The 72,089-nt window shown below is 31.4% G+C and overlaps 5 protein-coding genes across 14 annotated transcripts in view; 3 read left to right on the plus strand and 2 right to left on the minus strand.

The window, feature by feature from the left end:
* LOC137822760 (amino acid permease 6-like) overlaps positions 1–1,240 on the minus strand; it is a 4,093-nt gene extending 2,853 nt beyond the window's left edge. The window contains exons 1-3 of the mRNA XM_068627751.1: positions 733–1,240; positions 340–573; positions 1–60 (exon numbers count right to left, since the gene is read on the minus strand). The exon at positions 1–60 is cut by the window's left edge and continues 34 nt beyond it. Coding sequence (XP_068483852.1) covers positions 1–60; positions 340–573; positions 733–838 — 400 coding nt within the window. The 5' untranslated portion in view covers positions 839–1,240. The remainder of the gene's footprint in view (positions 61–339; positions 574–732) is intronic.
* An 11,285-nt stretch (positions 1,241–12,525) lies between these two features.
* LOC137820855 (uncharacterized) lies at positions 12,526–27,589 on the plus strand. 6 transcript variants are annotated; one of them, XM_068625144.1, is made up of 16 exons: positions 12,526–13,157; positions 13,269–13,610; positions 13,724–13,809; positions 16,496–16,653; positions 17,428–17,492; positions 17,616–17,810; positions 17,973–18,027; positions 20,928–21,149; positions 21,232–21,386; positions 21,902–22,088; positions 22,216–22,275; positions 22,346–22,573; positions 25,417–25,675; positions 25,750–25,955; positions 26,656–26,703; positions 27,095–27,589. In XM_068625144.1, the coding sequence occupies exons 2-16, from the start codon at positions 13,507–13,509 to the stop codon at positions 27,383–27,385; spliced, it is 2,319 nt and encodes a 772-aa protein (XP_068481245.1). In that variant the 5' UTR covers positions 12,526–13,157; positions 13,269–13,506; the 3' UTR covers positions 27,386–27,589. The 6 variants fall into 6 exon arrangements, with proteins under 6 accessions (XP_068481245.1, XP_068481246.1, XP_068481244.1 ...); XM_068625145.1 differs by having other exon boundaries at positions 12,529–13,157; positions 21,253–21,386; positions 26,653–26,703; XM_068625143.1 differs by having other exon boundaries at positions 12,565–13,157; positions 26,653–26,703.
* A 2,973-nt stretch (positions 27,590–30,562) lies between these two features.
* Positions 30,563–34,789, plus strand: LOC137820857 (xylulose kinase 2). Its single transcript, XM_068625149.1, has 11 exons — positions 30,563–30,791; positions 30,871–31,525; positions 31,659–31,747; positions 32,440–32,504; positions 32,923–32,978; positions 33,142–33,262; positions 33,368–33,442; positions 33,508–33,561; positions 33,655–33,749; positions 33,830–34,004; positions 34,371–34,789. Exons 1-11 carry the CDS (start codon positions 30,733–30,735, stop codon positions 34,601–34,603), a joined length of 1,677 nt encoding a protein of 558 aa, XP_068481250.1. The 5' UTR covers positions 30,563–30,732; the 3' UTR covers positions 34,604–34,789.
* A 1,158-nt stretch (positions 34,790–35,947) lies between these two features.
* Positions 35,948–38,037, minus strand: LOC137820858 (tubulin alpha-4 chain-like). The gene is made up of 3 exons (XM_068625151.1): positions 37,581–38,037; positions 36,904–37,509; positions 35,948–36,747 (listed from the first exon to the last, which is right to left on the minus strand). Exons 1-3 carry the CDS (start codon positions 37,671–37,673, stop codon positions 36,091–36,093), a joined length of 1,356 nt encoding a protein of 451 aa, XP_068481252.1. The 5' UTR covers positions 37,674–38,037; the 3' UTR covers positions 35,948–36,090.
* A 29,460-nt stretch (positions 38,038–67,497) lies between these two features.
* LOC137820984 (guanine nucleotide exchange factor SPIKE 1-like) overlaps positions 67,498–72,089 on the plus strand; it is a 6,517-nt gene continuing 1,925 nt past the window's right edge. Inside the window, exons 1-5 of one of the 5 annotated variants that reach the window (XM_068625361.1) lie at positions 67,533–68,062; positions 68,214–68,506; positions 68,863–69,735; positions 69,834–70,166; positions 71,892–72,077. In XM_068625361.1, coding sequence (XP_068481462.1) covers positions 69,616–69,735; positions 69,834–70,166; positions 71,892–72,077 — 639 coding nt within the window. In that variant the 5' untranslated portion in view covers positions 67,533–68,062; positions 68,214–68,506; positions 68,863–69,615. Of the gene's footprint in view, positions 69,736–69,833; positions 70,167–71,891; positions 72,078–72,089 lie in introns of those variants that run through there. The other 4 variants (XM_068625359.1, XM_068625358.1, XR_011082727.1 and 1 more) reach the window with 4 other exon arrangements.

Consider the following 72,089-nt stretch of genomic DNA (forward strand, 5'->3'; position numbering starts at 1 on the left):
TAGTTACACCCACAAGATTTATGTACTGAGCTAATCCACACAGCTGGAATTTTCTCCCACCTACGCAAATAGAGTCTCAAGTCGGTGCTACTTGCATTTAATGACAAGTTTTCTTGTTCATTCAAATCATCTATGAGTTCATTCATATGTGGAAAAATCAAGTGAAAGTAGTAAAGTTATTTGAGATTGGATGATCTAATTTCAGAAGGGTGGTGATACTCTAACATAGTAAAACGCATTCTCTTTACGCAAGTGTCAAAGAAAGTGTTCTCATTTCAGAACTAAAAAACTACCCTATTAGTTGAATTGCATGGACATGGTGAAGTTTGATTCTTTTACCTAGAACGGATTTGACAACGGCGGAATATGTGTAGTTTCGCTTGCCATGAACAGGGTCAGGTGTACGATAACAGTCTGCAAGAAGAGTAGATGTGAAGTATGTGATGCAAGAGAAGGCAAGGAGAACCGCAGGGCCAGCCACCCAACCCATCTGTGCAATTGCCCATGCAAGTGACAACACTCCAGATCCTATCACTGCCGTTATGATATGAGCACTGGCAGTTATCCATGTTCCTTCAAACACAACCGTAATCAGAGTTTGCTTTTCACCAAATCCAATGTAAAACTTAATCACAAATCAATATAAAACATTTTATACACTAATATTATATGTATATGTGTGTGTCGGGTGTTGTGACAGTTAATGTGTTTTGTGTGTGTGTGTATGTATACCAGTTCTTTTGACACGTCCATCGTCGTCGAAGTTTTTGCCACCTTCACCAAAAGCTTCTGGGGTTTCTACGTACATGTTGTTTTTCTGAAACTGATCAGGATTCATGTTTGGGAGGTTTTGTGAGTGAAAACGAAAAAGGAAAAAGAGAAAGAAAGGTGTGTTTTGTTTCTGTGATGATAGTTGGTGTGGTTGGTTTGGTTTGGCACTACTTATAAGAGTTTGGATGAAGTAGAGAGAAAAGAAAAGGCAATAACTGTGGAATTCATGATAGTTTGGGAGAAAAGAAATAATGGGTTAAATAGAGAAGTCAAAGAAGTGGTGGTGGTGAGCGGAAGTGTGTGGAACATGTAGTTAAACCGTATGTGAGGAATTTATGAAAAAGAAAAGTGACATACACTTTAAAGTTGATAAAGGTAATAGAAAATCGAAAAGCAGCTTTTCAATGAATGGTGAGTTGGAGGCTTAGATGATAGTTGGTTTGCAAGAGTGGAATTTTGAATGCTCATTAGAACCATTGAAGGTGGCAAATCTCTGGCACATGTTCAAACCCTTTGTCCCCCACACGCTTGTTCATTTTTTGTTTCAGTCCATCCATTTGGAGAATTTTTTTTATCACAACCACTCATCATTGTTTTCTCCAAAGTGGAAGAAAATCCCTCTGACTAATGCACCATGCATGGCCGTTGCACTCGATTCCCTAACCTTTCTTTCCATTGGATTTTTTTTATTTTTCTTTTTGAGTTATCTTAATTCACTGTGCAAACTAAAATTCTGATTTGCCTATCTAATATATATGTGTTCTGACCTAACTTCTACATTTTCCCGGAATAAATAATTATGGGGGGCAATGATGAAATTGAAGAAACTATACATCAGGTACATTGTTTGAGATCGACTTTCTAATAAATAAATAGCGATAAGAATATTTTATAATATATAAAGAGTATAAATCTTATTTTATAAATCGGTTAAGTTAAATATAAAATTCACGATATTAAAGTTATTTATAGGTTATCTTGAATTTATCTTAACGAGAGTTTGTTGACTTTTTTAAAACCAACTAATTATGAGGCGAGACCGTTATCAAACTATTTATTATATAGTCTCAGACACAATTAACAACAACAATAGGTGTGTTGAAAATTCTAGAAATAATGACATTTGATATATATATTTATTGGAAATCTCTACTTAATTTAGTGGAAGATCATGACCAATGAATATTGATAATTGTTCATTGAATATATTTAATGATAGTCATTTCAAAGTCTTGAAATTATATCTCTTTGAAACTCAGCCTAGAAAGTTGGTGATAATATTTTCAAAGTATCTTGACCTTAAAAATACGACAAACATTAATTATCCTTTATCTCTTTATGAAGAAGTCTTTCTCTCATTCTTTATATAAAAGAAACTTGTAAGGAAGAAAAAAACAAACGAGGAAGAAATATAGAGAGAATAAATATTCATCATAGTGTAAGATTAAAATCTAGAGAGACTAGAGAGACAGTACATTCCATCCTTGTTGAGTGAGATTGAGTGTTATCCTCACACAGTGTAGGAAACAAATATTATAATCATATTTTTATAATTGAGACATTTTCTAAATTAATCTCATAAGTTTTTATTTCTCAAGTTGTTTTTCTATATTTAAAATTTTCGATATCATTATTTTATTTTAGTCTATTTTTTATTATCTGTTTATTGTTTTCACAAGTATTTAGTTTATATTTATACCAAAGAGAAGAATTATTTCTGATTTTTACCAATAAAACAATTGTAACCTCTTAATATACATGTAGCCATTCAATTCTATTATAATTGTCAAACCCTTCACTCTTGTTCTGATTAGGAATATTAAGCCTCAAGTGCATGACTTGAAACTGATGGTGACATTTGCAGGAAATTCCATGGAAGAGCTTATAAAGTGACATTAGAACTTGAAGCAGTTAATCTCTTTCAGTGTTTGTCATTATGTGCAGCAGTTGATTAAGAAAGATGCTGAAACTCTGCATTGTCGGCACTAACTTTCTTAAAATTCGTTCTTATCTTTGCACACTTGTACTCACTATGTCCTTTCTCTATGAACAAACCCAAGTGTGCCACTGCACTATGGATTGGAACAAAACCAATATCGGAAACAAAGTTTTTTTTTTCTTTTCTTTTCAATTGACGAGACAAGCAAGCACTGAACCAAAAATAAGCTTTGGTCAGGACAATTAAGTCGTAATAAAGGACATTAACAATCATAATCTTTTCAAACAGTTTTCTCTTTACACACAGTGATTATTCAAGGAATGGTGTAGTACTATTACTGTTTAAAACAACATTATCAAGAAAATTTAAAGTTTGTATTTTCATTACAGTTTGTACCTTAATTAGTTTATTTTTTTTATCCTATTTCTCCTTTCATTGTATAAAAATATACAAATTTATATAAAATGATTATAACTCTCTGTAACTAGTTATTCTATTTTTTTTTATCATTGAAATCAGTTCAGTTTGTTAATATATTATCTTTTATATATAAGTAGCATATTTGATTTTGTACTAGTACGACCAGACGACTCAATGAGTCGACTCTCAGACCAAGTAACCACTTAAATCAGTAAGAAGGTCGCGACACGTGATCGACCGACCATTAGTGTTGAGTCAATGGTTGACCAAGTCAGCAGGATTAATCCATAGTTAATGGTTGTTTAGTGTAACCTAAACACGAACCAATTCTCTAATTTGGCTCACCAATGAAAACACATTAAGGTAATATAAATAGCACGTATTTGAAAGAGAAAGGTACGTCATTATCTACAGTCTCTAACACCTGAGACTTAAGCGTTGAAGTGTCTTCTGCAGGTACTATCCCTGCCTGTGGAGTCAGACGACCGAGATGGAAAAGGTGTAAGTTCGAGAGCAAATTTAATAAAAAATTATATTCTTTCCTTTTCTCTTGCTTGGTAAATTTATTTCAATAATTTTATGTCATTTATTTTGCAAACCCTGTCGTTTACTACATAGTTCATAGGAGCAGTACTTAATCATGTAATGGTTTATTGCTTTTGAGTCTCTTCGTCATCATTCATCATCCTAGTCTCCTTAGGTGACGAAATGGTAGAGTCAGCAAAAGAAGTTGTAGATAGAGAGAAAATGAAATGGGACAATTTGCAGTACGACAGATTTTTGACTCAAATGGGGGCAATATATGGATTTTTGTGTTGGAACATGTTCATTGGAGAAAACAAATCTTCCTGGATTTCCACCACAAAGAATTTTGAATAGAGTAGTACAGTTACTCAAAAGGTTGATAGAATGATCTTGATGAAGGTTGGTGAAGAGTGGTTTTGTGACACTGATGATAATGTATCACCATCATTGAATTTCATAAGGGAGCAAGGATGTCAAAGTTGAATTCGAGGATAGGGTTTCACTTAGAACAAACTCTCGAGTTTGAATTCTTAGCTCAACAAATTTTGTATACTAATTTATTCATATGATACAAAAGTGAAAAGTAATGCATCCAAACTTAACCTTATATTACTATCTCTTCTTATATAAAATGAACTAATCTCTTCTTATACTTTATTTTTTCTTCTCTTTTACTTTATATTTTCGATTTTCGATTCTTGATTGGAAGACACTTACAAGAGGTAAGTAAATATTTTGTATTCAGTGTATTAAATTCAAAATAATAACATATATTTATGTTGATGATTGTTGTACCTATTTATACTACTATGATGAACTTATTCTACTGTTAAAACAGATTATCATGTAAATTATAATTAAAGATGTATTAACTAATTTTTCATATAATTTATTTTTATCAATTATCCTTTAATCTTAATACATTTAAACAACCGTAACATATATCCAAACATCTCATAACCATTCAACTCCAATTGATACACTATAAAAAAAAATTACTAAAAAAATACTAAAGTATGTTGACCTCAATAACTATCTAACATAAAGACATATTTTTTTAAGAATAATATTTACTCCACGAGGACTCACTCTGAAAACACTATAAAACAATTGGTTTTGTATCACAAAATAATTTGAAAAGTGTTTCAATTATAAACTTCTAGATTTAAGTTTGCCATAATTAGCACTACAAGAAAATCATGAAATAAAAACTAATTTTAGAGATAAAAAATAATTAGTTGTTATAATAACTAAATTAAAAATCATTTAAAAACTATTTTTTTATTTATTTCTAAATTAGTTTCTATTATGGTTAAATAATTTTTAAATTGATATCTAATTAACTACTAAAATTTAAGTACCAATTATTTAGATTCTAAATTTAATATTTTTTTAATAAAATTATGGTCAATTTAATTTTAAACAAACTTAGAGAATCACCTAGATGAGCCTATAGGAGACTGGGTCAATCTTAATTTATGTTTATCAATACACTATCTATCACTGGATATTTAATATGTACGTGATCACTTGAATTTCTAGACGAAAACTTCTATGATAATGGTACAGAAATGAATGTATTATTTTACTTTCACAATTACGTACAAGAGAGAATAATTTTTTTATACTTTAATATTATTTTTATTCTCCCCTTGATTCTTTAACGAGAGAAACACTTTTAAGATTAAAAAATATATATAAATACGATATGTGACAGAAGATGTACCATCTACAATATACTCTCAAGACATTCCTAGCTACCTGTAATTTTTTTAATTGAAAAAAGTTATTATAATATTTTTCTTCATTTATAACTCATTGTGATAATTTTATTATTAAAAAATTATTTCTCACTAATTGTTTAGTAATATGAAATTATTAATTAATATAAAGTTATAAAAATATAATTTTTCAACACATTAACATTACCTTTTTGACTAAGTCACCACTGGTAGTAGTCTAGGACTGCCACTGATCAGAAAGCTATGGCATCAGAATATGTCTCACTTTTCTTGTCTGTAGAGATACCTTAGTTCTCTGTAAACTAAAGATATTTACACACTTTTTTACCAATAAAATTTTCATAACACTAAAATAATTATGTATATGATAAAAACTTTATTGAAAATAATTTTCTATCATGAAATTAAGAGTAGTTTGAGAAAGTTTTCTCTCAAACATCTCTTTCAGCAAAGGAATAGTTTATTTATAAAATAAGTTTGCAGTTTAGGATATGAGTTTAATATATATTATAAAGTGTATTATAAGCAATCCCATAAAATCTGGGATTGATTTATGTTTAAAGTCCACTTCATAATATGGTATAAGAGACATTTAAAACATATTCTAATAAGTGTTTATTAAGTCTATCGTATCACTAGCTATCAGACAGTATCGGATTATTCATAATATGATGTTTCACTCACGAGTTGTTATTCTCAGTGGGAAGAAATGTGTTGGAGATCTCACATCAACTAAAAATGATAATATTTGATTATATAAAAAGTAAGTACGAACTTCATTCTATAACCAGTTTTATAGAATTAAGTTAGATTTAAAGTATATTTTGTAATAATAAATATTACTATTATTTTTCAATAAAAAGTACAATATACAAATAAAAAACACATAAATTGATCGATCAAGTTGTAACTTTTTCCTTAAGGAAGGAACATTTTGGATGGTCAAGAGAGTTGGTCCTGTAATTATCTCATAGGTTTTAAATATTCGGACTCATCCTCTTTTGTTTCTTAATCTTGTTTTGTCGAACATTTTTTTCAACTTTTATAAGAAAATTCTTTCTGGGCTAAGACCGACATATGAAAACGAATATCTCAAATCACTCACAGAGACATCTGATTCTGCAATATGTATTATAATGCAGAAACGTCTCCATTAGCCCTTTTTATTCTTTTTCTTCGGTTTAATATTAACAAACCTTTGTTTCTGTTCATTTTTTAGGACATCAACACATGCACAATCATATCATATACATAAATGAATACTAATTTAAGTGTATTTGAAAAGGTACATTCCAAACAAAAATGCACAAAATTCAACTAGTGACTTAGACAAACTCTAAAAGCCACTCCTTTTTTATTTTCTTTGGAACAACAAGGGGTCATCCCAATTTTCTCAACTAATCAAGCTTCCATATTACTCTATTATTAGTTTATGGCAATACATATGACATTGACATAGATGTACTTTATTTGAAAAAAAGAAAGTGACAAAATAAGCAACTTGTTAAAATACTATTATGTTGAGATGATATTATTATGATCGATCATCGCATATGAGATATTATCTGTTTTGGCGTTCAGAGTTTCATCACGATTTTGTTCTTAAAAAAATATTGAATGATTAAGGGAGGAAAATGTATTTAGATTGTCTTTAACTTCGACTCCTAAACAATGCAAGACTATTATTAGAAATTAATAATAATAATTTTTTTTATTAAAATTCATGCTAAGTGTGTCATAAAAAATAACACAAAATTAAAAAGAAACATAAAAGACTAGACTACAAATAAACTTTAAAAAATAAGTTAAGTAAAAAATAAGTTAAGCAAAGAGTTTAAGATATAAAAAAAAGGATTGATATATTAACAACCATACACCATATTAAAATTAAAAAGTGAAACAACTTTTTATTGAAATGGAACAACCAATTTTAAAAAATTGTATTGATCATCTCACAATCTCACAATTGTAAACTGATGACTTTCAATTTACAATTATGAAAGTAACATTTTTTTAAAAAAAATTAAATAAAAATAATAAGACAAATAAAAAAAATCTAGAATTAATGATAGTAACTTAGGTTGATTTTGTTTCTATAATTGGTATAAAGATAAATTAGAAGATTTTATATAAATTTTTTTAGAATATATATATGAAAATTTCAATTAAGGACATATATTTTTTTTATTGACCAATTTGGTATTTACTTAATTAGTATTCATCTTACTTCTCTTATCATCATTCCCATAAATTTACTCAGATTATTATGAAACGATATTAAGTCGTTGAAATCAAATTAGATTTATAGGACCAAAAAGGTATGCTACGTTTATTTATGAGAAAGATTGTCGAGTTCTAAGATTAAACAAATTAGGAAAGTAATAAGTGTATTTGGTTCGTAAAAAAGATTTTGAATTCAAATTTTAAATGTTAGAAACCAGGATTAGTTAATTATTAATCAATCTTTTAATGCAAATTAATTATTAATAAAGTTAGTAAAATTTCGTAATTAATATTTTGTTAAAACAAATAATATCACTAGTATAAGCGGTTCCCTGTAATTGTTTATAAGTCATTTAACATGGAAACCAACTAAAAAAAAGAAAAATAAGGCCCTTAGTTAATATAGTTAACTAAAGTCCTTGTATTAAATATGAGTCTTAATGTATGAAAGAAAATGAAAAATTCCATTAAATTACAATAGCTTACAAAAATATTTTTAGATAACTATATAAACATGTTTGTTGATATAGAAATTTGAAGTTTAAATTTAATGATTCTAAGCTTTAAAGATTTTATCTTTCAATTATAATATATGTTAGATTGAAGAATGATGTGTTTTTATCAACAATATATTAAATAGGAAGTACTAGAGGTATTTCAACTTATACGTATTGTACACCTACTATGTCAAGATAATCCTCTGTTATCCAACAAAAATTAAGGTTGGTGATATGATATCTCTTACATTCCATATTTCTCTCACCTCCAACACCTTGTCGACCAATGATCTACCGTCTTACCATTATAAAAAAAATCATTAAATATAAACTAATTTTAGAGACTAAAATAATTAGTTACTATTTAACTAAATTAGAAACCATTGTATAAACTAAATAAATTATTAGTATCTAGAGTAGTTTATATTATTAATAAAAATTTATAAAATAGTTTTTAAATTGGTATCTAACCATTAACTACCAAAACTTTAGCTACTTACTCTAAATTAGTCTTTGTTAATCTTTTCGAGACTAATTTAGAATCTAAAATACTAGTAATTAAAAACTAGGTAACTAATTTAGATACCGATTTAAAAACTATTTTATAATTTTTTATTAATAGAAACCATTTTAGATACAAATCAATTTTTAGTCTTTAAATTAGTATTTAATTTAGTTAATATAGTGACTATTTATTTTTTATCTATAAATTTAGTTGTTATTTAATAATTTTATTGTAATATATTAAATCATATGTTTCATTTTGATTTTGAGTTGTAATTTGTGGTTGAAATGTGTTATAAGTGGTTCCTTTATGTTTGCTCCTGCATTAGTTAATTAAGTAATTTATTTTAAAGCGTTTCATAGTTTGATGGTCTTATTGTTTTAATCAATTAAAATAACATTTTAATATATTAAAATATTAAAATATTAAAATAATATTTTAATATATTAAAATTGTGTTTTAATTATTAAAAATTTGCAACTTATGTTTTAATGGACTATAAAAAAATTTAATCCATTAAAACTAACAACTTTACTCAAGAGTTATTTCAATTAATCTTTCAGCAATCATTTTGTAAAAATATTTTAAATCATTTATAAACATTGAGATAATCTCTACAAGTTAATTTTTTTTCTTAGAGTTACTTTTCTCAATCAATGACTTAATATCATAGATTAAGCAAATCACTTTGTAATCACTTTAGTATATTTTCTTCTTATCTTGTACTGTAATTTGTTGGAACAATTTGGGTTTTTTTTATTGCTTTGATGTATTAATCTTGACTAAGGTTGTCAACAACATTGTTTGTGGGTTAAGAAGAGATGGTATAAGATCTTATAAGGTTCAAAATCTTGTTGTGCATTGTATTTTCTTAATTATTTGATTGAGGGGTTATTGTAAAACTTGCAAATATAGATGATTGATGTAATCATGGTGATTATAAACTCGATGTGGGTCTTGTAATAAAGCGAACTAGTATAAATTTGGGTTTATTTCTTTTTTCATACCTTTTCAATTGATATGTGTTTCGTTACATTTTGATTTTCTTATAATTTGAAAAACCCATAATATTGTATTTCAAATATTTGTGAAACTTGTTTTACAACCTTGATCAATTTGACTTATTAAAAATGAATCTTTTGTTTGCAAAAATATTTCATAGTTCAATACACCTTTCTCTTGAACTTCATTTATATTTCTAAAAATTGGTAAAAAGAATTAGTTTTGGAAAAATATTCAAGTTTATTTTTTTTGAAACAATAACTATGGAGAACAAGTTATCCTTTGTTGAGGATGCTTCTATTAATAAACCGTCTATACTTTGTGTGATCAATTATCAATTTTGGAAAGTAAGGATGAAGATCTTTATTGAGTTTATTAACAAGAGTATGTGAGATGCATCTATGAATAGACCAAATATTCCTATGTATAAAGTGGAAGATGATTTTGTTGAAAAACCATGGGTTGACTGGTATGTAATTGAAAAATAAGAAGGTATAATATGACAACATGGCAACAAAATTACCACATATGCACTTAATCTTGATGAGTTTTTTTTGTGTTTCACGATGCATGTTTTATTTTATGAATCTAACACCTAAAAAGAAGGGAAGTTTATTGTTAATGCAAGTAAAAAATGAAGAAAATATCTTAAATGATATCTACAAGATCAACATATATGGAGCCAAAGAAGAAATTGTGTTTACTAAAGTTTTTGTTGCATAAAGGTCTGCAAAAAATGAAAAGTTCCTATAGATTTGCCTTTGGATATATAATATCATAGGTGATATTGAAAAGGAGTATCCACTAAATACTTTTTAAATGATTTTATAATGTTATGGCCTTTGTTTCTCAAATTGAACCTAAAGAGTAGAAGATGCTTTGACTGGTGAACATTGGATTTTTTTTTTCTGTGCATGGACAACTAAACCAATTTGTTAGAAATGATATTTAAGAGATAATACCAAAAAGTAGATTAGATGAACATAATAGGCATTAAATGGGTGTATGGGAAAAAATGGATGAAGTAGGACTCATAATTAGAAACAAAGATAGTTGGTGGAAAATGATATAATAAAAAAAAAGGAATAACCTTTTGAGAAAAATATATACTCTTGTAGCTATTTTAGAGGTTGTTAGACTTCTTTTAGCATTTGCATATTAATGGATGTTAAAAGTGTTTTTATAAATAAATAAATATATATATATATATATATATATATATATACATACACGTGTGTGTCTATGTGTAAACAATCACTAGATTTTGTCAATCACAAGTTTTTCAACCATCTAAACAATAAACCCTAAGCTTAACAAACTCATAAAAAATGTTAGAAGAAATTTATTGTTGTCTCAAAATTATAAAAGGAAAAAAGTTGATAAAATTTTCTTTATAAGAAAATATGTGGGAAACATTATGTTGGTGCATGTGTATGTTGATGACATCATATTTGGAGCAAATAATTGTAACATGTATGAGTGATTTGTTTTAGCTATGGATGGAAAGTTTGAAATATCCATGATGAGTGAATTTTGATTATTCTTATGACTTCAAGTAAAACAATTGAAGTTTGGAACCTTTGTGAATAATCCAAATACTATCAAGAACTTCTCACAAAATTTAAATTTAATATGGAAATACGTAAAGAATCTACAATTCTTATGTCTATAAATTACTACATTGATAACATAAAAGTGGTATATTTATTGATTTCAACCTCCTCAATGAAGATTAACTTGGTTGAGACAAAATTCTTTTAAAATTGAAAGAGAAGTAACGAAGATCTTAGTCCTATAATATTTTGATTTTGTTAATGTAATGACTTTATATGTTTCTATCATATTTTAAATCTTAATTTAATTTGATCTTTGACTTGTTGAAAAAATTATAAATATGTTTTGAAGTCTTTTATTACTCTCAATTACATTTTACATTTTAATATATTAAAGTGTGTTTTAATATTTAAAATATTTTTAAATTTGATAGAAAAATAAGAAATAAATTGATTTAAAATGTCTTAAACCAAAGTTGCGTATTTGATTCTGTTTTAACATACTAAAACTTAAAACAAGTTTTAAATTGATTAAAATTAGTTAAATCTTGAGTTATTTTTGTTATTTTTTAATGGATTAAATTTTTTTAATTAATTAATATAACTTAAAATTTAAAATTTAATATTTTAACTTATTAAAATATCGTTTTTAATATAATAAAACCATAATAGCTTAATTATAAACTATGTTTTAATCAATTAAACTAGTTTTAACCTATTAAAACCACTAAACATAAAACTTTTGATGCATTTGATATGTATTTGAAGCATTTATTTGTACTCAAATTTTATTTGCACCATTTTCTTTTACTCATATGTGATTTTTTTTTCTTGAGTAATTTGAATATTTTATATTATGTTTTAAGTAAATTCAATTGTATAATTATTTGTCAAACATATATTTAAATTATTTCAATCGCCAAAATTTATTTCTTGACTAATATTTTACAATCTTCCACAAATTAAATCTGTCAATCGGAGTAATTTTATAAAAAAAATTGAAAATTATTTTTTGGAATGTTATGAATACTTAATTTTTTTTTTAGAAGAGTTATGATATTTTGATATCTTATTCATCTTACCCTCATAATAAAATATTAATATTTATAATAAAAAAATTAATAAAAGAAAAAATCTTTTTAATAAAAATATAAACAAAATGAAAAATGTTAAAATAATTTTTAAAATTAAAAAAATTATAAATTTCTATAAATAATTAAAATATTAATATTTATTATTCTAAGAATTTACATATCGTCTGAATTTTTAATTAAAAAATGTATGCAAAGAAAAAACGGACATGTCAGAAAATTCTTAAATAAATATAACTGTAATTTGACTCCGTTATACCGCTTATTAGAATTCTCTTCATCATGAGTTTGATTCCAGCAACGTCCAAAGTATTGCGAAAAATAGAAAGAGGTTATCTGTGTTTTGGGTGTTGACATTGCTCAAGGAAGGATTCGCATTTCGCATTTCGCATTTCACATTTCGCATTTCGCATTTCGCATTTCAAAAGCTTCATTTTGATTTTTCAAGATTAAGAACCGTCACAATCCCACACCACCAACATCGTTCCAATTTCATTCCAAACGTCATTGTTAATAATTTGAGCCCCCCATATTGTGCGGCAATTACGAACCCTAGAATACGATTCTCTTTCACTTTCAGATCTTGGTTCTCTGTCCTTTTCATTTCTGTTCATTGTTATGTCACTGTCGAGAGGATACATCGTTAATTTCGCTATTCTGCATAGCGTTGCTTTCTTAGTTGTAGACGCTATTTCTTTTCATTTTTCCAGCTTCATGTCATAATCTTGGATTTTCTTTTCCCTGTTATTCTATCAATTAATCAATCTTTACTGCATATTAACGATCAAATCCCAGGACAACAAGGAATTCCATTTTCTGTTTTTTCCTTAATCGTTAATTTGAGTCTGGAGGAAGAGTTAGATTAATCACGAGAGAGAATTTTTTAACTGTAAGTTAGAAAATCAAATGTTAATTTAGAATTATACTAATCTGATCATATTACATCATAAGTTGTTAAATTTTAATCTCACTTCTGGTTGTTCCATTATTTGCATTGCAGGTTTAGTCCATGATGAGTTTTGTGGGTTAAGAATTAGGGTGTGTTTGAGATGTGTCAAGGTCTGAAAGGGGCAAACGAATTTGCTAATGGCTGTTAATCATGATTAATAATATTGCCAAAAAGGGAAAGATGTCTGTGCTGTTCATTGTTGTGGTATGTGCATGATGCAGCAACTAGGGGAGGATGTTTTGTTGTTGTGTAACATTGAAGCTTGTTGGTAGAGAGTTTGCCTGATTTAATGCCACGTTCTGAGAAGGTCAAGTCGGAGGCGTCGTTGGACACTGTACAGGAGATTGCCGTCTATCTTCATAGGTTTCACAACCTTGACCTTTTTAAACAGGGGTATACTATGTATACATTCATTTTTACCGAAAGATTGCTGTTCTTTTCTGCTTTTTAATTTTCGTTTTTGAATTTCTAATCTCGTAAAACGATGCATGTGTTGTTTTGTATAGATGGTATCGGATTAAGATTACCGTGAGATGGGAGGATAGTGAAAATGTATCTTTCGGCATTCCAGCTAGTGTTGTTCAATATGAAGGTAACTTCACGAATATATTGCTTAGCCACGTGTGTGTATATATATATATATTATTATAATTTGCCATTTATTTAACCCACTGTTGATTGGTATTATAATTCGTTATAGTTGTTTTATCTGTATTTACGGAAAAAATGCATTAGGATTATTTAAACATTGACTTGTTTGCAAACAAACTATATTTATACAATCTTTAATCCAATTGCAAGATTATAATAGCTTGGTACAAATTTGAAATTGAGTAATTAAGACGGTCAATCTCAAGTGATGCTCTCCCAGCCAGTGTTAGTCCTTGATGAAGTAGAAAGGAGGGATGATGAGGCATGATCTTCACCATTCATAATTAAATAATCTCTCAGAAACTTTAAAAAATAAAAATAAAACTTTGTATGGTCATGTGTAAAATTCTTCCTTGTTTGCTCCTCTATGACTGCTAACTATTAAGTTAATAGAAACTCTTCATACAATCATGCATTAAGTGAATTAAATAATCATACATATATAACAGCAAGTCAGCAACTCCCTCAACTGAAAAAGAATCATACAAATATAGAATAAGCAAGTCAGCAATGCTTCTCTGTACTTTTTTACCTATGGTTTGAAATACTTTTCTCTGTTTTCTTCATTTCTTTTGAAAGAATTTTGAATTGCCTCTTTTGCTCTATCTATCACTTCATAAGTGGGTTTTTTCTCATGATCATCTCTTCACATTTTGAAATGGAAGAAGAGATTAAAGCTTTGCATTTCTCCTTTAAGGATTCTTTCTCAACACTTAGCACATGCACAGGAGGGACCATAACCTTAAGAGTGTAAGCAGTGTATTCCAAAATGGAGGTATAAGAATGGTGTCAGCTGCCCTCTTCACCTAGCGGTCTTTAGAAACATTAGTCTCTATCTGTTCATCCGATGTGAACATCCTAGTAAGATATTTTTTTTTCCCGATTATGCAGCCTTTGCAAAGTAAGAAATAAAGTAGCAAACCTTGCCACTCCATGTCCAACTAAATCATCTTCTTTGTGAACTTTCTCATCATGTTCAAGGCCAATATGTCAAAAAGAGTAATGCCTCTTGGAATTGCCTTTATAACTTTAATCATCTTCCCAATGTCATCTAGCATCAAATTTAGGCAATGGGCAGCACATGGAGTTAAAAAAAAGAGTTTACCCTTGGCTTTTAGAAATTACCCTACCACCAAAATCAGTAATCTTACTATGACTAACAAATTAAAACTGCCAGTTAAAATTTTGAAACTAATCAAGAATCAAACTTGAATAGTTCTTACCGACTAACACGTAATTACTATTGTCTGTTATCACTTTAACTGTATTTTGTTTTTAATCCTCTTAACAAAACTATTAAGTGCTCAAATAATTTATCCTTGTTTTCAATACCCGAAGCAACATTGATGCCCTTGGACAATTTACCAGAAAAACTTATTCTAGCAAAACACATTACATGTATAGAGATTGAAAATGATGGGAATCAAATCAAGTACAGTCAAAGCATGAAATAAATAAGGTGCTTTGCTGAGTTGAAATAATTAACATTATGGGGTTCAGTTTTTTATAAGTGCTTTATTGGGGGCAGCAAATCCATGTGACAGTAGGATTGTTTTTAATTGAAACTTTGAAATCAAGCTGTCTGCACTTATATAATATAATATATTATTATTATTATTATTATTATTATTATTATTATTATTATTATTATTATGTATCAAACAGATACCAGAGTGTACTACCTCTGGAATTATTTGATGTGGTCACTCTTCCTTGGATGAGTTCTTCAATTGTCAATTATATGAACAATATTCTTGGGAGAAAAACAATAATTTCCTCAACATTGTATTATTTTCAGTTTAACACTTTTTGTTCATTATGTCCAGGTAGTTATTTTTAACATTTTGGTTGATATATTTCATGAGTAACTTGAACTATAAAAGCAACAATGATGCTTGAAAATGAAACCTTGTTTGCTTTTATTACATGATTTCTCGTTGTGAACCCTAATATGACTTATTACATGATGAATGTTGAAACTTGAGACCCAAAATAGTTAAAAAAGAAATGGGAACAAGAAGCTATGAACAACAAACCCAATTTAAGACATACCGACACAATGGTGTCAATATGTCTTAAATTGGGTTTGCATTTGTAGTTTCCTGTTTCATAGCTATGCATGAGATTGTGAGTTTCTTGTTCCTTTATCCTTGACACCACTCTCTCTATAGATAGATAGATAGAAGTGGAGTCAAGTTACCCTATAGTAACTCTAAGAGAATTACTCCTTATCTTTACTTTTCATTTTCTCTTAGTGTAACAACAGTCATACAAGGTCTTTTTATTTAAAAAAATGAAGAGTGAGAATGTTAGATTTATTCATTCTTAGAGTAACTTGATCCCTCCTTACACACATTCAAGAAGGAATCATGTTATTTAAAGAGTAATTTTGAAAGAGTTACTCTTCATCCTCATTTCTTGTAATCTAATGACTCTAACAAATAACTTAGTTGTTAGATTTAAAGAAAAGGAAAGATGAAAAAGAAAAGTTTCTTTTGGAGTGATGTGATCCCTCCTCTCTCTCGTGTGTGTAGTGTATAATACAATTTTCTTAAAATGAAAACTGTATGAGAAGCTCTTCTTATATGCAAAAGTGATACTGAGGTAGAAAATCTTTGGTTATGCAGTTCCTCCTGATCTGGATCCTAGCAATATATATGGCGTATGGAGGATCGATGACACAGATAACAGTTTCTCAACACAGTCTTTTCGGATAAAATATGCTAGACAGGATGTTCATTTGTATCTGATGACCGTGTTCAACTTACCTCGTAATAAATTGGTGGTAATGATCATTGATATTTCTTTCTTTGCATGGGTAGTAAAGGGAAAGGACACCTTGTGGGAATGAGATTGTATCTTGTGTGCCAAGTATCTATTATTGAGGTTCCTAGGTCACTCAATGTTGGTTAGCATATAAATTAGTTTATGAACATGCTAGCGCATTGTGTAACCACATATACGTGTATGTATTGTTGTTGGCAACATTTGAGCCACAAAAAGACCCAGGACATATTTATTATGATTTTGTTCATTTAAGGATTAATAATAATAATAGTATTAGTTAAGATATTAGGGTTATTAGCCTTAAAATATTTGTTGTGGTGTAAGGATTATGCTAAGAAATTATTGGTTATTAGTCATATTGCTAGTGAGTGGCCCATATTAGTAATGCTACTATCCTATTAGTTGACCTAACTAACAGTACAAGCAGAGTGGTTAAGTCAGGGTATTGTAACACTTTTTGAAATGTAGCTTTGTATCGGAACTTATTCTTAGGGAAATGAATATGGGATTTATTGGCTAGGACTTGCATGTCAGACTGAGGTTTATGTTTATTTTTCAAATGTGTACTGAAGCTTACATAAGTATTGGAAAAAAATATAGAAAACTAGTTTGCATCTGTCAAGGGAGGGGACCTATAAAAGTCGACATAAAGGTTACTCAAACTTTTATGAGAAACAAAGTTGCATAATACTTATATTATACATATAGCTCCCTTTCCTATAGTTCAATATCCTTATCAAATTGACCCACTTTATGTTGCTCATATTTGCAGGATTTAGCTACAGCTGCTGTTATTTTAAAGTTTGAGCTTATATACGCTCCCATGACTGAGCATGGGTGAGTCATAAAAGTAGTGTCTTCATTGGCCTATTGTGCGATATAGACATGTGTGTTTTTTTTATTGATATCTACTAGGTGAAACTGACATGTTGATTGTTGATGGGAGTATGTCATCTATAGTGTCGACTTGGAACTTCCTCTGGATGCTTCCTGTGCTTCTATCCATGAATTCCGAATACCTCCTAAAGCTCTTGTAGGATTGCATTCGTATTGTCCTGTCCATTTTGACACTTTACATGCAGTGCTTGTTGACGTAAGCGTACATGCCAGTATACTAAAAGTTGCCTCTCACTCATCTGCTTCAAAGTTGCCCAGGTTTGTAAAGTGTTCTTATTTTCAGTCAGTTTGAATCTACTAGACTTTCATTTTGGCATTATCTGTCCCTTCAGAAGTTTATTTTAGAGCACCTGTGATTGCAAATTTATTTTTGTGCATCTTGGATTACATAGAGTAACCTGTTTGTTTGATCCATTACAGCAATTCTGCCAACACTGAAGTCGTTGTTGATACAAACAGTGACACAGTGAATAAAGTACGTTCTAAAACATTGGATGTCTCTTTTTGCTAATCACATTGAAGTGATGATGAAGTTGACTTCATGCAAAATATTTATTGCAAACATTTGCTTGCATTATTTCATGTTTGAGCTCTTTGCTTGCTTTATTGCCTATCTGGGAAGTATGGATATGAACATTGTAATGGTATGGAACTGGTACATAAACATGATAAAGTATAAATATTTCAGGACATATTTATGTTTGTGTGTGTTCTATATTGTTCTTGCGTTCACCAATAAAATGGTACCAAAGTTTCGATTCTTATCCTTGTACCCCATTTTTTGGAATCTAGTTTCTCATCAAGATTGACCTTCTGTCTTATGATACTTGGATATTTCTTTGAGGAGACAAGAAGATGACAAATACTATCAAGATCGAGAAGTTACTAGACAGTATAGTTAAAATCACGATTTAAAACATGGAATCGCACGATTTCACGATTCTACCAACATGTGTTTAGAGCCCATGCAAGGTTGTGCAAGACTATCGTCGTCAAAAATCGTGGAAACAATAGATGTGCTTTCGTGTGTTGGGGTTTTGTGTTTTGCATCACACAAAACTCTTCTTGGGTCAATGAGTTCTGCCAAGCCTAATAAAAATTCTTCTCTTTCACGCAGTTTGTTTCACATAACTACATACTTGATGTTACATTTCTTCTTCCTTATTGTTCGCTAAGCAACCACCTTCTTCAAAAGAAAACCTGACCAATTGTGTTGTTCCATTTGCTTAAGCATACCAAGGTGAAGTTGTGCAGACGCATATCACTCACGGTTTCACTTTTTCTCCTTCACTCGTAGTTGAATCTTACCACCATCTTAACTAAATGTGATTCTGAGTAGGGATGTGACATTTGACGAATTGTCCTTGTTGAACCTCAAAGAAGTTATAATAAGTCTAATGAGATTGTCTAGTAGGTGGAGATTCCAGGAGCTCTTATCCAACCTTTTGAAACGTCCAAGTAGACTGAAATAGACTTTCATGAGCAACATCAACATTTGCACCAGTCAAAGTCAGAAACCGAGATCGTCTAGAAATATCAACCGTCTTTTATAATTTGAAGGAATGCTAGAGTGAGCAAACTTTTTATGAGATACGAGTATAATGATGTGGTGTCTTTTGCCTTGAGTGCAGTTGAGGAGCTTGAATTGTTTCAGACAGAAACTTATAAAGGTAATCACTTATGTCGAATTTGACAAGTATATTGTGCCGATTCATGAGGAGTTTGAATCCCTTCTAAAGAATGATACTTGGGATTTGGTGAAGCTATCAAAAAGAAGTTCTTGGGAGCAAATGTGTTTTTAAGAAGAAAGTTGAACACTTGCGTATTGAGGTATAAGGTTCATTTGGTAGTCAAGGGCTACAGTCAAAAGGAAGGTGTAGACTATCATGAAATTTACTCTTTGGTGGTTAGTGACGTTTACATTAGTAGCAACACGCTGGACATGGAGTTGATGTATTTTTATGTGAAAATTGGTTTCCTCCATTTTTATGTAGAGGAGGATATTTTGATGTCTCAACAAGGTTTTGAGGAGTTTAGGAGAAGAGACAAGGTCTACAAACTGCAGAGGTTGTTATATGATTTGAAACAATTTTCAAGGCAACCGTATAGAGGTTTGTTATCGTCTCCCCCTTATGAAACATGTATTTATCATAAGAAGGTGGAGGACAATTCCCAGGTCTACCTACTCCTTTATGTGGATGACATTCTCATATTGCAAGAACAAGTTGGAGATTCATAAGTTTAGGTCGCTGTTAAGCAGAAAATTTGAAATGCCGAACATGAGAGCTGTTGGAAAGCTTTTAGGCATGGAAATTAGACAAGGTCATGTCCAAAAAAAGCTTTTTCTGAGTCAGAAGGTCCTAGACCGTTTTGGCATGTTGCGTGCCAAATCATTTTCAACTCCTCTGACATCTTCCATTCATCTACCTGCATCTAATACAACTTAATCTGAAGCAAAGATGGGATACATGTTTTGTGTTCCTAATGCGAGTACAATGGAAAGTTTGAAGTATGTAACGATGTGCACTAGACTAGATTGAACCTAGTACAAACAATAAGTTTGGTGAGTAGGTACATGGACAATTCTGGGAAGGAGTATTGGCAACCTGTAAAACGTGTCTTTAGGTACCCTAAGGGTACTTCTGATGTGGGACGTCATCCACTCTTAATATATACTCGAATTATGAATACAATGGCCATTTGGACTCAAATGATCTATGACTGGGTATGCTTTTACAATTGGTAACCCATTGGTCAGTTGGAAAACTACGTTGAAGCCTACAATTGCTTTGTCGACTACTAAAGCAGGATATGGCTCTGACTAAGGCTTTGATGAATGGAATTTATTTGAAGAGTCTTATTAATGATTTGGGTTTCCCTTAGAAGAATGTTGTTATATCCTGTGATAGCCTTAGTTCAATTTTCTTTAAATGAACACATGTCTAGGAAATTATCAAAGATTATCCTATGCTTCCACCACATCCATCTTTCTCAAGCAAGTCATTAGTCCACTGTATTTTCCTTCATTTTTTTTCCATAGACTTTATTCAAATAACTATCAAAATAACTTATAAGTTTTTCATAGAATGCCTGATGTACTAGATAGCAGAGACCATGATATGTGTTTGAACCATCAATGGACATAAAAATGAGGTTTACACCTTCGGAGACTTAGTAAAAGTACCGCACCAGGTCTGGAAATGAAGTGAAAATTATTTAGCTACAAAAGTATGGTAACTTCAATGTTTGCATTTGTACTTTAGTAATCAGGGATGATGCAGATTCTTATTCTTTTTTAAAACAATATCCTCTTGTGTTTTAATCCTTGACATTTTTATTCTGAGCATTAACTGAATGTTTTGTGTGTCTGACTAGGGCTCTGGCGAAGTTGCTTCTCTAGATGTGAGAAATGCCATGCTTGTTAAAGCATTATTAGCTTCTCGTGATATATTGTTTGAAGAACTACAAAAAATTGGCAAAGCAGTCAATGTAGCTCTAGATTTTTCAGATTTTGTGTCAATAGTGAGTAATATGAAGCAAGAGAATCCATTAGCAAATGAAGTTGTAGGACAAGGCACGCCACAAAATGGTCTTAAGGTTCTTGCTTTTATTTCACGCTACAGACTACAGAATAATACCTTTTATTTATTTATATCGTTTTAAGATTCTTCTTTTTTAGTTTCTTTGTCCTATTGTCCAGGGAGGAAATGAAGATCTAGATTTGCTGGATGTTGAAAAACTTTGTTCCTTGTCCCAGAATGAGCTGATGGACTGTTTTCATTCACTGGGAGATCAACTGTCCTATTTATGGAAAACATTTTTAAAGTTCCACAGGTTTGCTTCTAATCATGTATCATGAGATTCATTACAATTCAACAAGGATGTCTGATTTTTTAAATTCTGCATTTGAATATGATTGACGTATCTTTTTATTTTCCCTTTTTCCAACTTCATTATTTTAACAACTTTGATACTATTTAGTTTATACTTTGATTAATAAATTTATTCCTTTTGTCTGTTTTCTTTTTTCTTACTGCCTTTCAACTACCATGAGCCTATATAACTTGGTTTTAGGGGGTTTCTAGATGATACCGTATTATGAACCTTTGTTTCCTTCAATTGTGCATCACTTACAGTTGGTTTCAGAGATAACTTAACATGAATACTTGGAAAATTTAATCTGCATTCAGGTTGCATACGCTGAAAGGCATATAGCAGGATATTAATCCAATTTACTGCCTGAGAAATATAAGTTATGGTCTTTGCATTGGCTCTTACTCAAATGTGTTTTATGATTCATGAAACTTTATCTTACCTCGTGTAATAAGCTGATATTTACATTTTCCTAGGGATAACAAAACAAAGATTATAGGACTTTTACATGAGGCATGGGCAAAGGACCGGAAATCTGAATGGTCAATATGGATGCTGTATTCTAAGGTAGAAATGCCTCATCATTATATAAACAGTAAGGGTGATGAGACTTCCCAGCGTGTACCCAGACGAGTGTCCAGTTTGTGGAAGTTACCTGATGATGTAAGTGCTTGTATCTTCCTTCATTTTTTCAGTATCATGCAATTTTTAGAAAAGGAAAATGGGGAAAATAAGCAATTTTTAACGCAATAGACTTAAAAGCATAAACTTTGTCTCATAAATCATACAGCCTCTTCAGACTGCAGCTACACGTGCCGAACTTCATCGAAAGAGCATTGAACAAATGCGGGTAATCTGTCAACTTGAATGTTTGATATTTACATGTGGCATATAATGAAATATTGATCACTATTTTGCAGATTAACAACCGCTCAATTCAAGACATGCAGATATTTGGAGATCCTTTGCGTACCCCAATTGTGGTTGTTGAACATGTGTTGAACGTACCACGGCGTTTTCCAAGTGAAAATTCATTACTGAGTCATATTGGGTCTATAGATTCAGATGGCTTCCCATTTAGCCTCAACACTGCACCACCAAGTAATGCTCGTGTGTTGAAGATTGTTGTCTTTGTGCATGGGTTTCAGGCATGTCTTGTAGATTTTATTGCAAAACTATACCTTGTATTTTTAGGAAAAGATTTATTTGAGACCACACACAGAACATATACTTTTGACAACACATTATAATAATATAATAATATTTAAAATTAAAAAATAAATTAAATATGATTAAAATATTATTTTATTGGTTTGTGAAGTGAATGTTTTTTATTGTTTGTGGTGTTAACATATTTAATGTAGGATTTGAGTTTGTTAGGTGTTTTTTTTTTTTTGGAGGGGTGGCTTGAAAGTGATTAGGTTTATCCACCTATTTTAGAGTCAGTGGCAAGTCATACTATTGAGTTCATTGTAGCAGCATTGTAAAAGTGGATTATCCTGACCTCTATGGTCAAAGCAGGCTAAATAGAGGACTGGGTAGGGTTTATATAACTTTTGATCTAGTTGACAAACAAAATTCCCTAATAAACTAGTATGAGGTAACGAGTTAATAATAAAAAAATTTGAAAAAGATCCTTGAGCCAGTTCAGAACCTAGGTTAAACAAATTGAAATTTTAACTCGTTAAAAACATGAAGTTATATAGGCCTTTCCAATTTGGTTATCTGGTCCATTAAGGGGTAAAATTAATCATCATGGCCTGAATATGGATGTAATAAATAAGTAGTACTACTCAATTCTCAAAAATTTGACAACTGTCTTTACTGCCTTAAAAACTACCTGTCAAGTTTTGTATAATAAAAATATATGGTTGCATGCGTAGCATTAATCTTATCATAATATATTTTAGATATATTTTATTGTTAGATTATTGCTAGACATCATTTTAATAAATTATATTTTTTGTTGTTAGCCTATCTAGACACACTAAGAAAACTAATCTAATGAGTAATATACATGAAATATCAGATTTAAGTATTATACACTAATCTAATGGTACATTTACAATTTAATTTTTTTATACAAAAGTATTATTATTTTAATATTTTTTCATATTATTTAATTATAAATTTATCCTTCAATATATATATATATATATATATTTATTTCTAAATCAGTATACAATTTAAAAAATTCTCAGCATCATTTTCCGTTAAAAAAACTGAAAAGAAACTATACCGTATAGTCGCGTGTATATTGAGTTTTAATAAACCCGAAGAAGAATATTTTAATACCCTTGATTTGAGGTGTTTTATGTCGTCTGGTTTCTTGTTTTGAGGCTAACTTGTCTTGTCATCTGTGAGAATGCTGGATAATTCTTCTGGTATGGTATGAAGTTTCACGTGGGAAGATTCTATGTTGTTCTTTTTATCTTCTTTCGCGTGCTGTACCAACAGTAATGTAGTGGTTGATTTGTATTTTGACACTGGTTTCTGTTGAAAGGTTAAGTTTTTGTAAGTGTTACACACACATGTTCTTTAGATTTTGGTGGATCGGAATAGCTTTTTGACCATTGTTTGATTCTGGCTTGGCTAGCGGATTTTTCTTTCTTCTCTCCTTGGATGATGTTTCTGCCTTTCCTCTTCTCTTCTACTTAATTCATTACTTTGCTTTGTGTTCAATTAATAACATTTCTTCCGCTAGTTGTGTTTATTAGCAGGAGTAAATTATTTTGTGCATCTTATTATGCATGGGATGGGAGGAAAGGTATTAATCTAAGAGAGCGAGTAAGGAGCTGCATCCAGAAATACTGATATATTTTAGAGAAAAGTGTTCTCCCATTAGATACTAGATGAAATTGTTTCCAGGTAGTTTATAGTTGGTCTATAATAGGAGAAAGGGGCAATTAGCGGGGTAAAGTTGCCTTAGGTTCCGGTTTTTAGCCTATAAAATGGATTTGCGTGTTGAACAAGAATCACCCAACTTTTTTGTGCTTTTGGACAGCCAAAATGGGGGTGTCAAGTTTGGAAACAAGAGTTTCCGAGTTTCTCTTCTTCCTGGACATACCAGGTTGAATGTCAGATTTTGTTCCTTTTTCTTATGTTGTCTATAGATGGTTCAGAATTTGTCACTTAGTTGACTTTCTTGGCTCTACATGTTGAAAATATTCTGTTAAAAAAATATTTATATTCTCGTCTTTTCTATTTGGTTGTTTGGATGTCAAGTTTCAGATGAAGGATGATTAGTTCTATACTGAATTGAAGGCTTTGTAATTCACTCTGCCTATGCTCTTTGGCTAGATAAGCCAGTGCTATTTGTCTTATCTTTGTGTGTTTACTACTTGAAGGCAGTATTAGATAACATTTTAAGAAATATCTTTAGATTCTCTTAGAATATCTTGATCGGTTTTCTTATCCTAACAGGTTGTTTTATTGTTGTTATTGTGCCTGGGTTGGGTTTTCTTTTAGTATAGTTATTTCAATATAGGTAAGAGTATTTGTTGATAAAGTAAGCTCTGCTCAACGTGATCAAGTTTATCAGATATCTTGTATATAACATTGACTCTAAATGCCTAAAGTACAGAATTATTTAAGAGGATGTATGACTCATAACCATCTGATGGAATTAAAGTAAGACTTTTCAATAATAAAGTGTTAAATGAATGTGTTATGTTACCCTTACATTATCTCAAATTTCCAGAAAAAAAAAAGAATGCTAGTTTTTTTTTGCCCAGTTGAGCTCATAAACTGAGGTCAGATATAACAGAATGTTGTTTACAAATGCTTGATTTTTTTACTCTCCTTTGTTAAGAAATGGTATAATTGAAAACATAGGATGCAGTATATCATAAACAACATGTATATCACTTTCATTTGAGAGCTGCATCCATATATCACAGAGCAATATTGGTTGATTAAATCCAGTTTTTTGCAGTATCTGGTTAAAAAGTTGATTCAGCGCTCTTATTGTTTGTTATTTAAAATGTTTTAGGGGCATCATTTAGATCTACGACTTATCCGGAATCAGTGGCTTTTGATAGATCCCAAAGTAGAATTCCTGATGTCAGAGGCTAATGAAGATAAGACATTTGGAGACTTTAGAGAGATGGGACATAGGCTAGCTAAGGAAGTTATTTTGTTTCTTAAAATCAAAATGGACAAAGCATCAAGATTTGGGAGTTTGGCAGATATCAGGCTAAGTTTTGTTGGACATTCTATTGGTAATCTCATTATAAGAACAGCCCTAGCAGGTAGTTCATAATCGTAGAAGCAATGATATTCATCAGTTTGACATTTGGTACTAAGTTTTGTCCTGTGTTTGCAGATAGCATTATGGAGCCATTTCTAAGTCACCTACATACATATGTTTCAGTATCTGGTCCACACTTGGGGTATCTCTATAGTTCAAACTCATTGTTTAATTCTGGATTGTGGTTTTTGAAGAAGCTAAAAGGCACACAGTGCATTCATCAACTCACTTTCACGGATGATCCAGAAATCCAAAATACATTTCTCTATAAACTGTGTAAGGTAGGGACTGTGTCCTACAATGATTGGGATAAAGACATGAATTTAGTCGTGTTTGCTTGAATAAGTTGTTGTGGGATATATTTTACCAATCGTACTGTCATATTATAAGCATTTCTTATTTGATTCGGCATATGCCAATTTTCATATCACATTAGATTTACTGAATTTTAACTACATTTTCTTGTAAAATTTCTTTATTTTTTGAAAATAATAGTTCAAGTAATGTTGATGCTACTTTCAAACTCTGGCATGCATGATTTGCATTATGAATTCGTTGAAGCCAAGTGGAAATGCATTCTATAAATGTCATCAACGGTATAATATTAGGTGGTTCTATTCCATCTTTTCCTTTTCCATGTGAATGCCTTGTTATTTTAAGGGGGGAAACGAATTAGACCCCTCAAATCTCAATTGGCATCTAGGCCTGTATCTTTGACAGATGTTTCAATGGTTATTTTGTGTTTGTGCATACTGACTATTTTCGAATGAACTGTTAAACTAAAAGTAAATGCAAGGATGGCAGAGAAGATGAAATGGATAATAAAAATGAACTGAAGCGGTTAATAATTTTTCACAAAGTAACGGGAAATTCATTCCTGAAAATAAAAGCTGCATGAATCATTTATATATTTTGTGGAATTATTTATTTGATGAGGTTCTAATAGTGTTTTTTTCCCGTCCCCCCTCCTTTTTTCAGCAGAAAACCTTGGAACATTTTAAGAATATTATTCTGTTATCTTCCCCCCAGGTATTACCTTTTGTTCTTGTCTTGTCTCTTGCAATAAAGTTTAGGAATTTTATCTACTGCCACTCTAATCAGCAATTGGGTTGTTAATACATTAGCATTAGCCTTATCATGTTTAATAGAAGTCTGTAAATTGGTCCTTATTTGTGGATCTTAGAACATGTTAACTTGCATGTGAAAGTGCTCCAGTTACAAAATGAAGTAAATTTAACTTGATTCTCTTATTAAGTAGTAAGATTTTTACAGTATGGCAAGGCATTATTCTGAAGGAAGTGAATTCTTCTTCGAATTTAACCTTTTCCCCTGTTTTTCGTTGCCTCATTCTCTTTCCTTGTGGTACGTTTGCTTTAACTAAATTTTCTAGGTTTGGTGTTAACTGATACGGCATTTTCAGGATGGTTATGTGCCTTACCATTCTGCTAGAATTGAATCATGTCAGGCTGCTTCACGTGACACTTCAAAGAAGGGTAAACTGTTCCTAGAGATGTTGAATGATTGCATGGACCAAATCCGTGCCAACTCCGTGCAACACCGAATCTTCATGCGCTGTGATGTCAACTTTGATCCATCTACACAAGGCAAGAATCTGGACTCTATAATCGGTAGAGCTGCGCATATTGAGTTTCTGGATTCTGACATTTTTGTAAAGTTCATAATGTGGTCATTCCCATATCTTTTTCGATAGCAGTTTGCTCTCATTTGCCTTCTCTGCACTCAGTTCTAAAACCTTCAGCCATAACCTCTCACCCTTGTATTAGATTCAGTGACCAAGAGTGTAATTTGCTCTCAAAACGTTTATTTGAAAAATAGCTGTATGGCTTTAGGGAAGGGTTAATTAAGGATGATGTAATTATTTGGTTCAGTAGTTCATTAATGACTATATGTTTAATTATAGAATATTTAAAGAGAAATTAGAAGAAAAAACTTCAAAAAAAATTAAAAAAATTCCATGACATATTGTATCTATTTATAATTGACAACTTTATTTGTAAACAGATAATGGTTTTTTGCATAAGAAATAAATATTCTGGAATATATAAATTATATTTTGAATTTGCAATCAACAATTTAAATTTTGATATCCTTATTGATATATAATTTTATAAATATTAAAATTCAATTTGGTCATATAATTAAAAGATGGTAGATTAAGGGATGAATGGTTAAGAAGATTAAATATGTGGTGAGAACAAAAAAAGCAAATAGTAATTTTAGATGATTAAGAGAAAAAATTGTCAGTAGCACGGATGATGTTTGAAACATGTTTTATTTTTTGGTAGATTTAAAATGGGCTTTTAAAAAATTGTAAAGAGCTAATATTGATGATATCTAATTGGAAGACTAGTGAGAATTTCGTTCTAAGTTTTTTATTCTGGTTCAAAATGTAGTTAGTGGATTTATAGTATAAATTTGTATCAAACTGTAAGAAAAATTGTGATGTCAGGTCTAAAATTAAAAAAAAACTTTTATAAGTTTAAGTATGAAACTGAAAGGGAAGAAAAGCTGTTGAAATAATTATAAAGTACAAAACTTTCCAAATTTGTGAAAACAACTTAAATTTCAGAAGAAAAAAACTGTTTAATAAATTCTAATTTATGTTCCAAAAGACTAAACTTTTTTTAAAAAAAACTCTTATCAACACAAACTCTTCATTTGCATATAGTAGGTGTTTTCTTGCTGCAGCTCCATAATTTTTTTAATTTCAAAACTATCCTTAAGAAATAAAAGTGTTAGATTTAAGAAAAAAGTGTTGAATTTTTTTTTCATTTTTTAATTGTATAATCAGTAGATATTTTGAACTCTGTAATTTTAGAATGCAATTTTGTGTTTCAAACTGTTAAAAAAAAATCATTCCAAATTTTTTTGAAAGGATAGATGGAGGTAGGAAAAGAAGATATTCATAATATAGTAACTTCAAATTTTTAAATAGCTAGACATTGAAATGGATTAGTTTGTGTCACTACTCTTGTGAGCATATCCATAATTGGATTATTACATTTTGCAACTTCATATTTTCCTCCTACACCATACATTTTTTTTAAATACTATTTTGTCTCTTGTTACTTATGTTTCTGAAACTAAATAGTCACTTTTAGATTTGCAAAAATTTTTAATTGAAAAAATTCAAATAAAGAATGTAATTAATTATAGATTGTATAGTTTGAAAGGTCAATGATGCATTTCTCATTGCACAATGCATAACCTTATATTAGAAATAAATATTTTAATATAATATTACATTTTTATTTTAAAAATATTTTATTTTCTATTTTAATTTAGTTTTCTCAAATATAACTTTTTAAATGCATTTTAAAAAAATCCTGCACAAAATCCACTCACATATAACCATTTTCTAGCAGGGAAAATCACAAACCCTAGACCGATTTCAATGAAGCATAATAATAAATAGACCTATTTCAGTAAATATGTTTTCACTGAGTCTAGTTTTTTTTTTTAATTTTAGGTTTATTAAGGACAAATATTAGGAACCAACAAATATAATAATTAGTATTTTCTCATTTACACATGTACAAAAAATTTATTATCTATATTCATATTTCGGTAAATTTAGTTTATCACAATCTGATAACATATATGTATTTTTGTACTTTCATAAATCTTATGAAAAGATAAAGTGGAATAAAAATAGTAGAAATATTTTAGTTTTTATAAAAACTTAACTGTAAAGGGCTAGACTCTCAAAATTATACTGGTAAAGATCTAATAACATGTTTTTCCCCCAAATCCAACAACTCCTATAACATGATATTTTTGTTTTGTTTTTATTATTATAAAAAAATTATTAAATAAAATCAATTTTAATAACAAAATTAATTAACTATTATATCAATTAAATTAGATATATTTTAAAGATTACAGAAATTATTGGTATTTAGAAATTATTGGTATTTAAAGTAATTTTTATTATTAATAAAATTTAGAATTTAGTTTTTAATCAGTAGTTAAATTAATCTTTAAAATTTATTGATTACAATTTTAACTATCAAGAAACTAATTTATAATATTTATTAATAATAAAAATTACTTTATTTATCAATAAAATTTTTTAAGTATATAAATTAATATATAATTTAATTAATATAATAATTAATTAATTTTTATTATTAAAAATAATTTTCTTTATCTATTCAATAAAAATTATAATGAAGGTCCTTATCTGCAGACAGAATCACTATGTATCAGGGATATCAATTATTATGTTTGCTGTTTGTTTATAGTGTTGAGAAATCTATCCATTTATATTTAATTTCTTAAAAAGTGGAAGATTAAAAACAATGGTAAATAAGTAAAATATCGTCTTTTGAAATTATGAAAAGATTAAAAATACTTTTTTATTCTGACAAAAATGGCTTAACCCAATTTATTCATTGAAGGAAGAAAAGTTACCAAATAATCCTTCATATAAACATGTTGTTCTTTTCCATATTTAATCTATGAAAAGGTAAAACCATACCAATTTAATTCTTAATGAAAATCATTAATGTTTAAAAATGTCAATTTAGTATATATTAATTTTTTAAAATAAAAATTTTCAAATTAGACATTATTGTGCAACTAAATATCTCACCTCTCAAATAACAATAATTATTTATCATCAATAAAAAATACAGAAAACTAGACCAAAATTCATATATTAATAAATAATTAATAGATTATACCTATTTATAAAGAATGATGAGAAGAAACAATAGTTTATTATGCATTAATTATTAAATACCAAAAGTGTTAACAATATATTTCTTTTTATTATTAAACTTATTAAAAATTTAATTACGAATACAACATTTATTAAAAGAATATTACGAACAACAACAATTCAAGTGAATCCCGTAAAACAGATAAAACGGTTAGAAAGATTTTACAGTTTCAATTTATGGGATGTTACCTGTTTCATGTTCATCCAAATTTTTGTTCTCATCCAATTCCAATCCAAAACTCTCTATAAATAATAATCACAATGCATATTTATTTACAAATTCATCACTATACTGAGATTTGTGAATAGCTCCAATGGCAGAATTAACTCTTCCTCAGGACTCGTACTTTCTGGGATTCGATAGTTCCACCCAGTAAGTTCAATTCCATCATTATTTTCACTTTCAATTTCATGAGAAAGAAATTAAATTTTCAATTTTGATTGTTTTGAAGGTCGTTAAAGGCCACAGTGTTGGACTCCAACCTCCACATCGTAGCCTCAGAGCTTGTTCATTTTGATTCCGACTTGCCCCATTACAAAACCAAAGATGGGGTTTACAGAGACCCCTCTGGCAGTGGCCGAATTGTTTCACCCACCTTGATGTGGGTGGAAGCTCTTGACCTAATGCTTCAGAAGCTTTCAAAATCAGGTTTTGATTTGGCCAAGGTTGCTGCTGTTTCTGGCAGTGGCCAACAGCATGGTAGCGTGTATTGGAAGAATGGTAGTTCTCAGATTCTGTCATCCTTGGATCCTAAGAGGACATTGTTGGATCAGCTTGAACATGCTTTTTCCATCAATGAATCCCCAGTTTGGATGGATTGTAGCACCACTGCTGAGTGTAGGGCTATAGAGAAGGCTTGTGGAGGGGCCTTGGAGTTTGCCCGCATAACGGGATCGCGTGCATATGAGAGGTTTACTGGGCCCCAGATCAAGAAAATGTTTGATACTCAGCCAGAAGTTTATGACAGCACTGAAAGGATCTCGATTGTTAGCTCATTTATGGCGTCTCTTTTTGTTGGTGTTTATGCTGCCATTGATCATTCTGATGGTGCAGGCATGAATTTGATGGACTTAAAAGAAAGAACATGGTCTAAAGTAGCACTCGAGGTTTGTATTGCCATTATTAACTTTAACCTTAAGTATTGATTGTTGAATTGGATTTTGATGTGCCTCCAAGTATGGTGGTTTAGTGACTGATTGATATTCTGAAATTTCTGTGTGGATTCTATGATGGTTGCAGGCCACTGCCCCTGGTTTGGAGTCAAAACTTGGAGCGTTAGCCCCTGCTTATGCTGTGGCTGGAAATATTGCTTCATATTTTGTGCAGAGGTTTGTTGAATATTTCTTTTTAACATATTCACATTTGAAAAACAAGAAAAATTAAGGTAGTTGTTTCATCTGTATTTTACTGTTCACCAACTAGATTCATACAAATCAACACTCAGGTGATACTCCAACATAGAACCCACAGAGCCAAATATTACATGCTGGAATGTATGTTTATTTGTATAAGGAAAATTTGCCTATGTTAAAATTTGAAATAATTATGGAAACTTTGTTAATTTGAAATTCACTGCTCACATAATCCTGACCAATTCTTGACTACTACTCTAATTAACTCCTACATGGTGTAGCTTAGTTATAAAATATATTTCTGTATAATCTGCATTTGAACAATTTATATGATGCTATTTGAATGTTATCTACATGAAATAAGTATCAACAAATGTTATTTCTGTATAATCTGCATTTCAACAATTTATATGCTGCTATTTGAATGCTATCTATATGAAATAAGTATCAACAAATGTTATTTCTGTATAATCTGCATTTCAACAATTTATATGATGCTATTTGAATGCTATCTATATGAAATAAGTATCAACAAATGTTATCCTCAACCCTTTGCTGGCCAAAATATTCTGTGATGGAATTGTGGTTTTCTTTACCCACTTATTTGTTGCACGAGATATGTCAAAATACTTAGATTGATAACTAATGTTTATTATTTTTTGTATTAGATATCACTTTAACAAAGATTGCTTGGTTGTTCAATGGTCAGGAGACAATCCCAATAGTTTGGCAGGTCCCTAATTTCTTCATTAACATATTCTGTCATCTATTTATGCTTCTGTATATTTCTTATAGTGGGATTCCATGTTTAAATGATGAACCCTTCCCTGATGGTCTAGCAAGGGATTCACTGCAAAGATTCGACACCAATAAGTCATGAGTCAATCCATATAAAAATTACAACACTACCTTCAACCCAAAATCTTAAAACAGTGGATCTTTGGTCATCTTCCTTATATGTTACTCAACTCTTTCATTTCTATTCAATATTGGACTCAAACTTACTCTTGGATTCCTAATATCCCATTCTTTTCCTAGGGAAACAAAAAGACAAAAAGCGACCTTACTAAGTGTCATCTTTGTTCAAAAAGTTTTCATATTGTCTATATTTTCCCTGGTTATCTAAAAAATTAACCATATTTTATCTGCAGGTTTGACACTAAATACTCCTGGAGATCTCGCCATCAGCCTCGGCACTAGTGATACTGTAGGTTATAGGGTTACCTTTAGCTTTGCCAGTAGAAGAATAGAAACTGTTTTATAACTAAATCTCATTTTATGCTCTCCATTCTAGTATTGAAGCTATATCTTTAAAGAATGTCCATTAACACCTTTGCTTTTAGTGACAATTTCATTCTGGCTTACCTCAGGTATTTATGATCACAGAAAATCCTAATCCAGGATTGGAGGGACATGTCTTCCCTAATCCAGTTGATGCAAAAGGCTACATGGTAATGTTGGTATACAAAAATGGGTCACTTACCCGAGAAGGTACTGTTGTTGTGATTATATGTTTGAAACATATATTGTTTGCTTATAAGCCCATACAAATGTTTCTTATAGTTTCTAATTCTTGATTCTATTTCAAAATGTCAGATGTTCGCAACCGTTGTGCAGATAAATCTTGGGATGTTTTCAATAAATTTCTGGAGCAAACACAACCCCTAAATGGTAGATATCACGAACTCTTCCTATGTTATCCACTCTCCTTTCTCACAATGTTTTTTCATTGATAGGTGGAAAGTTAGGTTTCTACTACAAGGAGCATGAAATTATACCTCCTCTTCCAGGTGGCTGTTTAATTGTTGCACTAATAAAGTACTTGTACTGATAATAAGTTGACTTTGCCTCAAGAAATTACTGACTAACTTTTATTGTCTTAGTTGGTTTCCACCGCTATGTTATAGAAAATTTCTCAGATTCACTGCATGAACTCAAGGAACGAGAAGTGGAGGAGGAGTTTGATCCTCCATCTGAGGTTAGGAAAACTATAACAGTTTCTTTGGGTAGTTAAAATCCTAAAAGAATATTTCCATTGAGCAAGAAGTTAAATTACAGGTACGAGCAATAGTTGAGGGTCAATTTCTCTCAATGAGGGCTCATGCTGAAAGATTTGGAATGCCTTCTCCTCCAAAGAGAATTATAGCCACTGGTGGAGCATCAGCAAATAAGTGCATCCTTAGCTCAATAGCTTCAATTTTTGGCTGTGATGTCTATACAGTTGAAAGACCTGGTAAGCAAAAATTGCCAACTTTATACACTCTTAATGATGTGAAGGTTTGGTGACTGGCCCACTTATATACATGTTATTGTGTAACGTTTAGATATCTCTGAATTCTCTGCTAAGTCCCTTTTATAGGTTCCTTTCAACAAGTTTGTGCATTTCTTTTAACAAGATTTGATCAAGTTTTTTATTTTTAAGTTTGCACATTTCATTGAAAGAGGATAGTTGGTGTTCTCCTTTTTCTAAACATATGTATACTGTTATTTCTGTTGCAAATACTTCATAATATTCATAAAATGGGGATTTGTTGTTATCCTTGTTTCAAAGTGACAAACTAAACTAATTACATAAAAAAAATCTTCAACTTGGTCACAGATTCAGCTTCACTTGGAGCTGCACTGAGAGCTGCTCATGGCTTGCTCTGCAAAAAGAAGGGCAGTTTTATACCCATATCAGAAATGTACATGGACAAAGCGGAGAAAACTTCTCTGAGCTGCAAGCTTGCAGTGAATGCTGGAGATGAGGAGCTGGTTTCCAAGTATGCATCCATCATGAAAAAGAGAATTGAGATAGAGAATCGTCTTGTCCAAAAGCTTGGACGCTGTTAATTTATACATAAGTTGGTTACTGAAGTTTAAGCAAAACTTTCAAGTCTGAAAGTTGAAAAGAACAAAAGGTTATACCACCGACTCCAAGTAATGTTTATACTCTTTCTCTTGCGATAGTAATGTTTAGTCATGGTGTTTGAACTTTCCTCCTCCATTTTATCAATGATTGAGTAAATTTCAAGGTTATACCACCGACTCCAAGCCAAAATATGACTAAAACTTCAAAAATGTATTATTGCTTATCCAGTATAACTTTCGGCCCTAACAATAAGTGCTTCATCCAACGTCATATTTTTTTCACTCAGAACTTTCATTGGAAGTTATTATAACTGATATTATTATTTTTCTGCCCCCATGAACAAAGAAAAAACAAAAAGAAAGATGAATGTACTCTGTATAACTTTCTGCTATTTTATATATCTCATTTTATTTAATTTTTCACCAACTTTCTCTCTTGCCCCCTCACAAGGTGTCCGAGGAAACGAGTTTTCATAGGCTTGCAAATTACGACCTTGACACATTACACAGTAAAAACACATTCTTAAAGTACAAATAAAATAGTATTTTAAATTAAAATTATTTTATTTGCATGTTAAGAGTGTGTTTTTAATGTGTACAGTGTCCTTATTCTATTTATGGTGTTACTCATCATCTTGCTCATCTCTCTTCCTAAAAAAAAGTTTGGGAGTAATTGTCCACACTAATTTTTTTTTATTAAAGTTATTATTAATCCTAAACTCTAAACCATAAACTAAAAAAACTAATTTGAATTTCCATTACTCTATTCTAAGTTTATGTACCGTCCTGGTAGTCGGGAGTGATGACGTGGCAGAAGGGAAGGAAGTCGGGGGCTCGTGTAGTCGCCAGTAGAGATCGCACTCCCAAGTTAGCTATGCACTGGGCAGTACCATGCATAAGTAACTTCCAAAATAAGAGTAGAAGCAGCGCCAAGTCAAGGAGGCTCCAGATGATGGCACGTGTACGACTGGATGCGAGCCACATGTCCAGGACTGTAACTGCCAGGAGAGAGAAAACGACCAGGTATATAAGGGTTCTCAACATGGGTTTGCACGGTTCTTGTTCTCTTAGTATTTGGTGATACCGTCACTGACTTGGGCGTTGGAGTGTGAGCGATGCACACGTCGACAGGCAGGATTAGTTTAAAATTAGATTTTTTTTTTAAATTCAATTATTATCAAAAAAAGTTTGTTAATATAAAAATATAGTAAATGGTATTGTAAATTTCCTCATAAATAAACAAAAGAACTTTTACTTTACTTTTTTTTTTCCTTTACTTGTCAGACATTTGCAACTAATAATTTGAATTTGTAAAAGCATAAAAGCTGGACACAGAAACAAAGTATATAGAAATGTGCTATAGACAGCACATGGGGTAACAACAAGCAAACATTAAATTCAAATTAACATAGAATTAGATCCCAACGAAAACGTCAAACTTCACATCAAAGAGACAGATATTCCACATTCTAATAATCCTCATCTCCGTCACCATCTTCTGCATCGCCAGATTCGGCACCAACCTCCTCGTAGTCTTTCTCAAGAGCAGCAAGGTCCTCACGAGCCTCTGAGAACTCACCCTCTTCCATACCTTCACCCACATACCAGTGCACGAAGGCCCTCTTAGCATACATCAGATCAAACTTATGATCAATCCTGGAGAACACTTCAGCCACACTCGTTGAGTTAGAAATCATGCACACAGCCCTCTGCACCTTCGCAAGGTCTCCACCGGGAACAACCGTTGGAGGCTGGTAATTGATACCACACTTGAACCCAGTGGGACACCAATCCACAAACTGGATGGTTCTCTTCGTCTTGATGGTCGCCACAGCAGCATTCACATCCTTCGGCACAACATCACCCCGGTACATCAAACAACACGCCATGTACTTCCCATGACGAGGGTCGCATTTCGCCATCATGGAAGATGGTTCAAAGGCGCTGTTGGTAATCTCAGCAACGGAAAGTTGCTCATGGTATGCTTTCTCAGCAGAGATAACAGGGGCATAAGAGGAAAGCATGAAATGGATCCTCGGGTAAGGAACCAAGTTTGTTTGAAACTCAGTCACATCAACATTTAGTGCTCCATCAAACCTCAAAGAAGCAGTCAGGGATGAAATCACCTGCAGTTATTGCAAACTAATCATAATCCAACTCCAAATTCAATTCCAATTCATTCAAGAACGAGTGATTTGAATGATATCATAACAAATCAGATTTAAAACACGCATTTATAAATTAATCAATCAACCATCTGTTTAATTTAGGATTCAATGTACCTGAGAAACGAGACGGTTGAGATTGGTGTAGGTAGGGCGCTCGATGTCGAGGGATCTCTTGCAAATGTCGTAGATCGCTTCGTTGTCAAGAAGCACGGCGACATCGGTGTGTTCCAGAAGAGAATGAGTTGAGAGAACACTGTTATACGGCTCCACCACGGAGGTCGAAACCTGAGGAGATGGATAAACGGTGAAACCGAGCTTGGACTTTTTCCCGTAGTCAACGGATAGACGCTCCAGGAGAAGCGATCCCAGGCCGGAACCTGTGCCGCCACCCACGGCGTTGAAGACGAGGAAACCCTGGAGACCGGTACAGTTATCGGCGAGCTTACGGATCCTGTCGAGGCAGAGATCGACAATCTCCTTGCCAATTGTGTAGTGGCCACGCGCAAAGTTGTTGGCGGCGTCTTCCTTGCCGCTGATGAGCTGTTCCGGGTGGAAGAGCTGGCGGTAGGGCCCGCTTCGGACTTCGTCGATGACGGTGGGCTCAAGATCCACGAAGATGGCGCGTGGCACGTGTTTCCCGGCGCCGGTCTCGCTGAAGAACGTGTTGAAGGCATCGTCTCCGCCGCCAACGGTCTTGTCACTGGGCATCTGTCCGTCGGGCTGAGCACAAGAAAACAAAAACATTAAAATCCAAACCCAAAAAAAAAAAAAATCAATTGAAAGAAAAATACCTGGATGCCATGCTCGAGGCAATAGAGTTCCCAGCATGCGTTTCCGACCTGGATACCGGCCTGACCGATGTGGATTGAAATGCACTCTCTCATCTTCTCGACAAAGAATATGAAACCCTAAAAAATGAATTGAAAAAGGTTGGGAAAAAAATGTAAGAGATTTGGGAGGCGTTTATGAAGACGCCTTTTCCCGTTGGATTGTGAGGTGGTGAGGTTTGTTCTTGGGCTTATATAGTCGCAGAAATGGGGTTGCCTAAATTTGAAATGTGCGGTTAGAAATTAACTAGGGCTGGGTTAACCCTGGTTTGACAACTGGATTGCCTCACTCACTACTAATTACTAACCGTTGCGTCAATTTGAATTTTGAATTTTCATTCATTTCATTGCATTCCCGTGTTACTCAAATTCCCAGAATGCCATTGCTTTGCTTGCTCGCAATCCAACCTCCAAATAGTGCAAATCGGTGCTTTTTGCAAAGTGAATAGTTTGTTTATGATGTGTGAAAAAGGAAGAAAAATAATATTAAAATCAAAAATAATATTCTTTAAATGAACTAAATTAAAATGGAAAAAAAACAGTTGAATTTATAAAAATTATGTGATTCATCGTAAATATTTTTTGAAAATGTTAAAATTGTAATTTTTATAAGGTATGACTCTGTTCAAAAATAACAATAAGGGTATGATGGGCTTATGTGGATGTACCCTTACAAGGCAAAAAAGTACTTTTAGGAGGCGAAGAAGTAATCCTACCAGGCAAAAAAGTGTTAACTGGTGGCAATTCGGGTTGATCCGCCTCGTAAAAAGCGGGTTGGGTTGGCCTTCCTGCATAAAAATTTTGGGTTGATTTTTCTAATCTGTCCCGCATAAGAGTTGGTTCGCGGGTTTGCGGCCAGTTCGCATAAGAAATATTTATTAAAAAAATAATTTTTTAAATAAAAATTTTGAATTTTTTTTATTTAGATGTATTAGGTAAATGATTTCATAATATTATTTTCATGAAACATGTGTAATAAGATGTTATAAAAAATTTCGTAATATGAGGCTACATGAAGAAAATATGGGAGTGTAGAGAAAAAATTATACATTTTAAAGTTATGCGGGCCAACTCGCCCCGCCCCACACTTGGCCCGCGCATTATTTATTTATTTGCATTCAGGGTTTTGTGTTGGGGTGGCCATGTGAGTCGGCCTGTGGCCCGTTCCCAAAAAGTGAGGGACGGGCTCACTAATCTAACCCGCTAACCCGCTTTGACCCGCCCCGCATAACCTGCAGCCTGCGCAGGTCAACAGCGGGGCAGGACGGGTTGGCTCGCTGGTCCGTGTAAATAAAAAAAGAATTATTTAATTATTTTGTAAAAAAAATCATATCCCATTTATCCATTATTGCAATGTGACCTTTATTTTATTTTATTTTAAAAAAATTGAATTTTGTTCTCGTCGGTTGACTCAAACGGCAGCCTTTGACCCTCCTATCTCCGCCTAAGAGTCGTGCTTCCTTGATCGAAGAAACTCTCACTTGCAAAGGCAAAGGGCGCCTTGACGGTCGTTTGCACTCCGACGCTCAAGTCAGTATAAGGGCAAAGAAACACCAAGTGTATAAAGTAGTTTCAATCTTAGAAACTGTGTACCTTGTTAGGGCTCTTAGCACCCTTTATATATGTTGAAACTAGGATTTACCTCTGTGTTGTTACCATTGTCTACGGTTTCTTGGGGAACGTCCTTGCGCCGCTATTACATAATCTTAGCGTAATCTGGCACATAGAACTTCCCTTAACTGGAGTGCAACAACTAACAGAATGGTCGCCTGGGTACCAACTTGTGCACCAAGTCTCTGGGGTCATCTTGTGCCCTAAGTATTCACGTGCCATGCATGCAGCTTCCCATGGAAACCCTAACCCTAATGGGCCTTAGCGCCTCCAAGGATTACTTACTCGTGTCGCGCCTGAATGCGCTATACACACTACTTGCATGGATCCCTCGTGACTTAGGCTTTTCCCTTTTATTTGATGTTTAACTGATAGCTTAGTATAATCTTGGGGCCCACCTTACGTGACCCAATATAACTGTTTAGATCGTCGACGTCCGATCTCTCCCTCTTCTAGCGAGGTCTGATCTCGATCTCCAACGTCAATGTCTATGAAACCGATGTCTGAAGACTGACCAATACCCTGATAGGTGCGTCTGTGGTCCACCTTACAAAAGAGGCATGGGATCAAGTAATGCAAGCTTGGGGATCTGTTGTGGATTGTGATATTGTTGAGGCCTTTGAAGATCGTGTCAATGTTCTTCAAGTTGTCTGTTCTCCATGACCTATATTTGTTGATTATGTGATGGCTGCATGGTTACGTCCACACAAAGAAAAATTTGTGAAGGCATGGACAGATAAGGTCATGCACTTGTGCCGCCTAAAGAGAATTCTTCAGAATTTCATGGGGGATTTATGTTTCTGCTGGGATTCGATCAATAAGATGATTATTTTACAACATAATGCAATGAAAACTTCATTGCAAAAGAGTTTTCATGTGGTCGGACATCAGTTTAAGGTTACAACTTACAAAAAATTGTTAGGTTTTGTGTCAAAATATGCTTTGAACCTTATTGTCGAAGAGCTTGATAGGGTTAAATCAGTGGGGTTTGATAAAAGAAGGTGTGGATGTACTCTTACATGTACTCATGGTCTTTCATGTGTGTGTGAATTGGCTTCGTTTGGTGTGGGTAGCATACCACTTAAATCAGTACATGTCATGTGGACTCGATTAAGCTTTGAAGATATTGCAACTGAACAATGTTCATCTGAGTTGTCCACATGGCACCTTTTCATTGGAAAGTTTTATTTTGAATTTTAAACTTTTGACTCCAAAATGTTCAACCCTCTCTCCTATAAATTGAGGTGCTTGGCTTTTGTAAGATTAATGATAGAGTGAAATTGCTGCCAAATTCTTGTGCCAATTTGTCACTCTTGTCTACCTCCTCTCTAGGATAGGCAAGCTTAGTCTTCAAACCTTCACCTTCCAAGTGAGTTGGCCAAACCTCTCACATTCCATACATTTCATGCACCTTCAAGGAGTCCACACCTCTTAGGAGATCCTTGCACGCCTCTTTCATAAGCTTCCGCCACCATCAATTCAAGTTTCATCAACATGAAGGCACTTCTTCCATCATCAACTAAGTGAATCCCTTCTTATTTTGAACATGTGGATTTCTTACACTCACAACATGATAGTTGTTTGAGTAAAAAAATCTAATGAAGGACAATTACCACAAATTCTACCACCAAAATCCATTCCTTTCCTTAATTAGTTTCCTGTAGGGTATCATCCATACATTCTTGATGTTGTCGATGTTAAGGCTAATGATCATTGTGGGTACCGTGTTGTTTATGCTAAATTGGGCATGGGAGAGGAGTCATGGGTTGTTGTTCGAATGAATTTGTTAAAAGAACTAAGTCAATGGAGACAAGAATGTGTTGAACTGTTTGGTGGTGATGAACGATATGAATACTTGAAGAAGTCACTTCTAGTTGACCATATGTCTATGGTACCAACCACTAACACCCTTTCATTTGTACTTTGCATTTCTTCATTTAACTTTGTTCGCCATTTGTACTTGCAGGCAGGAACAGATAAGTGGATGACAATTCCAAACATGGGATACGTTATTGCAAATCGGTATAATGTCATTTTTGTTTCATTGTCCATGATACAATCATTGACTATTTTTCCTTTAAGAACCCAAGCCCCAAGTAACTTCAGTCATCACTGAATCATTGCAACTGGGTATGTCCACATAAATCATTTTGTCTAGGTATACCCCAAACGAATAAAAAAGTAAGTCATACTGTTAAATTACAAGTTATGTAACTTATATTTATTACTTTTATAGGTGAAGCTCAAAGATGGTTGTCCAAATCCACCTACGGATATATTGTGGGCATCACATCGTTATCCTACGACTCAATCTTGTTCAACATACTACACTAGCCGATACAAGTTTATACACAAATAATGTCCATTAGACGATATTTCTAATGATAACATTTGTAATAGATACTTATTGTTTATGTTTAGGGATGTTTAACGTCTTTGAATATATGTATTAACTATATTTGTAATGCATTTAAGCGCTTATGGAACTATCCTATAGAATTATGGATGACAACATCCGGAATACACAATGGTGCCTACGGATGCGAACATCTAGAACAAAAAATGCTCTCTACGGATGGCAAAATCTGAAACAAGTGATATGCGCTACGGATGAGCATATCCAGAATCCATTCAGGTGCCTACGGATAGGAATATCCAGAACGCTTGAAGTATCTACGTATGAGAGTATCTAGAACTCATGAAGGTTCTTACAGATGGCAATATCCGGAACATAAGCCTCTTATGAATATTTTCATCCATAACACGTATGTATGCTTACGGATTTGGCCATGCAGAAAGCCCTTTCATGTTTTCCGATATGGTAATGTGGAAGCCAATTATTAACATGTATTTTTTTAAGTGTTCATAACTAAAAATCTCAAACCACTTTAAATAACATAAGTAAAATCCACATTAAATAATATAGATAAGGTCCAAATACACGTCATGGATAAACCCTATTTCATAATAAGGAGTCCCAATGCATTATCAATCATTCCTACAAGACTGTCTCCTGGCATATACAACTCTATCATTAGTCGCTCCTCGTGCGAACATAATGGTTGTTTGTATCCCTTCCCACACAAGGTTGCCCTCCACGACATCACCATGATTAAATAGTGGTTGCAATGTCTGTGTAATTCTACGACAAATACTCTACAAGCATGAATGTGATAGTATTAGAAAAAAAAACACAAATGAATACGTTAATAATGTTACAAGCATACCAAAGCAGGATGTTCATGAAGTTGAGGATGTGACTCCTCAGGATGAGTTGGCACTGGTCTGTGGGCACGCTCATCCTCCTCCATATTAATCACAAATGGATGTGATACAGATCGAAATCAAGACATGTACTTTTCAACGCAAGCGTCAGGATAAGGTACTATGGCCATATCATGTATGGCATAATCATTGAAATGTAACCATTGGTGGTCTATTTCATTTGTATTAGGATCACCATCTCTAACTACAAATGGGTGGCGAGGGATGATTTGCGCATATCTATACTAACGGAGAACACGTTCTGGCATGTGCAATTGTGTCCAATTCCCAAGCCTCAAATAAATAGAGAATAAGGAAATCCACTCAAATGGACGTTCTTCCCTATGCTCGTTGTATGGGGAAAATCGAATGGAAGTTGGTGTCAATGTATCTAACTGCAATTGAAGTAACTTTTCCTGCTTCATACATCCTACACTGAGGTTGGTCTTCAAAATACTGGGCTTGTATACGTCTCATCCCTATAGACGGGAAGTGCTCATAAATCCACTCGTGCAACAATGTCGCATAACCAGCTAGTTGCCCAGTGTTTGCATAACTACAATCTCCTAGTTGCTCATACATGTGAGTTAATGCAGCTGTCGTTCAAGAATATGCCTCGGTCAGCCTCAAATCGACAAAAAAAACCCAAGATAAAACACACTAACTGATGATCACTCTTATCGGCGAAGATAGTGCAACCGATAAGGTGAAGTAAGTAAGCTCTGGCAGCCACAATCCACTGCCTCCTTGAGCATGCATCTTCATACACATCTCTTAACCAAATCAGGCGCACATGAGCTCCTCAACAGTGTCTTATTTCTTCAGATGCAACTCCACGGTCAACACGGAGGGATTCTACCAATAAATCATTCGTCAAATTTGCATCTAAGGTCTGTTGCATGTAAAATTGACTGACAATGGGTAAATGCAACAAATTTGACACATCATCAAAAGTGATGATCATCTCCCCAACCGGTAAATGAAAGTTGTTTTTCTTTGCATGCCACCTCTCTACAAAAGCACATAGCAGTCCTCAGTCAAAATTATCATAACTAGCATGACGTAGACCACCTAAGCCAACATTTCTACAGTAGCTTGTATGTGACCTGTATGCGATCATGAGGTGTTCTTAACTTATTTATCTTCCTCCCATGAGAAACGACTTTCAGCTCACCACAATCCTAAAATCATCAACATATATCATCAATAAATACATACATACCACAGACAAGAAATTAATGTTCATTACTTATGAAACCATCCCACAACTGTCTAGCTACATGATCTTCATAATTAATGAGTAAGGACTTATCCATTGGCCCTCCTGGATAACCTTCATCATCAATTTCAACTTCTTGTTCAATATAATCTTCAAAGTCTTCATTTGGAACTGAAGTACTAGACCACCCCGTCTTCTTCTCATCGATGCAGTTGGTCGTACACGGTCCGAATTAGAACTTCCTCCACCTCTAGTCCTTTGATAAGTGCCAATGTGTAGTTTTTATGATTGAGAAAATTGAACACTTTGGAACTTAACTGTTGCTTAATGTAAGAAAATTATCCTAATCTGAAAATTATTGAATCTGATTATATATTTTTAACCAAGAAACAAATGAAGAAATTTAATCCCAAATTTTGTGTAAATTTCAGATGAATATGAAGCACTAAAAGAAAGAAAGCAAAGACTTAATTGGATCACAATAAGGAGCAAAGAAGAAAAACATAAAGGAAGCATTTAGCTCAAGCTAAAAGTATGCATATTAAATTAATAGTGCAATATTAATCTAGCTCGGGCTAGAATTGCTCGCTCAAGATAAAACAACACCGAATGACCTAACTTAAGCTAGATTGGCTCGCTTGAGCTAAAGTTCATTAAAGAAATTCTAGAACAAAGATAAAAAATGGGTGGTGGAAAAAGAAGTTATTTTTATAGAGAAAGGTTAGTGAGAGAAGAAGAAAAGAACTCTATTCTAGGAGAAGAATTTGCTCATATCAGCCCTTATGAAAATCAGATCAAGAATGAAGATTGGAGGAGCTGTCATGAGTGGCTAAGTACTTTCTAACTTAGGATTGAATGTAATCTACTCTATTCAAATGTATTCTCGGTGATATATATATATATATATATATAATATTCTTTTTTCTACTTGTTCTTGGTATTTTCGTTTCATGCTTATTGCTTGATTTTTATCTAATCAATGGAGTCTTGATTTTGATCCTTAAATTTAACTGGAAAGTACTTTTAAGGATCCGAAATAGACGAAAATACTTGATAACTTGTAATGGTAGGAATAGATTTGAAGTTATTAATTGCATCGTAACTATGTTCATAAAGCTGGATGATTTGTTAAATATCTTAGGAATCAGTGTTTGAGAAATTATTTTATGAATTTCATCTGTGAGGAATCAAGATGAATGACTTTAAATTAAGCATCAAGAATAAGTAGTTTTGAGTATTATATATTGTATTATTCTAAAATACAGATGATTGAGATAGACGCAATTCAATCCCAAGTATCTTTATTTATATTTGATAAGTTAGTTTTGTAATGTCTTGAATCAAATCTTAAACTTTTGAGTTACTTTTTGTGAAATCTTTATTTTGGTTATGAAAAAGTTCTCAAAGTTGTTTTCTATACTTGATGAGTTTTATAACAAAATATCTTAATTAAAATTGTTCCCTGTGGGTTTGACATTCGTACTTTAAGTAGTATTATATTACAGTTGATTCGGTATACTTGCCGAGAAAAATCAACATCCTCACCATCTTACTATTCATAAAAATAACATTTAATCAAAAATTAAAATGAAATAGAGATAGTATAAAAGAACAAATAAAAAATACCATATTTCTAAGTGCCCTAATATTATAACACAAATTTTAAGGGCAGAGATAGTAGGAACATCAATGATCATAAAAAACCACTGCAAAAAAGCCTTTTGGATCCCTTCATCCACAATAAATACGGATATTAATATATGGAATTTATTAATACACAAAACCTTCCGGACGAAGTCATCCGCAATACAAAAATCACTTCTGGATAACAATATCCAGAAGTCAAAAATCACTTATGCCTAAATGACTTATCTCAACCTGGACACAACTTGGACCTACTCACCTTAGTTGACTTGACCCATTTTGGGATTTACTCAACTTGACCTAGATGACTTAGCTCAACCTAGGTTCGACCCAACCCAATCAACCCAACATAAGCTCCATCGACTTGGTCCCCACTCAAATCGGCCTACTGTGACCCTTTCACAGATTAGTTGACATGGAACCAACCAGATTTTATCTAACTTGGACTCAACTTGATCTAGACACAACCCAACAAACTTGACATGATTCTAACTCCCTGTAACTTGACTTAGGTCTATATTGACATAGGTTAGTGATACGACCCAACTTTACAAGAAGTTGACCACAGGCCCAAAGGACTATTCAAGCTTAGGTCAAAGGCAAAGACAAAAGGTCTCATCATCCATCAGAAGATCCTTACGAGAAGAACAATCCGACATGGGCCAGAGTATCGATTATTTTTCCTTCTAGTCTTTTTAAGACAAGTTTAATCTTAATCAATTGGGCTCACATTGGTCCAATTAGAAGAAGAATAAGCTAGCTTAGACTTCTAGAAACTCTAGAAGATCACCATGTGTTCACCTTTGACCTAGTTTCTAGAAGACTCCCCTATGTGTTTACATTTGACCTAGTTTCTAGAGGTTTGTAGTCATATATGCCCCTACCCTTCCTCTCGTCCTCTCTAAGGCACTCATATTTATAAATACGATGCCTCATCTCTTGTAAATCACATTGAATTTTGAAGTAAATAAACTTTGCTTGAGTGAGTAAGTGTTCCTATATTTTCTCTGAGTCTTATCTTAGCAAAGATAGCTGCAAGTGGCGACTCCATCCTCACTCATCTTAGAGCTTTCTCCCACAAGTAGCGTGATTCCTCTTCATTTCTTTCCACTCCCTAAGCTTCCTTTACCCCTTAATCTCTTATCTTCATTTCTTTTGTTCAATATCTCTTTAATTGTTCCACCGTTTTATCTTCCTTTTTAATTCGGTTTCTTCATTCCTTTGTCTTGCTTAATTTTCACAATCATCATCATCTTAGTAATTGTGTTTTTTTTTTTTGCTCTTTTAAAGAAAACATTCACACTTACTTAACCACTTGGTTGACAATATTTATTGACTTTCACCTATCATTGTTAATCAAAACCATAATTCTAAGTAAAAACATCTAAAATGTGCAATTTTAAAATCAACTCACATCAGTTAGACCCAGTCTAAGTTGACTTAAGCCCAACCTGACTTGAGGTAGAGCCTGGGTCGACCTAGACTAACTTGGATTTGTCTTGGGCCAACCTAACCCTAAGTCTAGCCTTGTTGAGTTTGATTTTGGAATATGATTTGGACCAGTTGAGTTTATCTTTGCTTGACTTTATCATAATTTGTTTGATCTTACATGAGTTTGACTCAATCCAACCGATACAAAAATATGAATTTGAATTTATATAAATCCAATAAGATAAACTTAAAAAATAATATATATTTAGATAATTACAAGTTAAATTTAAATATTTGATTTTTTTTTTCACCTTTATTCAATCCAATTTAAATATCTTGCTCAATAAAAATGTTTACATATAATTAGAAAAAAAAAATATATACTAACTACATTGACAATATATCATCCTCAATAATACGTTATTTTTTATTGATTTATGCATGTGAACACGAGTTATTGTCTATGCTCCTACCTAACTTAAAAAAATGTTTAACTTGTTAAAAATCATGTATGTACTTGCTTAACCACTTGCTTAACCACATAAGTGACAAATCATTCATTACCTTTATATTATCATTAACTTAGGAAACGATATTATGTATGTTCATATTAATTATTGTGTTTGTTTAACAATTTTAGATAAAAGTGTTATTTTCAATAAAATATTCACTTATTATTCTCATCATCTTTTGGTAAACTTAATTAATAAAAAAGAGTTGAAAATAATTTCTGATTTGTTTTTATTGCTTGTAAAAGAAAGCAAATTTTGTGATAAAACGGAAAGAATATTAAAAAAACGTGAAGATATCTTTATGTCTTTTGCTAATTTTAATGTTATTCTCCGTTTTAGTCTACGATTTTCTTTTCATTTACTACGTATATTTTTTTCATTTTTAATTAAAAAATTATTGCGTAATCAAGCACATGCACACGTCAATTTCTACTTATATAAAAATCACTTAAAACACATTTTTTTAACACAAGAAAACAAATCAATATAACATAATTCACATTTTCTAAACCAATCTCATTGTGTAAAAAGCATATAATTTGCCAATAATAAGCCAAACTTTCATGATAATTAATTATCAGAAACATCATCATTCATTAAAAATAAGAGTTGTGATGAATTTGAGGAATTAACTAAATCTAATAAATATTTTTTGCAGTTTTTTTTTTAAATTGTTACAGTTATATTTAATAGCATATAAGTAATCGATCTAATGTTATTCACAATAAATATAAATATTTTCTTTCTTTTATAATATAAGATTTTAGTGAACAGTTTGATCATGGATTGTAATTACAAAAACTTAAATGATTGAGATGAAGCTCGGACACTTCTATTAAATGACGTGTCGGTGTCGGATACTCATATCGGACACTGACATTTGTATGACACGTATCCGTGAAATGTCCAATTCAAAAAGTATTTGTTGGATTTCTGACAATTCTAGTACAGTTCTATTACAATTTTAAAAAAGAAAAAAACATTTCTAAAAACTCAAAAACTTATTGTATAGTTTTTTATTATAATTATTAAAATAAGAAACAAATCCTTTTGAACTAGTAATGAAAAACATTTTTCTGTTCCAAAAAATAATCTGGAACATATTTGTGTACATAAATCTTTATTGTCAATTTATATAATTCATAATTATATAATATATAGATATGTGTCCTCATGTCCTACATTTTAGATATTATACGTATTTTCGTGTCCGTGTTCGTGTCCTATTAGTGTCCGTGTGCTACGTAGTTGATAATGTATTGTTTGAGGAATTATTTTATGTTTTGATTAATTTTAAATACCAAATTCTATTAATTTTTAAAATTTTAAAAACTAAATTGGTGATACACTATATTCCTTATGAAGTGACTTTTTTAACATACAATATTTTGTTTTTTATTTATTTATTCTTTGTTGTCTTGGTTGGGTAAGGTACTGGAGAAGATGTATTAATCTGGAAATTGATGGGTCAAGATTCTGGTCACATGCTATATCAACAACTGTTGCTCTGTCAACATTAAGTAGATCATACATCTATTGCGGACCCAACTTTTTATCGCTTTTTTTCTCACTCATCGAACAAAAATCAAGATGCTGATATTTTCAAAATGTCTATATATAAACATAAATATAACATTCTAACAAATTACTATTTTAATTATTTTTATTTTATTTTTAATATAAAATATCATTATATTATTATAAGCAGTTGTGAAGTGTGTATATTTTAGTGTTTACGGTGTCAAAGAAATTTTTTCAAAAATCAATCTCACCACCAAATAAAAAAAAAACTTTTAGGAAACAAACTTTAAACCCAATTTTTTTTATAAATTTATAAAATCAACTCATGAAGTGATTTTGCATTCATTTATATATTATAAAATATTTTTATCTTTAATCAATATGAAATTTTCAATACAATGGGTGGTTTGATAGCGAGTGATTTAGTCTATCCAACAAATTCTTGTTTAACATAATATTAGAGAATGAGTTTTAAATCTAACTTAATTTTACAAAATCAGGTTTGCACTCATATATATACTATGAACCACTTTTATCTTTGGTTGATATGAGATTTCCAACAAAAACTACTTCCTCTTCTATTTTATATTTTATTTTGAAAAAAAAAATATATAGATAGACAACAAATATGAAATTAGTGACGGATACTGATACGACACATACCTATATAATGTAGAACACGGATCTATATAATGTAGGACACAGGGACACAGATCTATATAATGTATAATTATGAATTATATAAATTGACAATAAAGATTTATGTGCACAAGTATGTTCTAGATATATTTTTGGAGCAAAAAAATGTTTTTCATGACTGGTTCAAAATGATTTGTTTCTTATTTTTATAATCATAATAAAAATTCATATAATAAGTTTGAGTTTTAAAAAATTAAAGTATTTTAAAAAAAATTGTGTTAAAATCATGCTAAAATTGTCAAAAATTAAACAAATATTTTTTGAATTTGACACTTCATAGATACGTGTCCTACAAGTGTCATACGAGTGTCGTGTCCGATACTATATCGGACTGTTACAAATCATTACAAGCCACGGAAGCGACAGCATACGCTCAAATAATGTAGGCAGAATAAGGAAGCTTGAATACTTGTCAATGTAACAACTTCAACCATTTGTTAAAAAATATTAAAATCAATTATTTGCACTTTGTTTGAACATACAAGCGACAGCACACTTCGTAGTTTGTGTGCTCCAACGTCACATTCATAAGATTAAGATATTTTTCGTGCATCATAGCTGGGATATGCCACAATGGATTTGAAATTTCTTACAAACAAAAACGACTAATTATTTGCTATTGCATGACAACTCTTTGTTTCTTTAAAAAAGGGGTGCAACGAAAAATAAAGATAGAAGCTAGGATCCAAATTTTTTTTTTCAAAAGGTACCAAAAAGAGTTCTTAATTGTAAAATTTGAATAAGTTTTTGACATGAAATTTTTGGGGCATTGTAACTTAAACGGCCCATAATTATGGATCATAGCAGTGTCCAGAGAAAAGGGGCTTGGCTCACATACGACATTACCAAAACCGCCACACAATTATTTAGATAACATTGTTTGATATTCCACAAAATAAAAACATTTTTTTAATTATATAATTCAAATATTTCTATTTACATAGAATTTGTTCCTTATTTATATAATTATAATAAAAGTTTACGAGTTTTCAAAATATTATTATATTTATTTTGATTATGTTAGAGTCGTGTCAAGATTATGCAAGTTCTAAATTAACAAGGACACATTCAAGAAGCCTGTGAGAGATATGGTCACATTTATCTCCTTTCCCCTCGAACTTGTATATAACAATCACAATATATATCAGCTCACAGATATTTGTTACCCTGGCAAGCACATAACGAACAAACAAGAGAAAATATCGAAGGCAAATGCATGTAATTTTTCCAAAACACGAAAACAAACTAACAGTAGTTCTTATTTAAAGCTTTAAATCTAAAAGAAGATAAAAGAAAGGATTTTCCATTAGGAAGAAGCATTATGCTTCATCCTCCAAAAAAATATTATTCGGATACAAAATTGCAGCCTGCCACATGCAATTACTTCCTACTGAATCCTGCACCCAGTCACAGAAAATGCTCCCTAACTTCATAGACAACTAATCACTTAAAAGCATATTTAGAAATTGCAGTTATTTTGTATGCTAAAGATTAAAAATATTTTAAGATTATCATGGAAAAATGGAGATTGCTGCTTCCCTGCCCCATACAACATGAAGGCTATGATGAGGAGAAACAACCACTGAAGCAAACAGTGAGTCAAGGAGAAAGGAAGTGTTATTCTGTGGCTACAATTATGAGAATTAAAGCAATAAAATTGAAGCAACGGGAAGGAATGTTAGGATCACATGTACCAAAACTCAACAAAATGTATCTAACAGTAGAAAACTTCATCCAATATCCAATAATGAATGAAGGTTCTTGTTTGATGATGATGTATACAGGATAAATTTATACATGGAGAATCGCCATACTATACTTCGGGTGTTCAAACATTTGACAGGATGCAGATTTATTATCAGAACAGGAGCTAATGTCAATTCCCGTCGTAGACACTGTGTGTTGCTACAGTAAAACAGATACAATACCATAGGATGCAAATAATTTCTTCAAGAACGAATGAGGTGAAACTATAGCGTATGATGTGTGACGAAACAAAAACATATACAGGACTCTAGCAAATGCAATTGCACACAGATGAATGAAGAACTGTTATGGAAAGTGAAATTGGAATATAATTGAATTAAAAAGGTGAGTGGAAGTAATACTACTCAGTTCATCAAATTTTTGCAGCTAAAGAAAAGTTTCTGCTTTTAATTTCTTTGGAAAAAATACTGTAGTCCAGTGATTCTTCTTCCAGAGCTCTTGCATTGCACTTTTCATGACGAGGTTACTGTGTTCATAAACAACACAAAATGGATTGCTCAGTTCATTGCAAATTCTAATCAGACAATTCACACACTAGTCATATACAAAACAGGTCCCACTAGAGTCAAATCATGCGGTTACTGCTGCATCAGTGAAGAATAAAGGTTGGAATAGTGACCAAAGATTCAACTCCACCACAGACCATGCTCCCTGACATTCTTGGACCACATTAGATCAAATATAATTTTGTTCTTACTCCGTCTTCCCGTACACCATTTCACAAAACATCAACAACAAAAACAGTGACATCCCACTTGTTAAGAGCTATACGAAATCGTTTCAACCATGTTTTTTTTTTCAACGCCAGAGAAAAACCACAAATGCAAGAACACAGTTTGAACAACATCACAAATTGAGAACCCAAGAGAAAGGAAAGCGAAAAAGAAGCAAATTTAAAAACAATATAATCATCTATTAAAAAATGGAGGAAAAACATAGATACATCATCACTGTGATCATCGAGAATGAAAAGGAGGATACATAGTGAATCGAAAGTCAACAAATGATGAAAAACCTCAACACAGAGTCTCTCCTAGGCATTCTAATGCAGCATAACCAAAACCCATGATCGATGACGATTCGCATGCTCCTCTTTCTTCGGTTAAATCTCAGAGCACCAGAAAAGAAAAGAAAAACATAAAAAAGATCCCAAAAAGAGAGGGTGTTGTTGCTGTCGCAGCAGCTTTTGAAGAAAACCCAAAAAAAAAGAAGGAACATTTATAAAATGGGAAGAAAATATATAGAGATGGTATATATAAATTATATATAAAAATATTGTTTATGCCTGGCTCCATCCTGTCTGCCTTTTTGGACGCAATGGAAGAGAGAAGGGAGAGACTGAGACTGAGACTGAGACACAGAGAGAGAGCTACATTGTACTGCTGGTGTCCATGTCTCATCTATGAAAGGATGGGAAACGAGGTTGGATTTACAAAGGAGGGGTGAGAAGGTACCTGTTTGAGAGAAAGGGCATAAGGGTCATTGCATGTTGCAGACCGGGAAGAACAATAACAGGAGCAAGAGAAGAGAAGCAGCGTGTTATTCTCCTCCATCACACCCATTGCAGCAAAAAACAGAATCAGAAGAATGGTAGCCAAGCCTTGCCGCTTTCACACTCGGGGTTTCTTTCTTTGTCTCACTCTCTAAGGATTCAGAGAGAGAGAGAAAAAGAGAGAGAAGAAAGGGTCCAAAATGGGGAAGTTTGATTGGTTGGAGAAGGAAGCTTATGCAGGCATTGAGCATTTTGGGTTTGGGGAAGGCCGGTGAAAGGCCATTTTCAACTTTCTCTTTGTTCCTCTTTCTGGTAATACTCACCCTTTTGTCTCTCCCATGCCACCACTCTACCCTATTCTCTCTCTCTATCTCTCTCTGGTGTGTCTGATTTATGGTTTTAAATATAGAATAAATTTTTGGTCGTGTTGACAGTGATTATGGTGGTGTCCTGTGACTAACCAGGTTTTAAATTAACCCATTTGCGTCAGTGTTATAATAAAAATCGAGAATAGCGTAAGGTGAGGGGCACTTTGGGGTTGCACAGAACAGAGGTAGGAGTAGTACTATTCCTCCGTGGCTGTTTGGCCATTTTAAATGTGAAAGCCTGAAATGACGTGAGATCAGTGTCACAGGAATTTTTGACTTGCTTCCCAAATTGTATCCATTCACCTTTTATTGCATTGCCCCCAACATCCATTTTATCATGTAACCCTAATGCTTATTCACCTTCACTCCTTATTTTTTTCCTCACCATTGTTATGTTCTTTCTACAATTGTTCTATCCCTGTCACAAATGCTACAAGTCAAATTCATAATTATTTTTATAAGATCACGTGAGTTTTATTTCGATCCTTTTATTCAATATTCTAAACCCAATTATTAAACCATACTCAATGTGAATAAAAATAGGAAGCTTAAAACCGGATTTGTATCATACTTAACCCGTTTTTGTTTTCTGAAACCAGCGCCTATTTATTTGCGAGCCTTGAAAAACTAAACTTCCAAATGTATGACCTAACATTTACCTTCTTGGAAGGGAAAAAAAAGGGTTGAATTCAACACCATCCTTAATATATTTGGTCCACGTGTACCTATGATTAAATTGCTGTCTTTATTTTCGGAAAAAATATATAGACTGTATCATATCATATTTGCAAATGTAAAAAATATCTATTTATTCGAATATTATTATAAAAAATAAAACTAATAACAACATTATTCCTAGATTCTATTTTCTTGCAAAAAGACAACAGTGAAGAATTTGTGTGCAATACGTACTACATGTTTTTATAAAATAATAAACTTAACAAATGATCCAATAAAGATTCAACTTTTTTTCAAAATCTATTTTTTGACCCTTTTGAAAAGTTGACCATGACTTCATTTATTTAGAATAAATAGGCTGAGAAGTTTACACTTGTATGCAAGATAACAATTTTAAGCATTTAAATTGACTCACTAACAAGTGTATCCATAATATTATATTATTATATTAAGAAACTAATAATAATAATAAATGGTTTTAGAAATTTCTTAAACAAACACTATTCATGCAAGATTCTGTTAGTTGTTGAAAATCTGGCAAAAGATTGTCTTGTTTTGGGGCAGTGGATGGAAGTTGGCAACAAGAGATCTAAGGAAAAATTGCGTGGGAGGAAGTGAAAATCTGTTGGAGAAAATGGCGTCGAGAAAACTGGAAATGCAAAGGAACATTGCAATTTTGTTTGTTTGTAACCGTAGTAACGATGTTGTTTTGAATATTTGTGTTTTTGTTTTGTTGATTCTTGTTGGAGAGCGAAAGGTGGAAAACGAAAAGATGATGATGGTACATTTAAAGAAACGATAGAAGGTAGATGTGTGTAATTAATTAAGAGTTAAAAAAATTAATAAATGTGATGGTAACAACAAATCAAATAGCCGCCCTGTTATATTTATATATCACATCACTAATAAAAGCTGTTTTTCTTTTTATCTTCAACGCTCTCTATGTTACACCCCCACCACTAATTCATAACAACAATATAATAAATACTACTCTAAAATTATTTCTTTATATTTTATCAGATTCTACGTTTTAACCACAGGTTTTTTTTACTATGATTTTACACCCACAATAAATTGTAATAAAAAAAATTTAAAAAAAAACTTTCTTAATAAAAATACAAGTCAAATATAAAATGTTTCAAAATTAAAAAAAATTATAAATTTTTATAAATAATTAAAGTATTAATATTTATTAGAGTGTAGAATGGAGTATAGATGTTAAATAATTTTTTTTGTTTTTTTATTCATATAATATATTGTAAGTTATGATTGTTGATATACCTAACTTCTGTTACTTAACTAAGTAATTTAGTATTTAAATTTTATGTAACTTTAGATATGATATGATTTTAGTGATTAATATTAATTAATAAATTTTAAGTTTAATTCAGTTTTATAAAATAAGGTAAAGTATAAATTCATTTATATATAAGTATGAAATTATATATTATAAGTTATTTGAATGATTTGATAAATAAGACTATATATTATATTGTTGGTAGATGATTTGATAAATTCAAACGCAAATTCAATAAAATATGATATGTTTTAAATAATTTTTGATATTATTTTAAAAATAAATTTATAAAATTAACTTACAAAATATAGTTTATATTTATTTATGTATTATAAAATATTTTTATTTTTAATTAATATAACATCTCAAATAATTATTCTGATATCAAAATAACTATAAATGAAAACACCACACTTTATTCACACAGAAATTAACAGTAATAAAAATTAGAACTGGTTTAACTCTTAAAATTAGTTGTGGATGATAAGTAATATAGCATTCGTTTATTATCTTTACTTGAGAGTAAAAGAATTGTTTTTTGAAAATATTATTTATCATGTCACATTTCTTTAGATCTCTGAACAATTAAAAGAATTGTTATTTGCATATATTTTTAAAATATGCGAATAATTGTGCATGTACTGCTCTTTTTTTTGTACTTGAACATACATTAATCTCCTCTGACATAATTAAGTACAGAGCACTTTACTCCATTTTATAATTTTGGGTTAAAGTTTTATTAATTTTGTTTAAAAGAAAATCACAATTTTAACTCTCTTTTTTTCTTTTAAACATAATTTAATTTAGAAATGTTTTTTTTTATATATATTTCTACACTTTGTATAGATGAAAATAATGTTACTAAAACCTTTAATAACGATTAAAAGTTCTATTTGACGACGTTGAAATAATTGTGTTTGTTAGAAGAGAAAAAATAGATTTTTAAGAATGGTTATCAAGTGTTATTATTAATAATTTTTAATAATGATTAAATATATAGTTTTTTTTTCATCTGCGATTAAAATATTTAGTTGCTATTGTATATTTATGATAAACTATGACAGTTATAATTTCAATCATTATCCTATGTTTATGCTTGACTTTTTAAAAGTTTATTCTGCTTTACCTTTAACGGCAAATATTATAATTGTTGTTGCGTGTCTAATTTTGTTTGAGAAAAACTGGCTCTGTGTTTAGGTATTATTATACACGTGTTATAAAACTTCAAAACTACATGTAAAAATCACAATACATGACAAAATGCTCTAACACCGTCTATAATAAATTTAAATATATTTAAAAATTTATATTAAAAATTTAAATTTATTATTAAAAGATATAGATATCAGAGTTAATAGAAAGATTCTAATATTAATATTAATTGTGTTTTTTCTAATTTTTAGTTGTTTTTCTTTATAGAGGTGAGTAACATTTATTTTGTATTTGTTTGTTATGATTATAGTATTTATTGATTGATTCTTTCTCTTTTTATATAGACCTAGAATGAGTGTACTCCTCGTATATATTCAGATAATTTGTTTTGATCTTAATGAAATAATATTAGAGAAATTCACTCTGATATCCTTTGTCTTCCTTTTTACTCTTTTGTTCATGTGGTCTCACACAAGGATCTGTTTATTTATGCCTTAGCCGGATTACCACCGCTTTCGTCACCACAATCACTAATAGCACAACCTATATCCGCTTGGATATTTTTCAGTCTATTCTAGTGAGAATTTGTTGGGCTTATCAGGTCATCCGCTATCGGGTCATTATCGGACCACCCATAATATGTTGTCTCAAGTATGAGTTGTCACTCTCGGTGTGAGGGAGTTTGTTGAAGATTTCACATCGACTATAGATGAGAACATTTCATTGTATATAAGTGGGTGCAAACCTAACCTTATAAGTTGGTTTGTTTTATAGGGTTGACTTAGGCTCAAAGTCCACTTCTTAATATTTATGGATAATTATTTATAAATATAAAAAGTTATAAATTTATTATAAATTAATATGAAAAAATGGTGATGAAGTGTAAGTTAATATGTATTAGTGAAATATAAAAATTATAAAAACATTATAATTAGGATAAAACTACGTGAGTTTAATATTGGTATGAAGTTGATTTTTATTATCAATATGTTAATATGTTGGAGACTTATAAGGAGAAATCTCACAAAACAATTTGATGATGCAACAATATTATGCATAATTGTTAATGACACGTGAACTTGAATTTTTTTTATTATATTGCAAACAAAATTATTGACTAATATTTTTAAAAAGCTACACTGAGTAATTTATGTTTGTGTTTCAATTTTTCTTGTTTGTTAAATGAATAAACTAAGATCACATTACATGATTCATATGTTGAGTTTTTATTTCTAAGTCGTGGTAAAAGTCAAACTTACATTTCAAAAAAAAATTTAAAAATTTAAATATGAGTTGAAAGTATCTGTGAACAAATTGAGTAACATGAAAATTTACAAACACTAAATTTTAAGGCTTTTTATTAAAGTTATTATCATGTTATGAACAACTTATACTATACCTAATGATTGTGAATAAAAAAAATCCCAACAATAATATAGTGTGTTTATGACTTGTAAAAAAAATCATTAAATAAAAATTAATTTTACAGACAAAAAATAATTAATTATTATATTAATTAAATTAGATATTATTTTATAAACTAAAAAAAATTGTTTCTAAACTAATTTCTATTATTGTTAAATAGTTTCTAAATTGATATGAAATTAACTACCAATGTTTTTCTACCAAATTTAGAATCTAAATAATTGGTAGTTAAAACCTTGGTAACTAATTAGATATTAATTTATAAACTATTTAACAATAGTAAAAAATAATTTAGAAATCAATTTTCTTTTTAGTTTCTAAAATGATTTATAATTTAGTTTATATAACAATTAATTTTTTTTTTTATCTTTAAAATTAGTTTCTATTATTTTTGTGTGTATTATGTGTGACATTAATTAATTTCAAATGTTTATTTATGTCATTCCAAAGTTATTTCTTTATTCATCGGTTGTTTTCATGTAATCTAATAAGTTCTTAAAAATAACTTTTTTATCTTATTTTTTCAATTACTTTATAATATAGCTTTTACTTTTACTTTTCTTAAATTCTCTGTATTTTTTTTTTCATTTCTTATATTTAAATTGTACTCTTGGTTTTTCATTTTTTTAAACTTTTATCAATACAATGTTTCAAAAACTTTTTTATCAATCTAAACTACAAATATCAGGTAAAACTTTAACACGAATAAAGTTTTACTATACTATTTTCCAATTAAAATTTTAATTACATATATATATATATATATTATTTTCTTTACTAGTTATAAGCAGTCATGAAATTCAAAAACCATGAATACCTCGTACCAATTATAAACATGCAAGTCATTCAATTAAAGGAACCAACAAATTTTGTTTTATTCATGAAACATCAAAATCAATAAAAAAATAATGGTAGATTATTGAACAAAGAATACAATTATCTTATATTATTGTCAGTTGACCAGCTCACCGGTTGACTCTGATGATAAGTTCTAACTCTATCCGTCTATGTTGGAATTTACTATTCTCTTTATTGCGTTGGAATGCGGCTCCGTTGAAGCAGAGGGGACTCACGTGTTGATTGCACTCCGACGATTAAGTTAGTACATGACTTATAAGAATTCAAAAAGTAGTAAGTTGGTGCTACAATAAAACAAAATTTTTCCTGTAGGAAGAACATAAAACAATAACAGAATAACTACCAGGGTACCAACTCATGTACTAGCATCAAGGGTCCAGTTTGTTTACGTAGGCATGGCGTCTATGCTCCTTCTCATCACGCATGCAACCTAACCCTTACACGTCCTAGCATATGTGGGCTTAGGGCTAAAAGAAAGTATTTACTTAAGCACACCCTTAGGTCCATAATTATCCTCACAAGCTGCCTAGGCCTTATGCATGAAGGATTACCTTATTTATACAAGGGTGATAATATTTTGACACCTTGCTCCAGTTTACACCTACAATAAAATATTAATATTTGTAATAAAACAAATTAGAAAAATAAAAAAATGTCTTTAATGAAAATATAGACAAAATGAAAAATGTTAAAATAATTTTTAAAATTAAAAAAATTAAAAAAATTAAAAAATTAATATTTAGTGGGGTGTAGGGTGGAGCAACGAGTGTCAAAAATTATTTTCCTTTATACAAAAATGGACTTATACATACATATGGAGCCTAATTATATGACCCGCTTTTTTATCCAAAAGCCAATCTGACATGTATGTGATAAGTGCCGAAGTTCGACCACCGAGTAGTAAACTCTGACCACTCTAGTCTAGTCCAGTACATCTTACGTGTTTTATTTTGTTATAATCATGTTAATGTTACAATAATCAATCAAATATACTAACTAGATGGAGTATCATGTTTTATATTTTTATAATTATCAATGGTGGAAAGTTTGGTTAACATGCAGGAGTTATAGGTTTTAATTTCTGTGTCGTAATTATACATACAAATATTAATAATTTATTAATACAGATGACATGTATAGAGAAAACCAGTGACAGGGAAATAAATTATAATAGATAGTTAATAGATAGTTATTATTGAAGTTCAAATGATTTCTTCATAATAAATGATGAAGTTATTTCACTGTGTCCTTTACAATTATATTTTCCAAAATGAAAGATATTAAAAGATTAATAGTAATAAATTTATTAAAGATTATAATTAAAGGAGTATTAATTAATTTTAGTTATTTTAAATTTTCCATCATAATTAACATTTTAGGTATATTTTTGTCTTTCGTTAATTAATTTCTTAAAAATATTTTCTAACATCTACCTCATTATTGTACAATAGACATGTTAACAATAATTTTAAATGCATTTTTTTTATTAAAGATTGTCGGTAGCAGTTTTTTGCTGTGTATATTATGCATGTTGTGGACCAGAAGTGAAAAGATGGAACGTGAAAACTTATTTAAGTGCTTACAGCGACTTAAATAAAGATTCAATAATGTTGTCTACGAAAACGGCATTTGATTCATCTACTACTTATTCTCCACTACTTTCCTTTTTTTTAGTCCAGATCCCACTTTTAAATTGTTTTATTTAAAAAATAATAACTTTGCTTCACTTTACAATAACTTTTAATAAATGTGCCAATTAACAAAATCATTTATGTTTTTCAACTAAATGCTAATGGTCCCCTGAAACATTTTTCTCCACCTTCTAATACTTCTTCTTTCTTATGATCTCTTAATAAGTGTGCTTATGCAATAATTAACATTTACATAACACATTTTAGAATCATAATGTATATAACATAAATAAGTATCATTTTATATCTGGAACGACTTATATAAAATGTGTAAAACAGGTGACAATTGATTTGACTCTAAGCATTGAGGAATATATAGGCCATATTTTAAGCAAATATGATACATGATAGCATGAATCTTTGCCCCTTGTGATGCTTCATTGAAATACAACCTTATTAAAATTAAAAATACAGATTTCTGAGGTTATAAGTTGAATACTTGGAATGCATTTGTCCTCCTGTTCTATGTATGGTGTTGGTTGCTTTCTTCAAGCAAGGCTTTTTGAACATTCTTTTCATGGTTTCTAAGTGAGTTTTGTTTCCCGACAGAATAGATGAGTTAATTAACTTATTTTGCGTTGATGTTTTGTTCAATGTAAGTGTTTTTTTTTTCATTTTTGGAGAATATCTCTTCCTCCCCTAATAGCAGGTGAGATGGAGATTGATATTTGTTTCCCACTTTTTAATCAGGAATTGATTACATGATGATTGGATTATGGTGATATTACAAATTAATTTATGTCTGACTATCGCTCTATAGTTATAGTTTGAGGATTATCATTCAATGTAAAAATGTTTATGACTATAACTGTATGACTATAGTTGGATGATTGGATTCTTGTGATTACAAATCAATTCAAGCATTATGATTATGAAAATTTCAATCTTATAGTCTTCAGTAAGCATACTTGTTCAAACATCTATGGTAAGACTTAATGCAATTTTACTAGGTTGAGGATGAAGTACGACTTAAGATGATTGGGTGCCCATGGATGAACAATTAAATCCAGGAGAACTTGAGGAGGTTATCAGATCAAAGGAAGCACATTCTAGGGCAATTGTACTTGAGAGTGTAAGTATAATACATCGTTTTAGTACTTCATTTGTGAATGTGATCCCTTGCAAACTCCCTTTTCTTTCTTATTTCAGATTGGGGATATTCCTGATGCTGAGATTAAGCCTCTCGACAATGTATTGTTTGTCTGTAAATTTAACCCAGTTACCGAGATGCGTAGTACCTTTCTGTGTGGTGTTATGTATATGTAGTTATCATGTTCTCTCCCCCCCCCCCCCCCAATTTATATTGAGGTCAAAATCATTACTTGAATACTATATTTTCTCGCTTTGGAACTGTATCATCGTGAGTAATATTAGGTACTTTACCTGTCATGACATTTACAATCGTGAGTAATAGTGATATCATTTTGTTTATACTGTTCTTACTTAATATTTTAATTGTAGGGTTGAAATCATTCGTGATCACAAAACTGGTGACAATTTATGCTATGCTTTTATAGGTCAATATATATATCCACTTTGTCATTTGTGCTTCTTTAATTGTGTTCAAGTGGTTCTTTCTCCCATTTTCTTTCCAATTTCTACTCCAGTTGCTTGGCTCTTTCCTATGTAATTCTAGTCATTTTCTGTCTACCACCTTTTTTACAAAACAAAATATTCAGGATGTCTTTAGTGTAGCATTTCCAGCTAGGAATAACAAAAGGCAATAAAAGGAAGATATGCTTAACATGTATACTACAAATAAGTTTTATGTTTCTAAATCAAAGTTTCCTTTTATACTAATTTCCATAATCATATACAATAAATTCTTGCATCATAATTAGGGATCAATGATTCTAATTTCCTAGAATATGTAACAGCTAATGATTAACAAATTTGTAATAGTTAATGACCACGAATCAGGTCGGGTATAGTAACCGGTTTGTTATAAACCCTAACTAGTTTGTTTTTAACCACGGACTGACCTATGATTCCTCTACTTCTCCTCCAACAACACTAACTCAATGAAAGAGTAGACTTACGAAACAATGGAGGAGCGAATGGAGGGAGGGGCGAATGAAAAGAGGAGCGGGAGGCATTGGAGAAGTGAACAGTAGGAGTGAGTTTTTTTGCTGCAATCTTGCTTTTTTAAAAATGGGTAAATAAAAAAGGGACTCTGATATTACTTGGAACTATTGTGAAAGTCTTCCTGCAAGTAGACTACTAGTAAAATGTAAATTTTTGTCTCCTGCTTGTTGGGGTGGCATAGCAAGGATGAAGCATCATCTTACTGGAACAAAGAAAGATGTTATTACTTGTTGTAGTGTTCCAGATAAGATGGATGAAATACTTGTAAAGTTGTTTAAAAGTAAAGAAAAAAAAGAAAGAGAATAACAACTTTGATTGTGTAGAAGTTAAAAAGAGAAGTAGCTAAAGGAAATAATGATATTCATTAAATAACTATCAATGCATCTTATAAGTACAAAGAAGATGTAATTCAATAAGTTTGCAACTGCATTTATGGTAATGCATTGCCATTTAATCTTGTAAAGAGTCCTCTTTTTATCTAAATGCTAAAGGTTGTTGGGGAGTATCTGAAAGGTTTAAAACCTCCTTCTTATCATGAGGTAAGAGTTTTCTATCTGAAAAAAGTTGTGGATAATGTACAAAAATGTCCAAAAAAATACAGGTGATTGAGAGATATTGGAATGCACCTTGATGTGTGATGGTTGGAGGATGGGGAAGGAAGATCACTCATTAATTTTCTTGTTAATCGTCCAAGTGGTATTGTTTTTTTGAAATCTATTGATACTAGTGATGTGATAAAAGATGACAAAAAAATGATTCATCCTAAAAGGCGAGTAACTTGAATTTAATTATTTGGTATGAGCCTCTACTTCAAAAACAATTGTATCGCTTTCCTTGAAATCATTTAACCTACAAAAATTCTTTCATCCCGCTTAAGTTTGTTTTATTTAATTGACACGTTTCCCTTCCTATTATAAATAATAATATAATTTATATGATTAAATATAAATAAATGTAATTGTAAATGACAAAAAAAATAAAAATATATAAGAAATAATCATTACTATATGCGAATAAATAAAAAAGCATAAACATACTAAAATTAATCTAAACAATCCATGGACATAAATAAATAATTCAAGTATAACACAAACAAACAAAAATTTCGAGGAAAACAAGTAACAATAAATAGTTATGTAAAAAATGGCTCATCCAAAAATTTGGATAACTCGAATATTTGTTAGGTTAACCTCTGCTTCAAAAATAATCTTATTATTGTCTTCTTTGAAGTTATTTAACATAAAATTATTTTATCCCACCCCAAATTTTGTTGATTTATTTGATGCGTTTTCTTTTAATTTTTGTATAAAAATATAATTCATATAATTATATAAGTATATATATATATAATTATATATATATATATATAATTATATATATATAATTATATATATATATATATATAATTATATATATATATATAATTATATATATATATATATAATTATGTATGTATAAACAGTTATGTATTAAATGATTCATCTTAAAATTCGGATATGAATTTATGAATAATTAATATTTTGAATAATTTATGAATTTCATTTATTTCAAATTTTTATTTATGTATGATATTAAATAATTTAGGTATGTATTTATTTACGATTTTGAATAAATTTGGAATATAATTTGTTTTGGATTTTTATTTAAGTAGAAAATTAAATAATTTAGATTTTGAAAATTTTAGAAATTTTATTTCTTTTAGATTTTTATTTAAGTAAGAAACAAAACAATATAGGATTTGTATTTATTTATGATTTTGAAAACTTAGAACTTTTATTAATTTTAGATTTTTATTCAAGAATGACATTAAATAATTTAGGATATGGATATATTTAGAATTTTGAATCAAATTTTGGTTTAAAAAGATATTACAAATTTTCAGGATTTTTATTTATTTAGGATTTTGAAAATCTTAGAAAGAAGGACCAAGTTTTTAAGAATTCAATTGACATTAATAAAAATATATAAATACCTTTTTTAAATTAATAATTTATTATATAACTCATGTTAAGTTTTCATTTAATTACCAATATTATTTTATTTTATTCATTAATTTGTCAATATTATAATTTATATTTTGTTCATATTATATTATATTATATTTTGTCAATAAATTTGTTATTATTTTTTTGTCATTTAATTTATGGTTTAAAAAAAATACAATGAATTAGTTACCAATTTTTTTTATGAAGAAAATGAAGTAGATAAACATTGTAAAATATAAAATTCACTGCAGATTAAAGTTAAAATAACAAAGAAAAAAATACCTATTACATAGAAATTACATTAAATTTAAATTGCACACTATTAAATAATAATTTTCTAAAAGAAATGTAACTAATCCTACTCCTATAAGCAACACTTTAATAATTTATATTTTTCATCAAAGAAATACATATGTAGGTTTGCTTCTGCTTACCTGCAAATAGAACATTTTGCTAAGTTATATAATATATTACTAAGGTCATAAAAATGGAGTGATATTATAAGGCCCAATTTTGAATACATAGGGAGTGATGAACAATAAACCATCAGTACACGTAATTAGTGATGAAAACATAAACAAATTCCAACAAAATAAACTTTCAAAGTTGGATCAAATGAACAAATTATATGAAGAAAAAATGAACATTAGATTGCAAAAAAAAAAAGTTAATGAGATGAACTTAATGAACAGAAAAACTAAATGCAAGAAACACTGAACAGATAAGAAAACAAACTGCAAAAACAAAAAGAATGAGATGAAAAAAATGGACAAAAAAAGTAAATACAAGAAACACTGAACAAAAAAGAAAACAAACTGCAAAAAAACGAAAAGAATGAGATGAACAAAATGGACAGAAAAGCTAAATGCAAGAAACACCGAACAAAATAGACAAAAAATGAAAAGAATGAAATGAACAAACTAGACATAACCAATAAATATAAGAAACATTGATCAGAAAAGAATGGCAAGAAAGTCCAGAGAATATTATCAAATTTGTGACCCCTTTGGAGAGGAGGAAGAAGTCTGGAGTCAGTGCAACCTCACTCAGACCCGAAACAAAAACCCTCATATTTAAAAGGCAATTTCTTCCTGCACCCAATCAATTGTGATTGGCACCCAACGAATATTCTAAAACCCAATTGTACCTGTGTCATGTTTATTTTGAAAAAGCTTGTAGCGCTGATGCAGATGATGCCCTCAAACCTTCGCGCAACAATGGACGACCTTCGTGTTCCTGACTTCATCTTTGTTCAAGGGGTCATTCCACTCAACACTATGTTGCCGGAGAAATGTCAACCAAGGTGTGAGGATGCGAACGCTCGTGCAAGAGGTGATGTTGGGTGCAAGAATGGTAGAAACGAACTCGGGTGTGTGATTGGGTTCGAAAATCACTAAACCCTAATTTCATTTTCATTAAGAGTAATTCGGTATTTTCACAAATGCAATTGGGTGCAGGTCCAATTTGATTGGGTGTAGGAAGAATCAGCCTTTCCAAAAGAGTAGGTGTTGGTCCTTTATAACCCAACCCAAGCCCAATATATTTAAAAAAACCAGAAAAAGAGTTGAGTCATAAACCTGACCCAAACCATGTCAAAATTAAAAGAACCTACCCTTAAATAAGACTGTTTCTTCCTGCACCTCCATACCTTCTTCTCCCACCTCCATAAATTTTCAAATTTCCAAAAATATCCCTTTACAATATTCCGGATTACATAATCTGGAAATCATTTTTCAAATGTGTAATTAGCTTCTGGATTACATAATCCGGAAGCCATTTTTCAGATTCATGATTACTCTCTGAATTACATAATCCGGAAGTCTTATTTAACTTCCAAATTATGTAATCTGGAAGTCTTTTTTCAAATGAGTTTCTGGATTACATAATCCAGAAACTAATCTATGGGGGTGACACAAGAAGGATAAAAATGTATTTTCAAGTTGTATATGGAGGTGGCAGAAGAGGATATGGAGGTGCAGGAAGAAACAGTCCTTAAATAAACGTAGTTGCATAGCAACCGGTGACACTGCTACCACGGATCTATTCCAGCAGCACTGTTGAGAAGCAGTGCCACCATCTCCATTGCAACACCTGCAATCTGTTTTTTTTTCTTTCGGTTACTTCTTTTATCACTCTCTTCTATCCTTATTTTTCTTCATTGTTCTACTCAATACTCATTCTCTGGAAAACTGAACCCCCTTAATACTCATTCTCTGAAGTTGGAGAGAAAAGAGAAGAATGAATTTGTCTTACGCCTTGTTTTTAGGAGGAGCTGAGGATTAAAAATTTAGAACATTTATCTTTTGTCGTGTCATTATTTGAAATCTTTAGCTTGATGATGTTTTGTTTTAATTTTATTGTTATTTGAATTTTTAGACTTACTATTTATTAATAGGTCGTTTTCATTATTTTTGAACAAGAATAATATTTCTTGTTGTAAAAAGGGGATTATTAGAATGGAAATATCCTGATATCAGTATTTAGGAAAAGTATACCTAGAATCTACACATTCATTCCATCAGATTTTATTTCCTATTTTAAGAGAATGTAATTGTTACAAACAGAGTAGTTGAGAATCTAATTTGCATGATTGTAACTGATAAAATATTTCTTTATTCCCTCTCATTATTCAATTTTTCTGCATTTTTATTATCTACTTATATTTTGAATTTTTTTGTCCAATGATAGATTTCTGCAGAAATTTTGGGTTACCGATATTTTCTTTTAGCCGATACTTATTTTGTCACAAATGATCAAACACTGAGTTTGTTTACCAAATTATTAAGAGGTTTTTTTGATAGGTTTTCTTTGTTACAAGTTTGACACATACGAATTGCATTCATGTAGTTGAAGAAGAGTATATGCTAAGTAAGGCTTGTGTTTTTTGTTTTTGTCTTATACATTCTGTGTATCATGAAAAGATAGTTAGTAGGAAAATTGTTTGTGTTTATAATTATGTTCATTATATTAGTATTTTGTCTGTGGTATACTTGAGACACCATTTAAAGTTTATACTTTTGTTTTCTAATTTTGTGATTGTAATGGTTGCTTTTTTTTTTTTTGTGTATGCTAAATATTGTTTTGATTGGGAAGTGTTTTCTCTTGTATTTCGGTGTTCTTTTCCTGAATTTTTGCCTTGCTTTAATTCTGCTATTTAATGCAAACTTAATTGTGTGGCAGGTATCGTTATATCTTGACAAGTTCTCCTGTGTATGTCAATCACTTCTTCATGAATGCAAACTTACCTTTTTACAAATAATATGTGATCAAGATCTTTTCGCCGCGCCGAGGTTCGCCTCCGCCAACAGCCTTGACGGCACCTTCACCACGCCGAGATTCACCACCCTTTTCATTGATTCATTCTCATACGAATAACGCTTCTTCCGAAGAACCATTGCATAGCTCACGTAAGCACCCATAATAGCCTCTTCATTGCTTTCGGAGCTTTATACCAGCAACTGCACACACAGCATAAAATCCCTTCCTCGAGAATGCTTATTTTACTTCTTAATTTCGTTCGACAACCATAAAGATAGATTCTTTCTTCAATTTTGGGAGAAGGGGTGTTTTGATTTTGTGAAATATCTTTGTATTTCTGATTCTCCTTCATGCCATGAATATATCCCACAAGCAACACTTCCATTAGGTTAGAGGGTCAATGCTTCTACTCCATATGGCATACCCAAGCTCATGACTTTATCATTTTTCACCGCTTTTCGAGCCTTCAATTATCCTACTCTTACTCAGGTACGACATCTCTCTGACAAAGGGTTAATCATAACAACACCTGATTCTTGGTTTGTCAAGATAGTTTCTACCCTCTTTCTGTGCTCTACCACTTTTGATGATGGGTTTTTGAATTATTTCCGTAAGCACTTAACTCCTTTTCATGTCTCAGAGGTTGTTAGAAGGCTTAACAACCCCAACTTGGGTTTCATGTTCTATCAGTTTACAAGAGAAAGGTTGAGTATGGCGCATTCATTTTGGACTTATAATATGCTTTTGAGGTCCCTTTGTCGAGCAAGTCTCCACAGTTCAGCAAAATTGTTATATGATTCCATGAGGTCTGATGGGCAATTGCCTGATTCTGGGCTTTTGGGATTTTTGGTTTCTTCTTTTGCACTGGCTGACAGGTTTGATGTTTCAAAGGAATTGCTTGCTGAAGCTCAGTGCAATGGGATTCAAGTAAAGGTGATTGTTTATAACAACTTTTTGAACATATTGATTAAACACAATAAGTTAGATGATGCCATTTGTTTATTTAGGGAGCTTATGAGAACACACTCTTGTCTAGAAACCTTCACCTTCAACATTTTAATGCGGGGTTTATGCACAGCTGGAGAAGTTGATGAAGCTTTTGGGCTTCTCAGTGATATGAGAAGTTTTGGTTGTTTGCCCGATATAGTTACATATAACACTCTATTACATGGCTTATGTAGAATAGATCTAGTTGATAGAGCATTCGGTTTACTGAAAGAAATTTTTCTAAAATGTGAGTTTGCCCCTAATGTTGTTAGCTATACAACAGTGATATCGGGTTATTGCAGATTGAGTAAGATGAAAGAGGCCTCCTCTCTTTTTGATGAAATGATTAGATCCGGAATCAAGCCTAATGTTTTTACCTTTACTGCTCTCATTGACGGCTTTGTTAAGGCAAGTGACATGGTTTCTGCACTAGGTATGCACAAGAAGATGCTTTTATATGGCTGTCCTCCCAATGTTGTTACTTTAACTTCCTTAATTGATGGCTATTGCCGAATTGGATGGGTGGATCATGGCTTGGACTTATTGCATGAAATGAAAGCACGTCATGTTCCGGCAAATTTGTATACTTTCTCTGTTCTTATCAGTGCTTTGTGCAAGAGCAATAGACTGCAAGAAGCACATAATCTTTTGAGACTATTGAAGCAGAGTGACATTGTTCCACAGTCTTTTGTCTACAATCCTGTCATTGATGGATATTGCAAATCTGGGAACATTGATGAGGCTAATGCACTTGTGGCAGAAATGGAAGAGAAAGGCAAGCCTGATAAGTTGACATTTACCATTCTTATTATTGGGCATTGTATGAAAGGAAGAACACCTGAAGCAATTGGTATCTTCTACAGGATGCTGGAAGCTGGTTGTACTCCAGATGACATCACAATTAGAACGTTGAGTTCCTGTCTTTTGAAGGCTGGGATGCCTAGTGAGGCTTCCCACATTAAGGAAACTATATTTGAGAATCAGAGTACATTACTGAAAAAATCTTATCATGAAAGTATAAATTCAGATAAGTCAATTCCTGTTCATTAAGGTAAATGGCAAGGGAAAATGATCGTTTTTTAAAGCAAGTCACTTTCCATCTCCTCCGGCTTGCAGTTTTTCGAAATGAACACATTAGGCAAAGGGCAGTTGTTGGGCTTCAAATACTTGTGAGGGTATATTTTCTTCTGTTTAAACTTGAAGGATGGTTAGTTCCATTGATTTCATATCCTATTAATCAAATTCTTGTTTTTGGTTTCTCCAATTTGTGCAGAGTTCATTTCATTACTTCGTGCAGACGGAAAGATTGAGAGTCATGTTGATTATCACATTATCAGAGCTAATGTTCGATGTGCAAGTGACTCAGATGAGATCTGATGGAAGCCTAGAAGAAAGTGGCGAAGCATGGCGACTTAGGAGGTGTTTAGATGAAATGAAGGATGAAACTAAAAATTCGTTCCTATTGAAGGAGTGTGGATTATCTGAGAATGCTCTTGTGACCATACCAGAAAAAATTACAGAGAACAGATGGTCCTGGTCTGAGGTGAAATATCTCTCTGATAGCCTTCTTTTGGCCCTTGATGGCAGCTTGGAGCATGCGCTATTGGTGAGTTTTAATTATTGATGCATCATTATAGGCTTTAATTGCAGTGAGATCTATTATTCAGAATTGTCATTTATTTTGGTATAACCAATTTGAACTGTGTTTTGTGCTATAATCTGTATTAGAATTACTGAGTCTGCTCTTTCTCTGATATTCATCGAAGATTTTTTTTTTGTAATGGATGATGATGAATATTTAATTAGGGCCAGTTTATTTATGCTTATTTTCCAAAAGAAGTGATCATTTTAAGGTCTAAATTTACGTTTAGTCCTTTATGTTTGGTGTTTTTGCGTTTTGGCACGTGAAGTTTTAAAAGTCTCAATCTGGTACTTTATTTTTTTGGAAGGTTGCTTTTGGTCCTTTTTAACAAAAACATTATATAGGTTTACTGAGTTGACTCACATGTCCAACCTATTTAACAATTAATTGGAAATGACCGTGATGAACCTATTAAAGAACATGAAGTACCGTAATGAACCTTGCAACAAATTTAAGGTACTTAGTTGAGACGGTTAAAACTCAGTTCATAGACATGTCAGCCAACTACATACGAGATTGAAACTTTTAAAACTTAACATACTGAAACGTAAAATCACCATTAAGGACTAAAAGTAATATTTAGCATTAGTTTATTAAAGTAAGCAGATTTCTACTTTTTTATGTGTATATCTAATTTGCTTATTTTAAAACTATGCAGTTTTTTTGTTATTTTAATAAGCAAGTTCTATATGCTTCTCAAATAAGTGACTTTTCTTAAATTGATTATTTTTAATGCACTTATTTTAAGTTTTGTTGAAGATTCCGTATCGACTAGGAATAAGGTCAAATTATAAAAGTAAGATACAATTCTCACTTTGCAAGCTGATGTTGCAATCCTTACCTTACCTACCGGTTTTGTAAGGTGAGGTTTGTCCCCAGTCCCCACTTATATACTCTAAATTGACTTTATCACTAGTCAATGTGGGATCTCATCAACTAGGAATGAAGGCAATCCTCATCTTCTTACTTGGTTTTGTAAGATGAGGTTTGTCTCCACTTATATACTATAAATTAACCTTATCTCTAGTCGATATAGGATCTCTAACAAGTTTAAACAAATTGACCTTTAGTGTTAGGTCTTTTCTTCTACAAAAGTCAATTTATCTCACCATGTAAGCATTTTAAATGTAAAAGGATCCTGTTCTTCATTGAATGTCCAAACTTAGTTTTTCGTATATATGAATAAATGTGAGATTTATGAATATAAAGCCATTACTTATGCCTTTACCTGACTTTTGAGAGAGATAGTCATGACATGGTATTAAAGCCCATGGTGCTTTGAAAATTCTAATTAAAATTAAAGACAAGGTAGCTGGGCTTGTGCATTATCCATTTCTAGCTTAAAGGATTCTTGTAGGAGACATCCGGTTAGAGATATTATAGAAGTATAAACCATTCATATAGGTGTAAGATTTTCAGGGGATGGTTCGTGGTTGTGATATGTACTAATTAAGGGAAAATACCAGAGAGCCTAAGAATCTTCCAAAATAAATAAAATAGGTTGAAATAAACTAACAAAATTAAGTCCCCATTGAAAATAAGCAAACACATCTGCAGGAGAAAACAGAAAAAGGAGTCACCCTCTGAGAAAGCAGGCCACAAAAACCTGTTTTGTTAACTTATAGTTACCGAGTTTGTATCAGGATTGTTTGTCATGGACAAATAATTTGTCTAAAATGTCTGTTTCAGGCCCCCATGATGACTATGGATAGATATGCCGCTGCTGAAAGCTTCTATAAATTGGCCATGGCATTTGCCCCAGTCCCTGATCTTCACATAATGTGGTTGCTTCATCTATGTGATGCACATCAGGAAATGCAATCTTGGGCAGAAGCTGCTCAGTGCGCTGTCGCAGTTGCTGGTGTTGTAATGCAGGTAAAGGCATTA

Source organism: Phaseolus vulgaris, chromosome 9 (assembly GCF_000499845.2).
Source record: "Phaseolus vulgaris cultivar G19833 chromosome 9, P. vulgaris v2.0, whole genome shotgun sequence".
Lineage (NCBI taxonomy): Eukaryota > Viridiplantae > Streptophyta > Magnoliopsida > Fabales > Fabaceae > Phaseolus > Phaseolus vulgaris.

Bases quoted from the DNA above. Each gene is read 5' to 3' on its own strand.
- LOC137820858 (XM_068625151.1), bottom strand. From the start codon at position 37,673: ATGAGAGAGTGCATTTCAATCCACATCGGTCAGGCCGGTATCCAGGTC. The intron at 37,510-37,580 runs GTATTTTTCTTT...TCTTGTGCTCAG, and splicing joins GCCTCGAGCATGGCATCCAG to CCCGACGGACAGATGCCCAG. The intron at 36,748-36,903 runs GTACATTGAATC...CAATAACTGCAG, and splicing joins TCAACCGTCTCGTTTCTCAG to GTGATTTCATCCCTGACTGC.
- LOC137820857 (XM_068625149.1), top strand. From the start codon at position 30,733: ATGGCAGAATTAACTCTTCCTCAGGACTCGTACTTTCTGGGATTCGAT. The intron at 31,526-31,658 runs GTTTGTATTGCC...TGATGGTTGCAG, and splicing joins GGTCTAAAGTAGCACTCGAG to GCCACTGCCCCTGGTTTGGA. The intron at 32,979-33,141 runs GTAGGTTATAGG...GGCTTACCTCAG, and splicing joins GCCTCGGCACTAGTGATACT to GTATTTATGATCACAGAAAA.
- LOC137820855 (XM_068625143.1), top strand. From the start codon at position 13,507: ATGCCACGTTCTGAGAAGGTCAAGTCGGAGGCGTCGTTGGACACTGTA. The intron at 22,089-22,215 runs GTAAGTGCTTGT...TAAATCATACAG, and splicing joins TGTGGAAGTTACCTGATGAT to CCTCTTCAGACTGCAGCTAC. The intron at 22,276-22,345 runs GTAATCTGTCAA...ACTATTTTGCAG, and splicing joins AGAGCATTGAACAAATGCGG to ATTAACAACCGCTCAATTCA.